General features: G+C 42.0%; 1 protein-coding gene across 5 annotated transcripts; it reads left to right on the forward strand.

Moving 5' to 3' along the window:
* Positions 1-373: 373 nt before the first annotated feature.
* On the forward strand, positions 374-50,681 carry SMAD2 (SMAD family member 2). Of its 5 annotated transcripts, none has more exons than XM_026714782.2 (11): positions 374-552; positions 16,408-16,689; positions 32,376-32,465; positions 33,592-33,785; positions 35,526-35,660; positions 38,375-38,449; positions 39,410-39,463; positions 41,337-41,549; positions 42,146-42,283; positions 43,125-43,269; positions 48,064-50,681. In XM_026714782.2, exons 2-11 carry the CDS (start codon positions 16,454-16,456, stop codon positions 48,185-48,187), a joined length of 1,404 nt encoding a protein of 467 aa, XP_026570567.1. In that variant the 5' UTR covers positions 374-552; positions 16,408-16,453; the 3' UTR covers positions 48,188-50,681. The 5 variants fall into 5 exon arrangements, with proteins under 5 accessions (XP_026570567.1, XP_087783632.1, XP_087783633.1 ...); XM_087927505.1 differs by lacking the exon at positions 374-552 and adding an exon at positions 2,488-2,593 and having other exon boundaries at positions 48,064-49,385; XM_026714811.2 differs by lacking the exon at positions 374-552 and adding an exon at positions 2,867-2,941 and having other exon boundaries at positions 48,064-48,674.
* The last annotated feature ends 21,408 nt before the right edge of the window (positions 50,682-72,089 follow it).

The raw sequence follows: 72,089 nt of genomic DNA on the forward strand, positions 1-72,089 counted from the left end.
CCTACATGTGGCTCAACCCAATTTTTTTTTTTTTTTTTGCGAAGCCCTCTCCGGACTCAGGTCGCGAAAAACGCGACGGGGAAAGAGGCGGGACCCAGAGCCGGGGGTGGGTGGGTGGGTTTGATTTGATGTGCGCCGCAGCCAATCCGGAGGTTCCTTCTGTCCTCCTCAAGCAGCCTCCCTTCCCCAGCGGAGTGAGCGCGCCTCGCGTCAGAGCGATGAGTCGCCTCTCCCGACACCAATCGCCGTTTGCTGAGGCCGCGAGCGAAAGGCGGGGCTAAAGCCAGGCCCGAAGGCGGGGGGAGGGGAGGGAAAAAAAAAGAGGCGTTCGGCGACTAAACCCCCGCCTTCTTTTCCCCGCTTTCTCCATTCCGCGCCGACGCTCCTTTGGATGGACGGCCGCGCCAGCCAACGGCGTTGCGCGCGGCGGGCGGGGCGAAGAAAGGGGCGGGTCGGGTCCGGGCCCGGCCAGCCAATGGCGGGTGCGGAGCGGTGAGGGGCAGCCAGCGAGAAAGAACGAGGGCGGCAGAGGCGCAGCTCGGGGGCGCGGAGGTTGGTCTCAGGGGTGGCCGCCCGGCACGGGTGGCCGAGTGGGAGCGGCGGGGACGAGAGGCGGCGGAGGGAGGGAGGGAGGGAGCGACCGGGGGCGGCATAGGCCCCAAAGCCTGGGCTGCGCGTGGGGGTGGCGCCCTCGCTTTGTTGTGGTGGGGGAGGGGCAGGCCTTCCCTGGCTGGGGAGGGCGGCAGAAGAAAACGGGGGGAGGGAGAAAGAAAAATGACCCCGCCTCCCGGCGCCCCCTTTGCCCCCCCCTCCCCTCCCCGGTGCGAGTCCGCCTCAGGCAGTGGGATGGGCCGGCCGCGGATGCTCGGCCTCCCGAACCCCCCCCCCCCCAATATTCCGGGAGCCTCGCTCCTTCTCGGGCGTCAAGCGCGCGCCCGGGCAGGATCGCCTGCCTCCCTCGCGCGGCGCACGCTGCAGCCCCTTCGCCGCCACTGCGGGGTTGCTGCAACAGCCTCCCGGGCTGAGGCGGGGATTCTGCAGGGCCGGCGGGGGGAACCACCACCACCACCAGCAGCAGCAGCAGCAGCGAGCAACAGCAGCAGCATCTCGGCCGGCCGCCGGTCGAGGGGCTCCGCTTCCCTCCCGAGGCAGGTTTTCCTCGCGAGCAGAGAGGAGGAGGAGGAGGAAGAAGAGGAGCAGCAGCAATTTGGGCTTCCCGGGAGCTGGTCTGGAAAGTCTCCCTCCCTCCTCTCCCTTCTCCTCCTCCTCCTCCTCCTCTCCCTTCTCCTCCTCCTCCTCCCCCTCTTCCTCCTCTCCCTTCTCCTCCTCCTCCTCTCTTCTTTTTCCTTCTCTTCATCCTCCTCTCCCTCCTCCCTTCTCCTCCTCCTCTCCTCCTTTCTCCATTTCCTCCTTCATCTTCCTTCTCCTCCTCTCCCTCTTCTTTCTCCTTTTCCTCCTTCATCTTCCTCCTCTTCCTCTCCCTTCTCCTCCTCTCCCTCTTCTTTTTCCTTCTCTTCATCCTCCTCCTCTCCCTCTTCCTCCCTCCTCCTCCTCCCTCTTCTTTCTCCTTTTCCTCCTCCTTCATCTTCCTCTCCCTCCTCTCTCCTTCTCCTCCTCCTCCTCTCCTTTTTCCTTTTCCTTTCTCCTCCTCTTCCTCTCCCTCTTCCTCCTCTCCCTTCTCCTCCACCCCCTCCTCTTCCTCCTCTTTCTCCTCTGCCTTCTCCTCTCCCTTTTCCTCTTCCTCCTCCTGCCCGGAGTCTCAGCCCGAGTTTCCCTTCTTAAAGAGGGGCGTCATCAAGGCGGCCATCGGAAGCTCCTGGAAGAGGCCGGGTTTGTAATGTATCCAGGCGCAGGCATGGATTTGGAAGAAGAGCCTCAAAAGAGAGAGAGAGGGTAGAAAGCATCGTCTCCCAACTCTCTTGCAAGCAAGCCTCACCTGTGTCTGCAGGCAGAGTAGATGGAGAGATGGGGGGGGGAGGAGAGAAGGACAAGTTTAAATGGGTCGGTGATGGTAAATAGGTTCATAGGTTCGGTATTGTACTCAGGGTGTCCTCATTTTTTCCTCCATAGAAAAGGAGGTTCAAAAAGCACACACATCGTTGTGTCGTCAAGATGGGAAAGTTTTCCCCTTTAGGTCTTTAAATAGGGGCATGGGTAGAAGTACTGTATAGGAAGGAAGGCAAACTATATATTTTAGGATAGAATATACCTTTTGGTTTTTTTTTAACGCTGTATACCCCTTCCTGCCCCTATGATAAACCAGTAATAAGATTAAATGATTTGAAGTTCTGTCTCCTTTCTCAAATAACGCTACAAAATATTGTCTGCACAAATTTACTTCTGAATGAGTTCTGAAAGGTTGTTTTGGGCAGTTATGGCATATCAAGAAAGGATTCTGTCCATTCCCCCTTCCCCACCTTTTCCCTTGAAGTTTGGCCACTCAACAATATTTTTTTTAAAAAATGGAGAAAATATTGTCTTTCAGAAAAGCCACGGTTGTTGACAAAAAGAGTACACAATTTCCTGTATTTAGATGAGTTAATCAAGAACTGACATGGGATGCTTATTTCAGAAATAAGGTGTCACCTCAGTGGTAAGCATTTGGTGTTTTCAATCAATACAAAATTCTGACTACTTATGAGCTAATAACATGCATTGGTTTCTGGGAATTGTTGGTGTTCTTGTCAGGATGTTGGCTACAATTATGTTTCTGAGCTAATATAATGAATGGGATTAAATTCTCGTAATACAGGAAATGTTGATTCTTGTTGTAAGGAGTCATGTACTTGGAAATTGCAATTCTGTTGAGTGAATTCAACTTCAGAGTAATGTATTTACCCCTTTTTCCTTTCTTATACAAGTGCCCAGTTTCTTTATGAAGAAAATGCATTTTGAAAACATACCTGCTGTTATCAAGACTGAACAGTTATATGCTCATTAGGTGAGCAATAAAAGTTCTGTTGGAAAGAATTCTAAATGAGACATGATCTCCAAAGGGATGAGGTAGAAGCAGGAGTTGGGCAGTTTGCAGTTATTGATATGGGGAAAACAATGTCTAGAAAGTGCCCAGACTATATTAACTAATTTCATTTACTTATAAAAAATATCCCTTGATTGCCTTTTGAGGCACAGTAGAGAATGAATAGTATACCAGTAAATTCTCTCTTCTGCCCCATTTGACCCCAACATTTAATCAAAATATAAATTTGCAGGACTTTTCTAGTGCAGTTCTTGAAGGTATGATTGATTACAACAGGGAAAGAGATTGGTCCTCTGCTTCCATTGACAGTAGCAGTTTCTACAACTGCCATAATACATTAAATGCAATCTTATAAATTTTGAGAGTCAGTTTTGTTACATTTGATACTGCTTACACACATGCTTTATGAAGTTGGTCCTTTTAAAGTTAGTTTGACAGAAAGTTCAATCAGTGGAACGACTTGCCTCCAGAAATTGTGGGTGCTCCATCACTGGAAGTTTTTAAGAAGAGATTGGACAGTCAATGTCTGAAGTGGTGTAGGGTTTCCTGCCTGAGCAGGGGGTTGGACTAGAAGACCTCCAAGGTCCCTTCCAACTCTGTTATTCTGAAAGATAGTTTCAACATAATTTCTAAAAAACATTGATAGCAAAATGCAGATAATGTCTTGTGATCTATCATAGCTTTGTGGCAGCCTTGTAAAATACCTCTGCCTAAGAGCTGTTTTAAAGTAACTGATTGAAGACATTTAATAACTTGATTTTAAGACATTTCTTGGAATGAAAGTTAACTCACTAACTTGCTTAAAAACTGGTTGTATACTTTTTTTTGCTCTGTATTACTGGTAGCAGGTATGTGAAACTGGGCTAACAAAATGAGTAACTTTCTTTGCTAGTTTTAACTTTTTGCAGCTTTCACCATCTGGAAATGAAGCAGGCAGATTTTGTTTTCATACCAGTTAAGAATTCAAGAATACTGCCTGTTTTGTATTCTGAAAGGTAGAAGAGGTTTTATTTTGTACCACATATTGTATGCATCTTTAAAATAGCAATATTTTGTGCTTGATCTTGCAGAAATCCTAATAAAGTAGATTACTGTTGTTCTTTTAACATGTAAGGGGAATTGAAACTACTTGACTTGCCCAAGGCCACCCATTACTAATATGGTAATTGGGTCTATATTTGAATGTGTCATATTTACTTGTGTATATTAAAACTAAGGCACTTTGTTAACATTTCTGCACACTTAACAGCTAAAGTTTAAAAAGTGCAATGGGTTTTAAGATAACTGCTTTTTTCATCTATAGATGAAGATTTGTTTAGATTTCTGATTGCAGAACTCTGTGCTAAATATTTCTCTGTTATCTAGTAAGACAATTCACAGCGTGAAGTGGGTTGAGCAGAATCAGAATTGAAATACAGATAGTCCTTGACGTACGACCACAGTTGAGCCCCAAATTTATGTTGCTAAATGAGAAATTGGTTAAGTGAGCTTTGGCCCATTTGCTGCCATTATTAAATTAGTAACACATTTGTTAAGTAAAGCTTGTTTCCCCATTGACTTTGCTTGTCAGAAGGTTGCAAAAGGGAATCACATAACCCCAGGACACTGAAACCATCATAAATGTGGATTGTCAAGCATCTGAATATAAATCACGTGACCTTGGGGATGTTGCGGTGATCATAAGTGTGAAAAATTAGCATAAGTTACTTTTTTCAGCATTGTTGTGACTTTGAATGGTCACTAAATGACCTGTTGTGAGTTGAGGACTACTTGTACATTATTTTGGTAAAGTAAGCTGTAGATAACTACTACTAGAAGCAATAAACTAATATAGGTGGGATTTTTTTCCCCCCAGTTTGAGAAAGTTAAGAATGAGGATTACTTAGGCGCATGTCCTTCTTTATAGAGGTGCTGTTTTACCATGATCTTCCTGATTTAGGAGATACTCTAGTTGACAAAAGGTTGATAGGAGCATTAGCCCAGAATGGAAGCTTACCCAATATCAGACATCCTGGTACCCATCCTGGACACAGCAGAGTTGAGAGAGACACACCCTGACTGCGTCAAGATTGTAGGAAGACTTAAAATTCTGTCAGAGAAGAACAAAGGAGACAGACTGAGAGAAAAACAAATAAAAGCAAATTGAATGAAAGAAGAGCTTGTTAGGAAAAGCTTGTTCAGAAATAGGCAATGCTTCGGTTAAAGGGCAGGGAAGATGAGGCAGACAAGTTACAAGACAGCATATCAATTGGTTGACTTGAGACTACTAAGCATGGCCAAGACTAGGATGTTCTAATTTGTGGGCAGGGAAGAGTAAGGAGTTATGGAAGTTTCTTTTAAAGTAAATACAGCAGGTGTATTTTTACAGCTTGTTTTACAATTTTGTTTCTTGCCTTATTGGCAAAAAAACCTCCTACGAGTTTTAGCAGATGTTGTAAAAAAACAGAGGCTGTTTGCATCTCAGGTTCTCTGTGAATAAGGTAGGCCAAAGGCACAAGATTCCATTTACAATGGGAGGTCTTCCTTGCTTGCTTTTCGAAGCATCCCCTTCCCCCTTGACATTAATGTCCATGCTCAACAAAAATAAAATAGAATAAGCTCTAGCAATAAAATAACCTTTATTGCTTTTCAGCAGTCAGAACATAAGGTATTCATTTGCAATTCAAAAAAGGTGATCAAGAGCCATGGGTATTAGTAAGCATTGATAACTTGTCCCCTTTTTAAACTATTGAAATTGGCTGCAATTACTGTCAGCTGGCAGTGAATTCTACAGTCTTATGTGTTGTGTGAATAAGTGTTTCCTTCTCTCTCTACATTTATCTGAATTTGAAAAACAGAAGTTAACTCTTCATGTTATCTAAGCCATGTGTGAATTTATGCATCCGTATGTTTTTCCTTGCTCTCCTTTTTCTCCAAGCTGAATAGCGCTAGTTACTACTCCAGCTGATTATTTGGTTGCCCCCATTTTTTTTTTTTTTGCATCTTGTTTGGTTTCTATCATAACTTTAAAGTGCAGTGGCCAGAGCTGTATACAATACTCCAAGTGTGTTCTTGCCATGGATTTGTATAAAGACATTACTGTATTGGCAGTTGGGTCTTCAAGTGTGGAATTTGACTTTTTGCAGCTTTTGCACACTGGGCTGATACTTTCATTAAGCTATGTATCATGACTCTTAAGTTGCTTTCCTACAACGTGCATAATTTTACATTCATTTGCCCTTCATTTACCTGGTGTGAGGCGTTCCTTTTGAAGTTCTTCACATTCACTTTGGAATTGTCAGTAAGCATGCTTCTTCGCTACTCAATCCTAACTCCAGAGTTGTTACCTATAAGCTTAAACTCATCAGCTCCAACACTGATCCCTGGAGAAACCACTTTGCACATCTAGCCAAAATTAGGATTGCTTATTTGTTCCTGTTCTGTGCGTTCTATTTTTTAATTAAGAGCCAATCCATGAAATTATTGATCCTCATATCCCAGAATTGTCAAACTCAAGGCCCGGGGGCCAGATCTGGTCTGCAGGGTGCTTAGATCTGGCCTGTGGAACTGCCCGGGAAACAGCGAAGGACCAGCACATGGTGCCTCTTCCAGCGAAAACGGAGCTTTCAAGGGCTGTTGGCGCTCCACCCCCCAGCTCCATTTTTGCTGGCAGAGGGTTGCAGGAGGCTATCACAGCCGAAAATGGAGCTCAGGGGGCCGTTTTCACTGGCAGAGCGCTCGGACCACCACAGGTACCCCCCTGACACAAATTACTTGCTGGCTACACCCACCCTGGCCTCCTGAGGTCAAACACAACCCTGATGCATCCCTCAGCGTTGATATCCCTGTCATAACCCAGGAGGGAGCCTTTGATGAATGAATTTTTCAAAGTCTTTTTTAAAAAACGGAAGTTTGTAATATTTATTGGGCCATTTTTGTCCACGTGGTTGTTGATGCTTTTAGACAAATCTTCAAGATTAGTGAGATAAGACTTATCTTTGTCACATTGATTCCTTTTTATGAAGGTTCTTTCTTTGAATTTGCTTATTTTCTTTCTGAACTCTCTTTAATCATTTCTTAAATCTTAAGATGACTTCTCTTCAACTTTGTGATCTCTTTTTAAATTTCAGAGCCACACCTCCTATTTTCCAGTCTCAAAGACAGATATACAGTATTGTTAAAGGGAAGTTACGTATTCTTGTGAAAGATCAACTATTCCATAAGTAAGTTGATCAAGAACTCTTGTGTGGGTATCCTCCAGACCTAGGACTGATTGATTTTTAGTTTGCCTTATAACTTCACCTATCATTAGCTCAGTTTGCCTAAGTTCATCTGAAAGTCCTTTTGGAAAGGACGGTATGCAGAAATCTCTCCTAAATCCTCAGTAGTAAAGTCCAATCATTAAGTTTTTCTGCTGTTTTTCTATCCTTATCAACTTTTAATGCTCCTTCTCTGGTTGGTTTCCTGCTCTGAATGTGAAGAAAACGTTTTTTTTATCTTCGTTTTCTTTGCCAAGTGTTCTTCTAAGCATTTTTGGAAGGAGGCGTATTTTATTGGGTGCCTGCTAGGGAAATACCCAGCAAGCCAGGGAGGAGGCAGGGAATTAGCCTCAAATCCTTCAAACGATCCAGATCTGACCCCACTAAACTTCGTAGAGTCTTAACTTATCTGTTCCCAAGTCAAGACAAGTCAAACTTCCTGGGGATATTTCTGTATAATAGGCCAAATATAATAAAGGGGCTATTTATTTATTTGTAACCTGCCTTTATTATTTTTTTTTACAAATAAGACGATGAACATGTCCAACACATGTTCTTTCTCCTATTTTCCCCTAATTTCTTCTTTTGCTTTTTGTGTCGGTTTTCAGGTAATCTTCGTCGTGCAACCTTTTGTTCAGCTATTGTTTGAATTTATTACAATGCTGGAAAAATGGACATCTGTGACTCATGCCAGAAAATATGACCGCTGCAGTGCCCTGGTAGTCATGCAATCGAAATTCCAGTGAGTGGCAGCCTGCCTGCTCTTAAAACCACAGGGCACTTCAACCCTCCCCCATCTCTCCACATCCGTGCCCTTTTAGACCTCCTGCTGCCTTGCCTCGTGGGGTGACAAGCAATTCCAGATTAGCATGCCCCCCGAAAGGCTTAGCTGCCCCAGAAAGTGGCAGCAAACATCCACTCTCTGCCCAGCCCCGTGTGGCTCCCCACCCCACCAAGCCCCAGCAGGCACTCGTGGTTGCTTTGGAAAGAATTATTATTACAGATAGTCCTCAACCTACGACCACCATTAAGCCCCAAATTTATGTTGCCGAGTGAGACATTCGTTAAGTGAGTTTTGCCCCAGTTTATGGCTCCTCTCGCCACATTTGTGAAGTGAATCGCTGCGGTTCTTAAATCAGTAACGCGGTTGTTAAGTGAATCTGGTTTCCTTATTGACTTTGCTTGTCAGAAGGTCTCAAGAGGGGAATCACATGACCCCAGGACACTGCAGCCGTCATAAATGTGAGTCAAGCATCCAGATGAAAATCACATGACCGTGGGGGGGGCGGGGGAATGCCACAACAGTCATAGGTGTGAAAAATGGTCTTAAATCATTTCCTTCAATGCCGTTGTAACTTCGAAGGGTTGCTAAATGTGATGTTGTAAATCAAGGACTACCTATATTCTGTTTAAGAGCCCCGAGGGCCAAGTCCTCCAATCGCACAGTTTCTCTGTGATGACTGATTTCGGAAGTGGGAGAAATACTTTCTGCTTACTCTGGAGGAGAGACCTTGCTCTTTCTCAGGTAATGTGGGTAGGTCACCTGCAGCAGAAAGGAACCGCCCTTTCATTTTCGATGGGCATTAAGCGGGAAATGAAGTTCTTAGTTCCTCTTTCACTTTCTACTACTGAAAGGGGAAACTGTCCCGGGACAAATAGTACCTTGCACATTGTGAAGTGATAGTGGGTGAAGACAGCAAGGCACTTTCTGAAGTAGGTCGGGGAGCAAAAAATAACCAGAGTTGGAAGGGACCTTGTGGGTCATGTATCCAACCCCCTGCTCAAGTAGGAGACCCTGCTATACCGTTTCTGAGAAGCGGCTGTCCAGTTTCTTCTCAAAAGGCTTCAGTGATGGGGCGCCCACAACTTCCAGAGGCAAGCCGTTCCACTGGTTAATCGTTCTTACTTCCTCTTTAGTTCTAAGTTCTCTCCTTGATTACTTTCCATCTACTGTCTTTCCTTGTGGTGCTTTGGAAAATACTAGTTTACCACCTCTTATTTGCGACCGCCCTTCAGATATTGGAAGGCCGCTATCCTGTCTCCCCTGGTCCTTCTCTTCCCTAGACTAACCAGGCCCAGTTCCTGCAACCGTTCTTCACATGTTTTAGCCTCCAGTCCCCTCATCATCTTTGTTGGTCTTCTCTGCACTCTTTCCCAGAGTCACAACATTTTTTTTTGTTGGTAGTGTGGTGGCCAAAACTGTCAGAAGTTGGTAATTCAAGGACACCCTGTACCTGCCAATAAATTGGATTAACTTTGATTTAGGACAGGTTAAAGTGGTACTGCCTCAACTGATGGCAGCTCCTGGTTGACTTTAGAGCTCGGGCACTAAACAAGTCGTAATCGTGTGGGAGGTTTCAAGGAATATCGCGGCTGTGGGGCAGATTGCTAAATTGAAAAAAAAAACATCCTGCAATATAGCAGTGGGATGAAGTGAAATGACCTAAGAGCTAAGCTCGATTCAGAGGAGATCTTAACCTTAAATCTTTAAAAAAAAATATTACTCCATTCAATATCTAATTACTGAAGTTGTTTGTCACAGTTGACAAGAGTACTAATTTAAAGTAATTTTAGAAGGATTAGGGTGTAATTTTTTTTTTTTTTGGATAGATTTGTATCTCGCCTTTCATTCAGGATTTCATGGTGGCATATGCATTCTCCCCCTCAATAACCCCTGTAAGAAAGTTGGGCCAAGAAAGAGGGATTAACTTGAGTTGATCAGGGAGCTTCCTTAACTGTGAATGAATTGTGGGCATGTTTTCAGTGCCAGTTAACACCTTAACCGCTGTCCCACGCAGCTTCATTCTCACAGACATCAATATTAAAACTGTTACGACAGTTTTAAAAGATACCTAAAATGCTTATAGTCACTCATGGCCTGGTCACTCCCAGACTGGACTACATCAATGTGTCCCTGAAGAGTAATCTGACTGGGACCTTCGGCTGGTATAGGGTGGGCAGTTTGATACACTCCTAGAACAACACATCTTTACTCTGCATGTTGCACTGGCTGTCTGTTTGCCTCCAGGTCCAATTCAGGGTACTGGTTTAAACCTTTAAAGCCCTTCATTGCATGGAGCCAGGCTGAGGGACCCTTCTCACCTGTTATATCAGCCCACCCCATGAGTGTTAGCAGATAAGGTATGTTGTAGGTTCCATTGATGGGTCACAGAAGATACGCCTTCTTTGGTCTGGAGTCTGCCTTATGGAATATCCTTCACCCTGAAATTAGGTTAGTTCCATCTTTTTAATATTCCAAAAAGCCCTCAAGACCAGGTTATGTTATCAGATGTAGGGCTCTCAAGGTACCAGAGAGTTGCTGAGGTAGTCATTGGTATCTCTCTCATTGCCTAGGGTTATATTTTCGTTTTTTGTTGTATATATTACTGCACTTTTTAAACGTTTTTATCTTGTGCTCTTTCCATCGTTGCTTCTGGTGAAATGTGCAGCTGTATGAACCTGAGATAGGTAGGTAGGTAGGTAGGTAGGTAGGTAGGTAGGTAGATAGATAGATAGATAGATAGATAGATAGATAGATAGATAGATAGATAGATACCCTATTAGCATGCAGGGTTATATGCTTTGCTGTGCTTTAATTAGAATCACATAACTCTTCTGCAGAGTAGTATCAATACATTGGATTTTAAACATGCTATATGCCTTGTTAGTCATACATTTACAATTTTAAAACCTCAATTTCTGTTTTTGTATGAAGAATAAGGTATTCCTCTGAAGAAAGTTTTCTTTCCTGCATTGACAATACATTTATATGGATCATGCATATTGCAGGGTCCAGTCTGAGTTGATCACCAGAACCAGCGGTTAAACTTTCCTGAGCTTTCGGAATTGTGCTGGAACCTATCCTGGGGGAATTTAGCAGCGTGTGTCTGCTAGAGAGAAATTCCCTGAGGATGAGCTCCAATACGAGTCTGAAAGCTTGGAAGACTAAACTTCTGGTCCCGGTGATCGACCAAGATTGGATCTTGCAGTATTATCCTGGGATACATACATTCACCTTCATTCGTGATTATGCATATTACCTGATTTTTTTTCCTCTTTTTTCAGCTTGTAATGAAACTATTTTGAATGATCCCTGTGCCAGTTTATTTGAATGTTAGGCCAGGGCCGGAAGCATTGATTGGCTGCCTTATTCTTTTGGCCTTATATGTTGCACTGTCAGTATACTGTATTACTATTCCAACAGATACATTCATTTGCTAATCCTAACTCATTTCTGAAAAATAAGAGTCTGGACTTGCATATTCATAAATGATCCTTGATTTGGAGAGCAGCAATGGACTCAGGGTTTATAGTTGAAGAAATGTTGCCTGTTCCCTGTAGTTTTGACAATGGTGTATACAGTTTTAAAAGTTTTCAGATGCAGTTTTCAGATTACTTTGTATTAATGGATCATGCATGCACATTTTTAATTGGAAGCATCAAGAGCTTGACTTGCTAAGTGCGCTACAAATATTGCTTTCTAAAAGTTATATGTTGCTCTTTTAATAGGATTTATCTATTTTGTAAAGCTACAAAGCATATTAAACTCTCTCTATATATATCTATATATATGTATGTATGTGTGTGTGTAGTTCTTGACTTACAACTACAATTGAGCCCAAAATTTCTGTTAAGTGAGACATTCGTTACATGACTTCTGCCCCATTTTTATGACCTATCTTGCCAGAGTTGCTAAGTGAATCATTGCAGTTGTTAAGTTACTAACAAGGTTGTTAAGTGAATCTGGCTTCCCCATTGACTTTGCTTTCAGAAGGTGCAGGGACCCAGCCCGGGAAGCAGCCAATTGGTCCAGGCGAATTTTCTCTGACCAGGGACGCCAGGGCCAGTTGTTTTTCAAGGCGTTGTAATGTATATACTAAAGTAGTTGTACGTTGAGGACAGTGTGTATACACATGCTCTTATTAATATATATCAGGATTTTACTAAAGATCGACTAAAGCGTTTTAGAGCAGTTGATGAATTACATAAATTGTACATAAAGATATGTTTATATATATTTAGTTGTTTAGCTTGAGGACAAGGGCCTTCCTTTGATCTGAAGAACTAAATAATGCTTCAAGGTCAGCTGTCAGGGTTCCAAATAATAGACCCATAGAAAGCAAAACTCTGAGGCAGATAGATTCCTCAAAGAGTAGCTTTATTTGGATATATCATATTGGCTCAGATCTGGTGAAAACTGACTGGAGATTCCCGCGTTTTTCACCTAGTTAAAAGTAAAAGTTTTGTCACTTTCTCAAAACAATCACATGATCCAACCATGGTGCCATCTGGTTGCCTGGTGATATCACTCCGCCTTCCTCTGAACAGGTGTGGGAATGTCCTTGGTTCCCAAGAGAAACTATTTTGTTTTGGCTACAAAATCGCAGCTACCTCAATTCCTCCCTTCCCTATCCCTCAGCTCCAGTGTGGCAACCCTGAAGCTGTCAAGATGGCTTCGGTTAGGTCAGCTTCAGGTTTGACATGATCCCTGAAATATTTCCATAGTATTTGCTTTATTATCCTATTCTCCAGTGAATTTCAATGGGTGGCACATTGCACAATGAGAAGTTGTTGCCAAAAGGCTCATGGTGCAATTCTAAGAAATAGAAGGAAGTGGGAAATTACCAGCCCATTCCAACATAGTTACTTTCGACTTCTGAAGAGGAAACTTGTAAAATATGCGGGGACTGGTGAAAAAGAGAGTAAAAGGCCACGATGCTTTCAGCTCTTCATGGTACCCGGAAGTTATTTAAAACCAGAATAATTGTGACTGTGGCATAATGCTTACAGTATGAGAAGGGGTCAGCCAAACCCATCGATTTGACTAAACGTAGTCCTCAACTTAACGACCACAATTGGGACCAGAATTCCTGTGGCTAAGCAAGGAGGTTGCTAAATGGAGCCATGCGTGATTTTACCTAAGGAATACAAGTACATTCTAGCTCATTGATTGTATTGTATTATTGTAGGGTTTTTTTATTAAAAATTATCACATTTATATGGCTGCCTGTCACATGGATTTGACTCGGGGGCGGGGGGAAGGGCATGTAATAAAACAGAACAATTTTTTTAAAAAAATAAAACAAAAATATAACTAAAACCCCGGGAGAGCAACTTCGAGATCATTCCTACCATGTAGCCCAAGGGTGTCGAGCTCAATTTCATTGAGGGCAGCATCAGGTTTGTGTTTGACCTCGTGGGGCTGGGATGGGTGGGTGTGGCCAGCATGGTGTCACTTGTGTTGGGGGGCACCTATGGTGGCCCAAGCACTCTGCCAGTGAAAATGGGCTCCCGAGCTCCGTTTTTTGCTGCGACAGCCTCCTGCAACGCTCTGCCAGTGAAAATAGAGCTCAGGAGGGCTGTGTGCGGCTCTTGCGAGCTCAGTTTTCACTGGTAGAGGCACCATGGGCCGGTCCTTCACTATTTTTCCAGGGAGGCCCCGCAGGCCAGATCCGGCCCCCAGGCCTTGAGTTTGACACCTCTGATGTTCCCCACTTCTATGGGATCCCCAAACCTGCTGACAAAACTCGAATTTTAAGAGGTTTCCAGAAAATCGGGAGGCTCTCGGCCAGTCTCACTTTGGAGTAGGGGGTGACAGTGTCCCATAGGATGGGTTCCAGAGCAGAGAAGGCTCACCTTCTGGGTCCCATCAGATGGAATTCCTTAACAGGCAGGATCCATAATGAGTCTCTCCTTCTGGACCAGGTGAGATGGGTAGATGTAACCAGGGAGAGGAAATCCCTCCGGTAATTAATACTAGATCAATTGGGTAGATTACATCCTATCTACAGTTACATAGAATAGATTCCCCCGAATTATGCTTGTATTACATGGAACTGCATAAATTATATTTTGATTGTAAGTAGTATTTTGTTTTAAAAAAAGCTGTATGCACAAATTCAAGGCATCATTTTAGCTGTTAATGCCACAGTTTCCCTTGCCATTCTTTGAAAAGGCATTTGAACTCATGAATAACTTCCCAACACACACAGACATTTGTGCTAAACAATTCATATAGATACACATATGTGGCTTTTTGAAACAAAATCTAGGCCAGTGATGGCTTTCTGTCCTCATGTGCCAAAAGTGTGCGCACACAGGCACACACGCATGCCAACACCCATAAGGCAATGCACGCGGGCACTTCCTGCGCATGCACTGAAGGCCCCCGCACGCACGCCACATGCGCGGCAGCTACCCAATGATCAGCTGGTGGGCGGCGGGCACACCTATGCAGTGGACCTGCTCTGGGGCGACGGCTTGTGTGTCGGCGGAGATGGCTCTGCATGCCACTTGCGGCACGCGTGCCATAGGTTCGCCATCACGGATCTAGGCCTTCAGGTCAGTCTTGACGAATGCCCGAGTTAATCCCTGCAGTTTCCTCAACATTAAAATGGTTTGCTACCGCTTTCTTCCTAGGGCTGAGAGACCGCGCATGACTCATTGTCACCTCAGCTGATTGTAGGATCTTTTGGCTGAACTGAGCTTTGGAGTATAGAAGGATTCCTTTGCTAAATGAAATCTGGGTGCCAATCATGAAGAGTGATACAGTTTTGCTTATCCTATGCACAAAGATTCTTGCTTGCTCTGTGCAATATTGTGAATCTTAGAGGTTTGCATTTTTTTTCTGAATATACAATGAACAAGAACCAGGGGTGTCGGTTTACACATTTTCTATCCGTTCTCTCCATTCCTCCTTTTCAGTAATTATTACCAGCCATTGCTTCTGGTTATGATTATTTTACTTGATGTATGATGGAATATAGCAATGATAGGACAAATGGTTTAATATAAACATTTTTTTTCTGACTGTGATTTAAATATAAATTCTAAGACATCTTGACATGATCATAATAATTAGATAGTCTAAAAATACTCGGTTTGTTTATGCATATATAGGGGTGTATGTGTACACATTTTCCCCCATTGCAGTAAAAATTTCAGAGTTCCCTGGAAGCCTCTCCTAGCTATTCATTTCGTCGGAAGAGGCTTCTGTGCCTCTATTGCCCATGTGCAGAAATTTGGCATCCAGTAGCTGTTCTGGCTGCTGGAATTGCAGGAGAAGAACTTTAAATCTAAAATATACCAACCTTTATAGGTTGGATTTTGATGCTGAGCCATATGAATATATAACTTTATGGAATAGAAAATAGAATAGAAATTTAAAATAAAATAGAATTCTATTTTAAAATTAGGCGGTAGCTGAATTGAATTATAACCAACATTGTGGAATTTGACTAGTTTTGAGGAACTTTGGATCTGTCGGATGTTAAGAATAGCAAAATAAATTATACTGAAAGATTAAAAAAGCAGTGTTTCTAAATATTAAAGATGGGGTTCAAGAAATATTGTTTTTTTTCTCTATTAATAAAAAATGACACTGTTTCCCCTTTTGTATAGATTTCATATTTTTTAGGATTGACAGTTATATGTACAATATATCAAAATGCTTTGCTTTTAACAATTATATACATTTATTTTCTTGTTATTATATGCATTGCATCTAGTATTGTATGTGATTCCAATATTTTAGGATAGAAAATGCACTGATCACCTGAAAATAACGAAATAGAACAGAATATTTGTAGCTCAGGATTGGACTGTGCAATCCTTGGTGCTCTCTGAGCTTGGTTCTTTTCTTGCAGACGTTTTATTACCCAGCTTAGGTCACAGCATCAGTACCAGAAAGGAATGGGATTTGCTCTCTGTTAATTGATAAAGATGGATTTCTGGTATCAGGCAAAGGAGGCATCTCACACCTAACAGTAGCCTCCTATGTTAGGTTTTAAATTTTAGCGCCTCTTTAGCTTGTCTTGGCCTTCTCAGCCTGGATAACTCCTAAAGATGTAGACCAGCTCTCTGCATGTTTTTAGCCAATATACCTAACGCCAGAAGATTCTAAGAGTTGAAATGCACAACTACAGGGCAGCAAATTTGCAGAATCCTGGTCTAGTGAGAATCCTAGGTTTTAATGCACCCTCATCTTTGGAAGCCAACTGAGTGACTGGTCCAGATGCTTTCAGTCTGACCTGTTTATTACATGGAAACAAAATAGATCTTATACTTAGAAATAAGCACCTATCCAATAACAATATTAGCGGGAGAAGTCTCCATTTTGTTGGGATACAATGGAAGAATTAAGGAATTCTTTCATTTAAATCTTCTAACGGCTTTCTTTTTCCCCCATAGGTCGTGAAAGGCAGCTGAATTGTGTTAGGTGTACTCTACCTGGGCCATGTCCTCTATATTGCCCTTCACCCCACCGGTTGTGAAGAGACTCTTAGGGTGGAAGAAATCTGCTGGTGGCTCAGGCGGTGCTGGTGGAGGTGAGCAGAATGGGCAGGAAGAAAAGTGGTGCGAAAAAGCAGTGAAAAGTTTGGTCAAGAAGCTCAAGAAGACGGGACAACTGGATGAGCTTGAAAAAGCAATCACTACCCAGAACTGCAATACAAAATGTGTCACAATACCAAGGTAAGAATTTTCTAAAGCAAAACGGACTGTAGTAATTTAAATATACAGCAAAGGTGCAATCTTGTTTCCCTTTTATTTATCGATCAATATTTGGTTATGGCAGTACTTATTTACCAGGGTATATTGGCTCTTCAGTCAGTTAACCACATTTAAATATCCTCCCATTTGGAACATTAACTTCAGTGTTGTAAGCCAAAATTTGCTAGAAAAATTTGTCTTTAAGTTGTCAATATTGGTTCCAGGAAGTCTACTCTTCTTCTTGAGTATCAAGAACATATGGGTATTTTTTCCTAGTGGGTTTAAAATGACAAGTAGGGAAGCTGTATATGTGATGAATTGGGAAGTATTCCCAGAAGAGAATATGGATTCATTTATTTAAACAAAAAAGAAAAAAAAAGAGTTTTTCTTTTGGAACATTATGCACTCGGGTCTGATTCCTTCATGTGTCCCGGTCTTCTTAAAAAACCAGTATATATAGTGATGAAATACCCAAATGAAAACCAAAAGATCTAATATGAATAAATATTTATAAAGCATAAATGATGCCCGTAGAAACTTATGAGTATGATAGAAGGCTTAAATGAAAGGGAATATGGTAAACATACATTCTGAATACTCGTTTGCTGAAAATTGTAACGTCTTGCATGCTACGGATTCTGGAGAGTGTTCGGTCCCAGCTGATTTGAAAGATACTTCATTAAACAAAGCTAGGTTAAGGCTAGATACAACCAACGTATTTAAAGATATATGTATTCCACAGTAACAGCCATTAATGTACTGATTCTGTTTGGAGACTGTTTGGGTCAGGATGGACCAGGATAGGAGGGAAGCTACTGCTGATTCAAAATGTTGTGGCCCATTGATTGCCACTCCAAATTAAAGATGTGCCCTTACTCAAGTCTTACACTACTGATAGGGTAAGTGTGATAGAATCTAGGGCGGAGGTGGATCCCCACGAGGGAGGGAGCACATTCCAGAGAAGTAAGAGTCAACTCAGCCTAGATATCATGTGCGAGAGAAAGAGGGTGAAAACAGCCCCCTCTAAATAGTTACACTGTCAACTCATAAAACAATTCTATGGTCTTTTAGAGTTGCCAACAGAAAGGGAGGGGGGAGCAGTGCGACAGCTCTGTATATTGTAGATGCAGATAGTAGAGTGTTCAGTATGGCAAGATTTTGTCTAGAGGATGTCTGTAAATAAAGAGCTTGAACAAATTATGTTGCATCAGTTGCTAGTTGGCTTCTGAGTACAGTTCAAGCTGCTGGTTCCTACTTACAAATCCCTATATGACATAGGGCCTAACTATCTAAGGGAACACTTACCTTCTGTTCTTTGTGCACGCCCACTGTGTTCCAGCAGGCTAGGTGCATTCCAGGTCACCTCTTTCAATTGTTGTCTTCTTGCAGGGCTGAGAAAGGAAGCCCTCTCTGTCACAGCCTCACCCTCCTCCTCCTCCTCCTCCTCCTCCTCTTCCTCTGTCCCAGCCCGCCAGACACAAGGACCATGCCCTCTCTTCTAGGGTTCAAGCAAGCTCTTAAAACTGGCCTTGGTCCTGGCCTGGGGTTAATGTATTGTTAAAGCCTGGCATTTTGGGGTACCACATTTTACTTTTGTTCATTCCATTTGTGTCATTTTGAGATCTTTTTGTCTGGGCCATCGGTATGGTTTTAGGTTTTATTTGTGTGTATGGATTTTATTGGTACGCTCCCCAGCATCAGTTGGGGCTGGATAGCTATGGTAAATTGAATACATATAAGTGTGTATGTGTTTGTTTCAATTTATTGTAGCTACCTAGGTCCAGTTGACTCTGAAGAGCATACCTTATAAAGCCATAATGGAAAGAGGCCTGCTTAAATTGCTGTTAAGCTTGAGTGTTACAACAGTAACCTCATTGAAAACTTTGCTGTTTTTTTTGGTGCTATTTGCTGAAAAAACTTGTGCTATTTTAAGGGTTTTAAAATTTATTTTAAGGTCCCCAACTACCAGGCTGCATGGCCTGTTCGAAACAAGAGCACAGGAGAGATGGAGCGAGCATGCATGGACTCAATGCTCCTCTTGCACAAGTGGAGAGTCCTTGCGCTCATGTGTGAAACTCCATTCACCCATTGAGCTTTGCACATGAGTGCTTGCACAAGGAGAGCTTCACACACAAGCACAAGGACCCTCCGCTTGGACCTTTGTGCATAAGAGCAAGCATCCTCCTCTCGTGCATGAAGCTGCATTTGTGGGAGCAGTTGGTGCGTGAGCCCGCTGCTTCCACTAATTGAGTTGTGAGTGCGCCCATGCGCCTGCCACTCACACACCCCCCACCACATCGGGCCAGGCCACCAAGCTAGAAAGATTGGGGATCGCTGCTCTAGGGTCCTTTAGCACGAATGCAATAATTTGGGCAATAAATGACACCTTGCTTGCAGGTGCTCACTCTACCTTTTTCAGTTGGAAGAGAGTCATATTGTTAATACCTATATATACTGCTACAAATTTTAGGAAGGCATGGGCCTTCTTTAGTAGAGAATTCTATTAAGAACCAAAATCTTTGATTCCAGCTGCATGGAGCTCATTCGGTTTTAATCAGCCCTAATCATAGCCTAAGTGATAAAGTATCACCTCCTGATCTCACCTACAGTGACAAGTGGAAATTGCTTGCCCACAAAATCTCCTGCTGGAGACAGAAATACTAACCATGCAAAGAGATTCTTAAATGACAGCACCTGAGTGGAAAAAAAATTCAGCCTCTTTGTCATAAACTACTTGTGTGGTGAGATCACCTCCATTGGGGCTTCCACCAGCATGCCTGCCACCACCACCATCTTTAAATCCACAGATCCAGCATTTCTCTTCTCCCCTTCCTGGTTCTGAAGGGGGCCACTGCAATGAGCATTACCCTGTTGCTGCATCATCCAACTATTACCTGTTATGCATTGAAGTCATGATAATACCCACTCCAATTTACATCTGACTACTCACATAGCTTTCCCTAACCTAGGTAACTTGTTACCCCAGATTTTCCCTTTGGTCATTGGATTCAGTATCCTTCAGATTGAAGGGATTCTGACAAAATGTGACCAATATTTTAAGTCTTATTCTGCAACATGCTATGCATTCTTATGCATGTGATACTTTGCCTTAATGGTAGTGCAGGCTTGCTTCTTCAGATCCTTTTTCGATTGGTGGGGATCCCCAGAAACTTCAGGAAGTACCTCATAGTACTCATAGTTTGCTTCAGGTTAAAAGAAGTACAGGTACATCCATGCTTGAAGTGATTACTCATCCCCCTCGTCCAGGTTATAACTTGCCTGTGATACCAGATTTATTTTACATCTTCTCAGAATCTTTGTATCAATTCAGAACAACATTGGTATGTTGCTAAACTTGATCGAGGCCATGTTTTCCACATTATTTATTTATTTGCTTTTTATTCAGGAGCTCAGGATGGGATGTGCAGTAGTGCTCCCTCCTATACTTCCCCCATGATTCCTTCCTTCCTTCCTTCCTTCCTTCCTTCCTTCCTTCCTTCCTTCCTTCCTTCCTTCCTTCCTTCCTTCGGCTGTCCATCTCAGCCCAGTGACTCTGGACAGTTTACAATGCTAAAACTATAAAATGGTTAAAACAATTAAAAACAATACATTAATAAACAGTGCAGTAAGATAAGATAAGAGTTACTAGTTCAAAGTCATTCAATGACCACTCATCTTAGGGCAAACTACAATCTAATATCAAGTATTTAGCAATGGCAGGCAATTCTCCCAAGAATTCCCTTCCGACATTATTTAGGCAGTATAAACCTGGGGAGCAAATTCTATATGACCAAGTATCTGATGTTGGAATTATCAAGAATGCCAAGGTCATTATCAGTTGTCTAGAGGCCACTGATCATCTGAAAGGAGCACCACACATTTGAACAAGGACTATGAAAGAGGATAGAACATATTGTCTCCGACACTTCAGTTGCAGTCAGTTAAATCAACACGTAGCCAAGTGTGAAATGATGTTCCCTTCTATGCCTAATTGGACAATTCTGAAAATATACCATCACACACCAATTACCTCCAGTGGCAGGCAGCCTCCCAGGCTCCAATCAACACGTTAGTAGGTGTGGTAAGTCTGGAAGCTAAAGTAAGTCAAGAATACGTCATAGGAATGTAACACATGTACTGTTTAAATACCAGGAGAGATCAATCACAACCTCTTTGTCTCCACTCAAAGTACTCTTTGAATGGTCATTTTGTATTAATACAACCACTCACTTTTTTCCTCTTATTGATGCTTACTCCTGAAGTGCTTTCAGTCTTATAGAAATCTCAGGTCCAGACAATTCTGGAAAGGCTTCTGTGTGTGAAGAAGACAATATCTTGTTATATTTTTATCTTGCCTTTTTTATACAGTGGTACTCAGTACTCATCGTTAATGGGTTCCAGGAGGCACGATGAATACCAAAAATGATGAGTACCAAATACATTTCTCCCATAAGGAATAATGTAGTGAGTCACAAGGCAGCTGACATCAACAAGTTTTAGCTTGTGCATTGAATACCAAACAAACTAGTACCGGCACAAAACGTTTGTACAAAATATATTGAGTACCAAATTTGATGAGTTTCAAAGCAATTGAGTACCAAGGTACCGCAGTATATGTAATTCAAGGTGATGAACATATCTAATACTTTGGCCTCCTAATTTCCTTACAACAACAATCCTGCAAAGTTGGGTAGGCTGAGAGAGAGTGATTAGCCTAAAGTCATCCAGCTGGCTTTCATGCCTAATGGAAGTGGCTAATGAGAGATTGGGGAAAGAAGCCTGTGGGAAGACCAGGCTGAGCCTGAGGGTGGGGTCAAATGCCCCATCAGTTTCGAATCTCTACACCCATGTAAGAGACCTAACTCCAGCACACACACACCGAAGTCCGTTGAGTTTTATCTAGTGCTAATTCAGCTTGACCACTAGTAGTTCAAATTCTTGTGTATAGGTAGCATGAAATAAACTTGTAATATTTCTGAACTCTATTCTGGTTCCTGACTTCTTGCACCTGACATGTAAGCAGGCAGGTGGATTGGTTAGGTAGCTTGTGCTTGAAGTTAAGGGATACTAAGATTTTTGCATTTTTTTTCCTGCTTATCACCCCTACCTCAAATGTTGCAGAACATGCATGTCCACTCCAAATATGGACCACTCAGAAGCCAGTTGTTCTGTGCACAGAGCAGTTTGTGCATGGGATCATTACGAGTGACATCTTCTTGAAAAATTTAAATATTAACACCAGAATATGCAATTGAGAGTAAGAACGGAGATGGCTTTGTCCTATTCTGCAGAACATGCATATGGAATTGAGCCCTTGCTTCTCCCTTCCAAATGCAAAGGTGAATGAATCAAACACTTGAATTAAAAATAACACTCCCAGTAAACGTGTTAGTTGACTGTGTGGTGCACTATATCAAGAATTGGCATAATTCGATGGCATGTTTGAAAATAACTATGAAAGAAGTAGATTGAAGAAGTCATAGCCAACATATTCTTAAGAGTTAAAAAAAATATTGAAGTCTCTGTAGCTTTGAAAAAATGTGGAGAAAAAACTAATACAGAGATCGAGTGCTACTGAATTTCGGAAGAAGGGTCTCTGGCGCACACGTGGTCTGCAAAGTCTTTGCATTTATTGGAATTGCAATATTTGATAGTTGACAAGGCACATCTTTTAGTTCATCTTCAGCTTTTTAGGAAAGCAATTATTTTAATCTTCTGATTGATTAAGTGTACTAGCCTCAATAACTCTGACTTTTATATTTCAGACTGTTACTTAAATGTTGAATCCAAATTAAATACCTGATCTGTTGGAAATACAATAATTCTTTACATATGATTTGAATTATTCCGGAGGAGTATGAATTTCATCGACTAAATGCCAAAGTAAATATTTGGTATGCTATTAAATGAGATAGTCATGTCACTATTAAGAACTAATCTTAGTGACTTGATTTTTTTTTAAAAAAAAGCTGATTATTGAGTAAGGAAATGAAAGTGGACTCAATGAAGAGTTCCTTTGGACATCATCCAGGAAACTAATTTACAGCGCAATTTTTAAGTCACAAAGCTGATAAGATTTCCTGTGATTTCAATATATTACTGCTATTTCTTTAAAATGGCGAGTCAATGTGTGCAAGATGTTTTCAAAGAATTGACTGCCACTTTGAAAACATCTTGCATACCTCATTTGTAATTTGCTGCCTGTATACCTATTTTGCTGTTCCCTTTTGCTTAAACAGTGTTATAAATTATACAAAGCTCTAGAAAAGAAGAAGCCACAGTAAGCAAAATAAGCTAAAGATAGAAGAAAAGAGAAAGAAATCTAATTTATTCACCATCTTTGTTTTCACCACGTTCACACCCTTCTTCACACGTTGCGTTCTGTTTTTTAAACTTCTCAACTCTCCTTTTGAAGATCTCATCAACTCCATCCTCTTGGCCCATTTACTCTTCCATCATATATTCGCTTTCCATCATATATTCTAGTTCTCAGTTCTCTTCATATGATCCAGCCATCTCATTCCATTCCCTTACTTTCATATTCAGTCTGCAGTATTAATTATTCATTCTTAATCTCATCCCTTGTTTTACCAGACATGTTGCCTAAGTATCCCCATTCTCACTGCCTTCGATTTTCTTTTTATGTTTCCTTTGACCTACTCCGATGTGTTCACTTATTTTTCTAACCGGTCTTAGATGGAAATTAAAATTGAAGAGAATGTTTGCATATTAAACTGTTCCCTGTAATAGCAAGCATGGAGAACTGTAGTTTACTTAAACTGTAGGGTAAGCAAAAAACAAAACACCCCCTCCTCTGAATTTGAATGTTTTCTTATTTAAAACATATTTATTCTTAAATTTTATTTTAAAATTACATTTTCCTAGGTTCCGAACCCACAGGAAGCTTATGCTTTAAAACAGTAAGGGTTGCTTTCCTTTTTTTGTAATGTGGAGCCGAATAAAAGGATAAAACTCACAGGGTTGTTCTCACAGCATGATTGTAATACTTTCTCAAAATTCTCTTTGAGAATTATCTTGTCTGTGGAGAACTTAGTGCCCAGGTCAGACAGTTTTTAGATACCTGTGCTGTGTACCTTTTCCTTAGCCACATATTTGTTTATAAGTACAATTGATGGTGGACACACAATAACAATTTAAATCTGTGTTGTCCTCTTTTGTGTCTTTGGTAATGGTTCTGCCCTCTGTTTAAGGCCGTCCTTCTTACCTGCTACATCTAAAGATTGATTGCCTCAGAATGAATGGAATTTCCTGAAAATAAAAATACGAAAAGCACAAAGGGGAAAAGGAAAAAGTAGTCTAGCCGAGGAAACCTACACAAAGAGACCTTAACAAAGATCTGAGAAGAGTATTCAAATTAAAAGGAAATGAATGTGTTTATAAATTACTCAAAATGTTAAGGGACAACTTTTATGTCTTGGCTTCGCTAGCTAAGAAGAATGGCTGACAGGAGGCAGGCAGGAAGGCAAGATGAAGGATGTGACTTGAGAAGACAGTGATCCCCCTCTTTGTTTTTTGTTTTTTAGTGGTAGTCTTTTAATATCCAACATCCTCCCTACATTCTTCATCAACAAGCATCATAGAATTCTGAGTTGACAAACCTCTGGAGCTTCCATTCATGTGAAGTGTCACTACTCTCCTCTCTAGATAGCTGCCCTTCTTGATCACACATTCAGAAGAAACTTAAGTCTCTTGATTGTTTGCTGAGCCAATCTGGCTGTGAAAGACCTCCTTCATGCATTTCATCTTGTTTCATACATTTGATCTCAATAACTCCAAGCAAGTACTCTTGAATTTCCTTTCCCACCGCTTCTCTGTCTCTGTCTCTTTCCTGTTCTCTTCCTGAGAAGACCTCGGCACGTTTTTAGTTGTCTCTTGTGCAAACAAAGTGATGCATGCAGTATAATCTTCAGAGATGGGCCTGTGAAGGGGAGCAGAATCCTTCAGGCTTGAATGTACTCTGACTGCTTTAATCCACTCAAAACAAATCAACCTCAAGAATAGCTTGCAAGTGCTGTTTCACTTAGAGGTTGGTGACTTCTAGTCAAACTGCTAAGGAGGATAGGTTGGCTCCATAAGAAAGTTAGCCTTTCCCCCAGTTCTGGACCATCTAGTATAATCAGAATCAGAATCAAGCTGGAAGGGACCTTGGAGGTCTTCTAGTCCAGCCCTCTGCTCAAATAGGAGACCCTATACCATTTCAGACCAGTGACTGTTCAGTCTCTTCTTAAAAACCTCCAGTGATGAAACCCCTACGATTTCTGGAGGCAAGCTGTCCCGCTGGTTAATTGTCCTCACGGTTAGGAAGTTTCTCCTTAATTCAAGGTTGGATCTCTCTTTGATTAGTTTCCATCCAGTTACTCCCAAGTGTATTACAGGCACAACTGGCTGTGCCGTCCTTTCTTCAGACAAAAATCTCAGGTTTGGCGTTCGTTTTCTCACTGCTTGCCTTTTTAATAGAAGCGAAGGAGGGATGTGTCCTCCTAGGTAGGAGAGGGATGAGAGATGTTGAAAACTCTGCTGTTGAGAAAACCGGTGCTTGGATGGAATTTCATTTAGATAACTGAATTCAAGGTTCCTATTGAAGGGGATGGAGGTCTACTGGAGCCAACTGGGTGCATTTTTTTTTATCATCAGAGGCATCTGTGTGGTTGCTGAACATGGCTCCATCGCTCTTCTCATGCCATCTTCCACACTCAACCCTACTGAAAGATGGTTAAATTTTGCAGGAGGGGGGAAAAAAAGGCCCAGATACCTCTATTTGTTATGCTTACTGCTTAAAGCTTACTTTAATGAGGCGTAAATGAAGAAAGAGAACCCCCACCAGGTTTCCCAAGCCTGTTGTGAATGCTGCAGCTATTTTTCATCTTGTTGAGGTTCTACTACTACAGTGCAACTCACTGAGGAACTACCTTGCTTAGCAATGGAAATTCTGGTCCCAGCTGCTGTAAGTCAAGGACTCCCTGTAAAAGCAGTTTGACTGTGGAACCACTTGGAGTTGGTAGGTCCCTTCTCAAGTAGAAGCTGCAGATCCATAGGTCAAGACACTTTCCTGTACCAAAGGGAAGCTGAACTAGGATACTTGAATAACCTCTTCGGCTCTGATTTTAAGCTCTGGTATAGAGCCCTCCATTGTATGTTAACGAAGCAGAGTTCGGATTTGGATTGAAGCACTGGAGAAATGATGGCTTAATCTTAATGATGTTACAAATAGATAAACAATACAGAAGATCCATCCATTGTTTCCATGGCCAAAGACGGTATTCATTTCATTAGTTTTTTTTTAGTTGTTGTTGAAATATTCTTCATTACATTAGCAATAACAAGCGGTTGTTTTAAAACAGGGGTCATGAACCTTTTGGACCTCAGGGACCACCAAACTCATAATTTTAAATCCCGCGGACCACTACTATGGATTTTGACTGACGGTGGCTTGCTGATGTTGGTGGGAAAGTCGGTCCTGTATTCCAGAGCTGCAGTAGTCACAGGACTGGCTCTCTGGTCATCCCGGAACAGCTCTTCCAGTCCATGTCAGGCCGGTGCACCCAGGTGAGGAGCAGCTGCTCTGGGATGACCAAAGAGCCAGTCCTGTGACTACTGCAGCTCTGGAATATGGGACTGACTTTTCCACCAATGTCAGCAAGCCACCCCGGGGCAGATTTCCCTCCCCTGCCATTGGTCTTAACATCTAGTTCCAGCTCACGTGGCTCTACTCAAAGTAAGGTTTGCACTTGGTCGAAGGGTGGGGGCTAATGAGGGGGAAGCCTTGTGTTTTTGTGCAGCCTGGATTAATTGCTTTGGAGAGGGGACATTTCTCTGCGAACCACCCAAATTTTCTCATGGACTACCAGTGGTCCCCAGCCTACCAGTTGGCGACCCCTGGTTTAAAACGCAGTAATATGAAGAGCTAAGGAGCAACGGGATTTAAAAATACTCTCCATTTCAGCAAACTCCTTTTGTAATTGCGTTGCACATTTTGTACATTTCAAAAGTGGAGCCTGTATTATGAAAGCGTCTTCTCTCACCTCTGTCTTTAGTTTTTGGTGGTTAATTAAATGCTGTCTGGTCATAAATCTATCCTGTGTAAAGTAACAGTCTTCAGTATGTATGGTAAATCCCTTCACTTTTGTTTTGGAACATTGTATTTAGCAATGTACTATTTTTAAGATTATTTTATTTTGAAGCCCTAATTGCCTTGCTGCCCTGTATTGACAGAGCTTTAGTACTTAAAAAAAACATCACCACCTAGCATCTCTATGTGTAGTTTAGATACGATATTTGTTGCTCAGAATAGTTTGTTTTGTTTCTTCACTTCTAATTGCTGCAGAAGCAGATTTCTTTCTATCGTTTCAGCCTGTGCAAGCAAATAGTATTCTAGCCAGCTTCCAAGTAATAAGCAGCAAGCTCTTTCCTACTGGGCAGCACTTTAACCAAATTTACACAAATCAGTTCCTCTTAAAACCTGTTCCGCTGTACCCAGTAGCATCAGGCCTCTCTCCTGTTAGTATGTGCTCTACAACTTAGAGAAAACCTATGGAAGATGGGCTGAGCACTGCAGCAGCCAAACCTTTGATGGATCATTTCAGAATAGTATGGGGCTTCTTCTTCCTCTCCTACAGAAACATGATCGATTGTTCTTTTTTTTTTTGATGTGAAGAGTATGATGAACTTTTTGAAAGCCTGATAACTAATCCAGCCCCAGCTTTCTGCAAAATTTCTGTAGTGCATCAAAATTTTAAGCATAGGGCAGTGATGGCTAACCTTTTGGGGCTCCTGTGCCAAAAACTCTGCCCATGCTTGCGCTCGTGTGCCAACACCCAGAAGGCAATGCGCCCTCCCACGTCCCCTACACATGTGCGCGCAATCCCCATCCACCCACCCACCCCTGCCGCCCCCTTACCTGCACTGCGCCTCACAGCTGATTTTCCCCTTTGTGCTAGCCCTGTTTCGTCACTTCCTGTTTTTCCGAAAATACCAGAAGTGACGAAACGGGGCTAGTTTTCAGCCTGCAAAGCTTGTAGAAGCCTGCAGAAGCCTTCCTCAAGCCTTTGGGAGGCCGAAAAGGCCTCAAACCGGCTGAAAATCGACTGTGAGATGCACACATATGCACAGTGAGGTAAGTTTGCCTGCAGCTCGTGTGCCGACACAAATGGCTCTGACTAGCCTTTTCCATAATATTTCATTTGGCTTTACCAAGGATCCTACCCAAAGCCAATGATTGAAAATTCTAAATTTCAAATATTACCGAAATGTAACAGTTACAAATCAGCAAATTAGTTTTGTATCCTTCTAAAAGTGTTAGACTAAACTATAGACTCTAAAGATGATGTCCAGTAGATGTCCTTTTTGTCATTTTATGTTGCTTCAAGTAATACTGCAGTTTTCCTAAGAGTTCTCAGTGACATTTGAAAACACCAGTTAAGAAACCTCTCCAATTCTGTTTGCTTCATTTATTTTAGGTTATGCATGTTCCAAATATTTTCATAATGTCAAGCACCCTCAAGATTTGCTTAGCATTTTCTTGTGTTCATTCATTCAACTTCTGAAGAGATTGTTTATTGTTTGTTTTGCAGAAGGGGATCATTTTTTTCCCTATCAAGGGTATACAACCATATTCATTCAGAGACTGAAGTTGGTTCTGTTGAGAGCTACATTTTCATTCAATTCTCGTGAGATTTTGGACATGAGACCTAGGTTAATAAACCAGGTTATTCAATACTTTTTATTCAATACTCTTTTCTATACTTCTTAAGTTGTGTCTCCAGGGTTTTTTTTTTTTTTTTTGTTACCATCTCTTGGAGCCTATTTTATTGGTAGGAGTTTATAAAGCCACTGGTTTGTATTGACTTCATCAGTAAAGTCTTAAAGTTTTACAACTAAAATGATGCAGAACTTAACAAATGATTTAAATCCTGAAAAGACAGCTCCACTTGACTGTCTGAGAAGCAACCTTGTGTCGTTTATACTGTATATCTTTTTTTTTCCCCTTCAACAAAAAATATTTTCTGGAAATGCATAATACAGATGAATTCAGCTTTTGTCATTGCTGTCATTCTTTTTCATCTCTTAAGTTATGGAGATAACTTTGAATCAAAATATCATGCACAAAGAATGGATATATTAAATCCAATATCTGCCTTATCCATATCTGCCTGCACATATGAATAAATACATCACATTAATCTTTATCAAACATCATTCTCATAAACATTTCATTAGAGACAGTTGGAAAATAGACACTAATATGAGGCTATTTTACAATGTTTGTAAATTTTGTTATAAATTCAGTAGAGTAATGTCAGAACAGCAAAAACACATTGTGATTTCTGATATTGATTTTTGCTACGTTTTCTTTTCACAGTTGCAAGGAGTTTGTAGATGTAATTTCTGTAAACCGGGGTGTCCAACTTCGATAACTTAAAGTTATCGACTTCAACTCCCAGAATTCCCCAGCCACTATGGCTGGTTGGAGAATTCTGGGAATTGAAGTCTGCAAGTTTGAAGTTGCCAAGGTTGGACAACCCTGCTGTAAACTAATCATTAGCTGAATAGGAAGTGTTGGTCAATGTTAGATGTACTAATCTTCAAAACTTTTCCAGTATGGAGAGCACAGCTAGTGCCAAAGATGAACCAATCCTTTAAGTATGCAAGCTTCTTCCAAAGAAGTAAATTGTTTTCAGGTTCGTGCAACTGAAGCAACTGTTTTTCAGTAGTATTTTTTTTTCTTGTGGGCCGGCTATATTACTCCAATAAATGTAGTGTCATGAGGATTATTAATAAAATTCAGAAATAGAATAGAATACCTTTATTGTCATTGCATTCCATGAATAAAATGAAATTTGAAAGCTACTCCAGCACAGTGCCCCAAGTGCCACATCACAATCACACTACGGAGTATTTAAAAATTAAAATAATTAAAATAATAATAATAATTAAAAAGCTATACTCATATTAAAAAAACCTATCTGAACATTAATAAACCTATCTAAAACCTATCTAAAACATTTAGTAAGTTAACTAGTTAAAAAATGCCATTATATACATAGGGCTAAATCACAAATGCACTGTTTGATTCAAGACAATTACTGCCTTGGAAAAGAAACTGTTTCTCAATCTATTAGTCCTCATTTTAAGACACCTGTAACGCCTCCCTGATGGTAACAGTTCAAAATATTGGGTATGTCCAGGATGAGAACGGTCTGTGGAGATTTTTAGCGTTCTAGAGAGGACAGTGGTTTGCATTTGTTTTAGGAGCTGTTTTTGCCGTCTATTTATAGGTTTGTGCAAACCGTTCATAAGACCATCTTGGAAAATTCGGCGTGATGAAAAAGCTCGGTTTGATGTTAAAGTGAAGTGGCCATGCTGAACCTTTGGAGAAGGAGATTCATGCTTTGGGCAGTTAGTTCAGGGGTGACAGCAATTTTTGGCTGTGTCTGTACCATTCACTTTGCAAATTGTTTCTGAATGAAATGGAGAGTAAATTGGGGCTATGATCACTTACAGCTTGCAAGATACAGTTTGGTTACATTCTTGTTTCCATCTCATGAACTGTAAATTTCTTTACAGTTTGTTGTTGCCTTACTGTTGATTTATGCCAATACAGCCATAATGATTACGTATAATAATTGCTGGATTCTCCTTTTGTATGCATACATTTTTTCCCCATCTCCTGATCTTAGTTCATAATTTAACTTTAATACGCATTTCGATTGGCATTTGATCAGATGCATAATCAAAGAGTGAGATTCATCTGAGGAAGTATACACTGATTCCTAGATTAATTTTCTTATGACTGCACTAATCCTGAATTTCAAGATAACCGCAAAACATATTAAAGGGCAACTAGCAAAAAGCAGACGTAATGGTAGCCTTGATTCATAATACATGGCTATGTTCTTGTCTCAGGGGGGAAAAAACCTTTGCAAAAAATCATTTCCAGTGGAAAATCCACAATGCTTCTGCAATAAAAGATTTGTGAACGTGGACACTTGTTAACTGAGCTTCTTGCTTCAAGAATCTTCTGCATTTATTTAACATGTCAGAATTGGTGGTGGCTAGGAAAATAAAAAAAAGAATTTACATCTAGATAACAAATGATTTTTAAATATAATCCAGTATCCCCATTCTGAGTTTTGGGGTATGATGGAGTGTTGTTTCAAAGAGTTCACATAATGTATATATTTTGCATCTTGAGAGGAACAAGTAAGCAGCTGTGGCCTTGTTGTGGTAGCTACAAATCAGAAAAACCTGGTGGCACCTTTTCAGACATGCTTGGGTGATTCTTTTCAAGGTCCACATTAATCCCACTAAACATGTAAACTGTCTACCTGAATTGACTTCTAATACTTCACTGTCCAGAATATTATCACCGGCCTGCAAGGTGGATACAGTTTCAACTTTAATTGGATTGCCTTTTGGTAAGTACTGGCAGCTTTGAGTGATAATCTCACACACACACACACACACACACACACACAAATTAGTACAATGCATTGAACTCTGGCTGCTTATTGTACCCAATTGATTATTGGTCAGATCTTAGGTAGAGTTTCTCCTTCTAGTTGGTGCAAACGAAACCACATGAATTTTTTCTGAAAACAAATACAAAACAGATGAAATAATGTTCGATGGATTTGGGCTCAGTAGTGTCAATAAGGTTGATTGTGATACTTTTTTCAGGTTGTTAATGTTGCCTGCTGAAATTCCTGTGAAATGACAGTTCTTGGCAATTTGGTGTAGTGGTTAAAGAGACACCAAGCTAGAAAGCAGGAGAATCTGAGTTCAAGTCTCTCCTTTAGCCATGAAAGCCAGCTGGGTGACTTTGGGCCAGTCACACACACTCAGCCCAGCCCACCTCACAAGGGTGGTGGTTGTGGGGAAAATAGGAGGAGGAAGCATGTTGGGTATGTTCACCACCTTGAATTATTTATGTAAATAATAAAAGGGGTTATAAAATAAATAAATAAAGGAAAACCTTTAATATCAGGTTTTTTTGAAAATAATAATAATTTGAATTGCTTGCCTTCTGTCTGCTTGTTAATAGCAAGCATTGGGTTTATCCTTTCATATGGCATTAAACATGAAGGGGTGAAGATTGGTGGGCTCAAAAGGACATTTCAACGAAAGTAAATGGAAAACTTGTACATTCCAGCTAGCTAACAAATTGATTTTGGTGATTTTTAAATTTTGGTGTAACAGTTTGTTGAACTCTTAATACTTTACTGACATGATTTTAGTTGACTTTATATATATATATTTTATTATTTCGTAAAGATTTTTTTCTTACTATTTGCAAAGAGACTGTATACTGCCAGGTTGATGAGGTTTTGCCTGTTTTAAGGTATATTGCAAATATGCAAATTGCATCAATCCAGCTGACGTGCTCACCGTTTTGAAAACATCATTTTACCTTAAAATCACATGTTCCATTTTACCGGCCTCCTTCATATAGAAAATACATTCTTTTTGATACTAGCTTTTAAAAAAGGAAAGGAAACAAAAGAAAATGAAGCAAGCTCTTCAGTATTTTCTATGTGGAAGGAAGTTTTCTGTACATTTCTCCCATGTCTTTACATCATGGTAGTTTGAATAACCATGCTTCCATATTCACATCAACTTTTTTTGTTTTTGTTTTTCCAATTTATACACAGCACTTGCTCTGAAATTTGGGGACTGAGTACACCAAATACGATAGATCAGTGGGATACCACAGGCCTATACAGCTTCTCTGAACAAACCAGGTGAATATTTTGCCCTGTGTCTCGTCATAGAGATCTTGCGGGTGGGTTCGGCTTTTCAGGGGTCTTTACCAGTTGCAGTGCTTCCTATCAACAGAGCCTTTTAAACATGGATGTTGTGTTCTCAGTTGATGTTTTAACCAACAAAAGTTGGTTATTAGTGCTGTGGGAAGACTTGGGAAGTTGGGGCGGGTGCGGGTGGGCGTGTGGCTTCATAATCTTTTCTTCATTTAACAACATAGGGGGCATTTTACCTCATACCAGGTTACCAAGTGTGTCTTTAAAAATGCTTGCACACTATATATATATATATATTTGTATGTATGCTTTTTTTTTAAAAAAAAGAATTAGGTATGTGCACTCAGAGACAAGAAAACAACTTGTCTGGCTTTTGACAGTTCCTTTTTTTTTTCCCTCTTCCCATGTCACCCTATTTACATTGTGTGCTGAGATTTTTGTCTTTCCCATCCCATGAGTCATAAATTCATCTGCATTTGTGTAGGCTTAGGCAGTCTTTATCTTAAAACTAGCAAAACTTTTCAACTGGTAGCAGCAAGGGATGCAGAAATCGCAGGCCAGCACGATGATGGAAGCTGCACGTTCTATGCCAGTGTTTCTCAACCTGAGCCCCTTTAAGACTTGTGGACTTCAACTCCCAGAATTCCCCAGCCAGCCCTGCTGGAAGTCCAAAGGCCTTAAAAAAAGCTCCGCTTGAGAAACTCTGTTTTATGCAATGTCAATTCCTTTGGTATCTTGACTGCTATAATTTTATGTGCAGTCTTGTACAACCTATATTCTTAACAGCAATAATTGTCTGTTTTAGCCTAGTATTAAGTGTTGCTGATGAGCAGACTTATTTGTCGTTCAGTCATTATGACACACACAGATTCTTTGATTCAAGGGCCAGTAATAGCAGTGTGTGTGCACTAACCATGAAACGACCTCTCTTATTGCAAAGAATATTGCAATGTTGAAAGATATAAATGTCTGTGGCAGCTCTTTTTTCATTTTTCTTTTTCGGGTAGGACGGAAGGGTGCTCTAAGCGCCATAGTTCTGAGTAGGTCATCTTAAATATGTTGCAAGTCAACAACTCAGAACATTCTGGAATATTTTTCCCTCTCTCTCTAGGTCTCTTGATGGCCGCCTCCAAGTGTCCCATCGTAAAGGATTGCCTCATGTCATTTACTGTCGCTTGTGGCGCTGGCCTGACCTTCACAGCCATCATGAACTTAAGGCCATTGAAAACTGTGAATATGCTTTTAATCTTAAAAAGGATGAAGTGTGTGTAAATCCTTACCATTACCAGAGAGTGGAGACTCCAGGTACGAAGATGGCAAGCACGGCTGACGTAAAGGGATTGGCTTATGCAGGCTTCCCTTACTAAACCTCCAATGTAATACTCAGTGTGTACAAAGTTGACTCAAAAGGAGTGCCTGCGTTATTCCAAGGGTTTGAGCGGGAGTTACTCCAGCTTTTAATTTTTCACAGTGGCACATAAATATTGAACAGCATTGTTGGTTGTATTGAATGCATGTGTTTGGCACTTACTGGTATAACTTGGAGCTGCAAAGGGGTTGCAAGCGTTCACCTCAATTAAAATGACAGAACTCCTCAATTACCTTTCTTTTCTGCTTTGTTATAGAGACTCAAGTGGGTCGAAGAATTTTTAATGTAGAGACATCTGAATGATACATTTGTTCACCTTTCTTTGGTAGTTCCAGGAAAAGTATTCCATCACAGTCTGGAACAGCCACTTAAAAGTCCTTCCCCAATCTCCTGTAATTTTCAAAAGAAAGATAGTTTGTTCAGCTGCATTAAAAAAGTGTTTGTGAGGGCAGGTTATTGTGTAATTGTTAACATGTCATTGGTGCAAGGAACTGAGACCGATAGAATTGGTGTCACACTAATTTATTCTCACATCTACCATATGAGCTGAGATTCTATGGAGATTCTCAGCCAACCAGGACCATGGTTGTCCCAGAGGTGTTTTTTTTTTTTTTCCAAAAGGCAGCTGGACTTTGAACTTATTTCACCTTATTCTCCAAAGCACCAGAGGGCAGGACAAGAAACAATGGATGGAAACTAATCAAGGAGAGAAGCAACCTAAAACTAAGGAGAAACTTCCTAACTGTGAGGACAATTAACCAGGGGAACAGAAATTGCCTTCAGAAGTTGTAGGAGTTTCGTCACTGGAGGTTTTTAAGAAGAGATTGGACAGCCAACTGTCTGAAGTGGTATAGGATCTCCCGCTTGGGCAGGGGGCTGGAGTAGACAACAGCTTCCAGCTCTGTTTGGATTGATTGTTTTCCCTGGAAACAATAGCTTCTCATTCAAGAAGCTTGAACTGAAGAAGCTTCTCGGGTGAGAAGCGAAATACCTTCAAGGAAAAACAAAGTCCAGTTACCTTTTGAAAAAGCACCACTGAGATACGTGAGCTGAGAAATGCTCCAAAACGACTTTAGTGAATTCGGCATCTGGATCCTCCTCCTTCACATCTACTGTTCAGTGGTTAAACAAGAATCACAAGAGATCCCATTTGGATCTTAGCTTTAAAGATCACTTCATTCTCTTGGTTCAGTCGTTGCTTTCCATTCCTTAGACTTCCACCCCTTTCCTCCTGGGGTGATTCTGGGGAAAATAAGAAAAAAATTCTTGCTTGTGAGGAGAAGAAAGTGTGAAATGGAGACAACCTTTTTAGTAAATGTGCCTAGGAGACTGTCTAAGTCTGCAAACACACTTATATCATTATATATTCACCATGGATATTTGGATGTAACATATATTAAGTATCTCTCCCCCTCCCCAAGTGTTGATTATTATATTAGCATTTTATGCTACTTGGTGTAATTTTCTCCATGCTTACCTGGAAATAAGCCCATTGCCAAAATTTGAGTTTAATCCTGAATAGGCATAAACCTGAATGATTGGTGGTTTGAATTAAAACCTTGTCATATGACTTATAGGGTCTGCAATATATTTTATAGAGGAGTATGTGTATTGTGGTGTATTTAAGCATGGTAAAATTGTGCTTAACTTTTTTGGGATGTTTTCCCTCTTCCCAGTTCTGCCTCCTGTTCTGGTACCACGACACACTGAGATTCTGACTGAACTTCCTCCTCTTGATGACTACACTCATTCCATTCCTGAAAACACTAATTTTCCAGCAGGAATTGAACCACAAAGCAATTACATACCAGGTATTCCTGTAAATGCAACTAGAATTAAACAGAAATCCGTTGTTTAATGTGCCAAAATAAAATAACGGCGTGGTAAGCCTGGCATTGCTTGCTAGGGTTGGGATTTCCTTGTAATTGTTGGAGTGCTCTGGGTCCAACTAAAAGTTGTTCAGCCATCAGCAGAATCTTTATCAGTGTACTTTTTCATAAAGTACAGAAGATGATTTTTAACAGTATCTTTAAAAGCCGTGGTGGCGCAGTGGTTAGAAGGCAGAACTGCAGGCTACTTCAATTTGTGCCTGCAATTTGGCAGTTCAAATCTCAGCAGGCTCAAGGTTGACTCAGCCTTCCATCCTTCCGAGGTGAGTAAAATGAGGACCCAAAATTGTTGGGGGACAAGAGGCTGACTCTTAGAGAGGGCTATAAAGCTATATACCACTGTGAAGTGGTATATAAGTCTAAGGGCTATTGCTATTGATAGGCAGTCCACCCAGCCATAATGGAGTTCGAAGTTATAGGTACCGTAGTCCTCAATTTTCAACAATTCATTTAACATCACAAAAGCATTGCAAAAAGTGACTCCGAACCAATCCTTGCATTGATGGCCCTCGCAGCACCCCTGCAGTTGGTTACATGATCAACATTTGAGCGCTTAGCAATCCGAATGTCTCCGCAACAGCTGCAGCATCCGGAGGTCATGTGATCACCATTTGCAGTCTTCCCAGAGGGCTTCCAACAAGCAGAGTCAATAGGGGAAGCCAGATTTTGTTGTAATAACCGTGGCAAAAGGGTCATAACATCAGGCACAATTCATTGAACCGCTGCATCCCTTAGCAACAAAAAGTCTGTTTCCAATTCGGGTTGTAAGTTGAGGACTGCCTCTAGTGCAGAACTGCCAGTGGATTTTTCCCCACTGCCTGATCATCTGTTGATGCCTTGAGTTTTGAGGGCATCATCAACTATGTGACTGTTCCTGGTAGATTTTAATTAATAAGTTTCTTAATGTTATTTGTTTAAGCTTACGCCAGTGTCATTTACACTGCTTAAGTCACATAGCTGCATTCAGCAACTCTGGCTGAATTATTTTTAAACCATCCTTTTGAGATTTTTAAAAATGAGATCTCCCTGTTTTAGAATACCCAACTTAGATTCTTCACGTCTTGGTTGTGCCACTGCCATATTTTGAAATTCCATTTGACGCACACTTTTCTCAAACTTTTCCCGAAGAACTGCAAACCATAAAGATTATTTTATTGCGTTTATCTAGCTGTTTAACCTATATATGCTTCAAGGTTCTCTTCCAAGTCTTTTATTCTGTTATATTTTCAAATGAACTAATTGTGTTTCTCCACTGTCATCTGAGATTGTGGGTTGTACTTCTAGTTTTATTTGTAAATCATACAGTGTGTTCTGAGAGCTGGAGTGCATATTAAGCTATGGAAAATAACTTTTTGGGCATTAATTACAACTGAATACACTCAAATTTGCCTTACTTAACGAAAAGAACAAATAAACTTCAGGAACCCTCCTTTATTGTCCATGGGCCGTGTGTATATTAACCTTAATATTAATCTCTAGCCACAGATGGGATGGAATGTTAAACTAGTTGTCCTCTAATTTACGTTTGGAGGGAGTCAAAAGCATGAACATCTATGGAGATTCTCGGCCATCCAGGTCATGGTTGTCCCAAAGGTGCTTTTTTTAAGAGGCAACTGGGACTTTCTAGTTTCTCTTTGAAGACGTTTCACTTCTCATTCAAGGAACTTCTTCAGCTCTGATTGAAAAATTCCCATTCCCCACCCTCCAGTCAGAGCTGAAGAAGCTCCTTGGATGAGAAGCGAAATGTCTTCAGAGAGAAACCAGAAAGTCCCAGTTGCCTCTTGAAAAAAAGCTCCTTTGGAACAGAAGCATGAAAATATATATATTAGATATCTCTGCATTCACAAGCTTGCTTACTGTATGGGAATTAAGACTATGGAAACTAGCACCCGTCCCCTCCCCTTCCCCCTCTTGTAAAATTGGGAAGTCCCCACTGGGCTTTTTCTTGGGTTTGCTTGAGAGTTGTGGTGGCGCAGTGGTTAGAATGCGGTACTGCAGGCTAATTTTTCTGACTACCAACTGCTGAAAGTTCAATCTTGACTGGCTCAAGATTGACTCAGCCTGCCATCCTTCCGAGGTCGGTAAAATGAGGACCCCAATGGTTGGAGGCAATAGGCTGGCTCTGTAAACCACTTAGAGAGGGATGCTAAAGCACTGTGAAGCGGTATATATATATAAGTCTTAAGTGCTATTGCTATTATGAGTAGAAACCTCCAAAGGATCACAAGCTCTACATTGGCCAGGACTTTTCTGATTTAATGAGGGTGGGTAGAAAAGTTCCCTTTTCTATTCCCATTCTGAAAAAGATTACCATCCCTCCCAAAAATGAAAAACTCACTCACTTCGCAGTCTTAAAACTCCACTACTAATGTTTGAACACATCTACGGTATATAAACCTATGGCTTTATAGAATTGGGGTAGGGCGAAATGACATGGATGGTTCTCTTCCCCCCCCCCCTTTTAATTGTGGCAGTGCGATTTCTGGCCAGAGGTCTGTTCAGATAGGCTCAAGGGACGCAGTTTGATTACTAAATATTTTGCCTGTTCTTTGTTTATTGATTAAACGTCTAGCGTTCATGGTATTGAGCGAAGGTTTTATTTTAAAGGATTCTCAATTATATTTTGCTCTTGGTAGAAACACCACCCCCTGGGTATATCAGTGAGGATGGGGAAACAAGTGACCAGCAGTTGAACCAAAGCATGGATACAGGTAAATGCCCTCACTTTTATGGTGTATTTTTCAAGTCTTCTGCCCATTTTTTGTTACATTTGCATATCTCTCTCTGACAAAACATCAGTGTTAAGTTTTAAAGGTATGTTGGTTCATTTGTTCGTTTAAAATTATTGGCCACCAAATCCCAGTGGACTCTGGTGCTATGAGTCATACAGAAAAGATCCAATGCCTGTTTTGATCAAGGGAAAAAAATAAATACTTTTGTTTCTACCTGGAGACCGCTTCTGGACTTTGTGCTTGAGGTAGAGAAAAAAAAGAAATTTTGATTTTGGGTTTTACCAATTAGATAGATTTAGTGTAACAGAAATGGCTAGTTCAAACTACAAGCAGTGTCAATGGGAAGCCAGATTCACTTAACAGTTGTGAACTAACTTAATCACTGCAGTGATTCACTTAATAGCTGTGGCAAGAAAGGTTGTAAAATGGGGTAAATTCACCTAACAATCTCTTTATCAACAGAAGTTTTGGGCTGAATTGCGGTCATAGGTTAAGACGACCTGCACATTTCATATTTCTTGGATTATTAGATGCTAAAATGGCAAAGGGTTAGTTAAATGCCCTTTTCAGTAGGCTAATATATATCACCTATCTTGACCTCTTAAACCTTGATTTTTGTTATGTTATTGTTAATAGGAGTAAGATAAATTCTAAGCTAGTTACTAGAACTAGTGCTAAGGTTCTATCATGCCAATCATAGTTCCTCCCATCCTTTGTTCAAATATTTTCCCATCTTTTCAACATTTCATTGAATCAGGGAAAGAATAAAAGTGATTCCAGATTCTTTTGACTACCATGCCCAAAGATTAATGGTAGCTTGTGAAAAACTATGACATCTGGATCTCTGCCCAAAGGATTTGTGTGAAGTGTTCGTGTGCGCGCGCACACATGCAGGCAAGAGGGGAAAAAATGAAATAATGTTCTTGATTGTTTCCCCAGGATCGCCGGCAGAGTTGTCTCCTAGTACACTCTCCCCTGTCAATCACAGCCTAGGTAAGCTAAATTGGAAAATTGGATAAATGTCTTTGCATTAAGAAATAGGAACTCTTATTATCTGGAGCAAGAAATGGAGAATTGCATTAGTTGGTACTTCTACCTGGTACACCATTAAAATACGTTTCAGGTTAAAAAAAATATGTCTGCCCTAGGTTTCAAGATGGGGTGTTCAACCTTTACCGCTTTTAAGACTTATGGATTTCAATTCCTGTGCTGGCTGGGGTATTCTGGGAGTTGAAGTCCACAAGCCTTAAATGGCCAAGGTTGGGTACCCCTGCTTTAGGGCATTGGTCTTCAGATTTTGGGTTCTCGCCTCCAAGTGTGGGATATGGCCATATTCCCCTGAGACAGGCCGACAGTAAATAAAGCCCTTTGTGCTCTGGTAAGAACAGCTGTTCCTTAATTAAATACTTCCCTCAATGAAACAATTACTGGTTCTCTTCTAGAATCACATGAGGAGCAATGTTAGTATGCAAACATGGCAAAAAGGGCCGCAGAATTAAAAGTTTAAAGAATTACCTGTTGCTATCAGCAACTTAAAGTTAGATGATCAAGCTGAAAATGTACTTGTAATAAGGTTGTGCATCATAGTTTTGAATGCCGACCTTGCTTGAAATGAACTGTCCACTATCTGTGAATAGCCTTGCGAGGTATTATTGCCCATAAGGCTGAATAGAAGAGTTTGCTTCAATATTGGTCTGCTTAGATATACTGTTAAATTAACCTTTCCTACTATTGGGCATGCTATAAAAGTGTTGTACACCACACAGCACATTAGTTTTCTCCCAGATGTTGTTGGACTCCCAACTCCCAACAGTAAAACTGTACCCAGTCCTCATCTTATGTCCATAATTGAGCCTGGAAGTCATTGGGATCATACCTTGAGGCATCATGTGGCTAGACCGAATTTTTTGACTTTTTTGGGTGGTGGTGGTGGCTGTTAAGCAAATCATTTTTTTCCAGTGTGTTTTTGTTTTTTTGCCAACAGCTGAGATGAAATGTCAGAAACAGGTAAAAATATGAGGCAAATTGTGACCCACGTGATTGCGGGTTGCTGCAAATGGCCCCATAGGCAAGCGGGTTGCCAAGCTCCCAAAATAAATTCACATGGCCACAAGGGGAGGAGTATAGCAGTTATAACTTTGGAAATGAGTCATTAGTTTTGGGGATTATCTGTCGTAACTTCAAACGGCCGCTAAGCGATCCCTCATTAAGTCGGGGACTACCTGGGATAGTACTGGCATACTGTATGTTTAATGACAGTTGTATCAATTTATGGGTGCCTCAATTCTATCAAATCTATAGGTGCCCATACAGTTCATTAAAAATCAAATGTTGACGAATCTTTTAACTAGCTCCAGCAACTTGTATTAGTATTTTTATGGGCTGTATTTTGGGAAATGAGCTTCTTAAAATGTGAATCCTTTACTGTGCTGTGGGCAGTTAAATCAAGATGGTTTAATCTAGGATAACATTATCATGGAAAATGTGGTGCCAAAGAGTGGAATAGAAAGGGAAATAAAGATACGAAATAGCTAGGGAAAATAAAGTTTCAGGCAGAGTATGTCTTCTGCTCAGTTTTCCTCTGCAAATAAAACGAAGAGATGGCGTGAGCACTCCCTAAAATTAAGCCATTCAGATTGTTTAGTTGCATGGGGGGAATTAGAGCAAACGTGGCCTTTTAGATGAAATGTATTAATGTATCAACCCCTGGGCTGACAGAGCTTCGATTGTGGTTGCACTGAAAACATGGACATTCCTGTTCTGTTTCAAGAATGGTAGCCATGGCTATCGGACCATTGCCAAATACCGAGAAGTACAGTGCATATAAAGAATTATTTTAAAGAATGATTTCTTTCTCTCTTGCCAGACTTGCAGCCGGTTACCTACTCAGAGCCCGCCTTTTGGTGTTCAATAGCATATTATGAACTAAATCAGAGAGTGGGTGAAACCTTCCACGCATCGCAACCTTCGCTCACCGTAGACGGCTTCACGGACCCATCCAACTCCGAACGATTCTGCCTAGGTTTGCTCTCCAACGTTAACAGAAACGCCACGGTGGAAATGACAAGACGGCACATAGGTAGGATCCCCTGATGTCTATCTATCTATCTATCTATCTATCTATCTATCTATCTATCTATCTATCTATCTATCTATCTATCTATCTATCTATCTATCTTTCTTTCTTTCTTTCTTTCTTTCTTTCTTTCTTTCTTTCTTTCTTTCTTTCTTTCTCTTTCTTTCTCTCTCTCTCTCTCTTTCTCTCTCCCTTTCCTTTCTTTTTCTTTCTTTTCCTTCCTTCCCTCCCTCCTTCCTTCCTCCTTCCTTTCCTTTCTTCTCTTCCTTCCTCCTTCCTTTCCTTCCTTTTATTTTTCCTTCCTTCCTTCCTTCCTTCCCCCTTCCTTCCTTCCTTCCTTCCTTCCTTCCTTCCTTCCTTCCTTCCTTCCTTCCTTCCTTCCTTCCTTCCTTCCTTCCAAAAAAAACATTTAAGCATTAAAAGAAGAAGTAAAACACAGTTCTGTCATTTAGTTACATAACATTGGCATGCTAGCTGTAAAAGAATAACAATCCAGTCAATTTTCAAAACGATAGAAGGGGGGGGGGGTCCTAAGCAGTGGAGATGATAATCTTCAACATTTCTCTTTTCTCTGTTCCTCATTTCCCACCCCCACCCAGGAAGGGGAGTGCGTCTGTATTATATTGGCGGGGAAGTTTTTGCCGAGTGCTTAAGTGACAGCGCAATCTTCGTGCAGAGTCCTAACTGTAACCAGAGATATGGCTGGCATCCGGCCACTGTGTGCAAAATCCCACCAGGTAAGTTATGTAAAACCAAAAAGAAAAAAAAAACACATACAGTATATTAAAGTGCATGGCCAGAGCTGTAAGGCAGATTTTTTCCAGGTGATGTCTTTAGATCTTCTGATTGTCGAATCCTTATTTTCTATCAGCAGAAAATGTGCCTGGGAATATTGGGAAATGACTTCCAGCATCTCCAAAAGCTGTTCAACTTTTTTTAAAAAAATGCTGCGGAAACTTTAAAGGGATGGGTTCTATAATATTAACCTTTAGAGGATACCGGTAACTTACAGATACAGATTAACAGAGTTGGAAGGGACCTTGTAGGTGATCTAGTCCAACCCCTGCCCAAGCGGGAGACCCTACGCCATTTCTGACAGATGGCAGTCCAATCTCTTCTTGAAAAGCCTCCAGTGATGAAGTTCCCACAACTTCTGAGGGCAACTTCTGTTCCATTGGTTGATTGTTCTCCCTGTCAGAAAATGTCTCCTTATTTCCAGGTTGAATCTCTCCTTGTTCAGGTTCCATCCATTGTTCTTTGTCTGGCCTTCAGGTGCCTTGGAAAATACTTGACCCCTTCCTCCTCTCTGTGGCAGTTTCTCAGATACTGGAAGACTGCTATCCTGTCTCCCCTGGTCCTTCTCTTCACTAGACTAGCCAGGCCCAGTTCCTGCAACCGTTCTTCATATGTTTTAGCATCCAGTCCCCTAATCCTCCTGGTTGCTCTTCTCTGCACTCTTTCTAGAGCCTCAACATCTTTTTTTATAGTGTGGCGACCAAAACTGGATGCAGGACTCTAGGTGTGGTCTTACTAAGGTTTGGCAATAGTAACCCCCCGCTGTCTTTCCCCTTCATATAGGTTGCAACCTGAAGATCTTCAACAACCAGGAATTTGCTGCTCTTCTGGCTCAATCTGTGAATCAGGGCTTCGAAGCCGTATATCAGCTCACCCGCATGTGCACCATCAGGATGAGTTTCGTTAAAGGATGGGGAGCTGAGTACAGGTATTTGGTGGAGCTCTGAAGAATTCCCTTGTGGCAGGGGTGAATTGCCAAGCCTGCAGTCCAGTGCAGTCCTCGCCTTCTCACAGAATCCGTCTGGTCTAGCCTCATGGCTTGGCATTCTTTTTGCATGTAAATAGTGCTTTAGGTCAGGGGTCTTCAACTTTGGCAACTTAAAAGACTTGCGGACTTCAACTCCCAGAGCAAAGCTGGCTGAGGAACTCTGGGAGTTGAAGTCCACAAGTCTTTTAAGTCGCCAAAGTTGAAGAACCCCCTGCTTTTAGGTCACCTCGGGCTCTCTTGTGAGAAACCCAAGCTCTTTTTTTCAGTTGAGTTAAGAAAATTCGAGCGAGAGGGCTGACAAACTTAACTCTGTACAAAGAGAGGATATTCCCACTGAACACCTCGGTGATCCTCCAACTTTTTTGGAGGAAGACCCAAAGTCCATTCGGCTTTGATCTGCACCTGGGCAGGGGAGGGGGTTGAAAGCTGATATCAAAAGGCATTTCTAGCCTATGAAGTGGCTTGTCATTTCTCTGCCCCCCCATTCCTTCTCACTGGTACTTTAGGCTTTAAGATTTCCCTGTAGATGTTGTACAGACTGGAGCAGTGGTCAAGTTCTATAAATTAGTTCTTTTATTTTATTTTAACCCCACTTTTATTACTCTGATAAAAACAACTCAAGGCCACAAATATATCTGTTGTTCCTTCCTTTTTATTTTTCCCTTCAGTAACCACCTGAGAGGTGAGTTGGACTGAAAGGGAGTGACTGGACCCAGCTGTCTTTCATGGCTAAAGCAGGACTAGAACTCACAGTCTCCTGGTCTCTTTCCTGTAGCCTTAAGGCAAAGTAGGCCAAACAGATTGTCTCTAGTTCTATAGAGTTTGCTAAGGAGAAGTTCCATATGTGCTTGAAACTTTTAACCTTTAGTTTTAACCTTTGGTTTTCTAAAGTGCCAACCTTGACTAAAAGCACATAGTGTTGCAAACCAGTTGTTAATTTAATGCTTTATTAAACAAATGTATGCAGCCACCCAGATCACGCACACACAATTTTTTAATGAATTCATCATATAATAAAAATCCATTTAAAAATCCCACCCTGCCACCCGTATTAAACACTTGATAACTTCCCAAACCCCATCCTATCCCTTTTATTAAAAGCATGTTATCTGGAAGAAAGAGAATATGGATCTTTAAAATTTAATAGGCATGGTAGCACAAACTTCAAAGATAAGCTGCCCAAAGTAAGTAGAACTTGCAATTTGTTTTGGAAAAGAGATAGTTGCTTTTTTGTACCTAAGATAATAAAATCATCTCTGCAGTAGAACTGATGCCCTCAAGGCCAGGCTGATAGGCAGAAGAAAAACTGCACGTGAGGGAGTCATTGCCTCTTAGCAAGGGTGTGTGTGTGTGTGTGTGTGTGTGTGTGTAAATAGGTTAAGTAGGGAAGTGGTAGTTGCCATGAGAAAGAAGAAGCAAGCTGAAAAGCAAATGTATAGGTAACTGGGAGGAAAGAAAAAACCCACTCTTATGATATGAGAAGAATTAAATTTACTAACAAGTGACCCTTGTGCCTTAGTATCAGATTTGTAATTCTCTTAAGTCATTCATTCACAAGTGGGGGGGGGGGGGAAGGAACCACTTGATGTTATAAATTATACAATCACAAAGTAATTATTTCCCCTTATAAAAATTGGTCTTCCTTGAGACTTAGGTGAAGATACACTGCTCAAAAAAAATAAAGGGAACACTTAAACAACATGTAACTCCAAGTCAATCACACTTCTGTGAAATCAAACTGTCCACTTAGGTAGCAACACTGATTGACAATCAATTTCACATGCTGTTGTGCAAATGGAATAGACAACAGGTGGAAAGCAGAGGCAGTTAGCAAGACATCCCCAATAAAGGAGTGGTTCTGCAGGTGGTGACCACAGACCACTTCTCAGTTCCTATGCCTTTTGGCTGATGGTTTGGTCACTTTTGAATGCTGGCGGTGCTTTCACTCTAGTGGTAGCATGAGACGGAGTCTACAACCCACACAAGTGGCTCAGGTAGTGCAGCTCATCCAGGATGGCACATCAATGCGAACTGTGGCAAGAAGGTTTGCTGTGTCTGTCAGCATAGTGTCCAGAGCATGGAGGTGCTACCAGGAGACAGGCCAGTACATCGGGAGATGTGGAGGAGGCCGTAGGAGGGCAACAACCCAGCATCAGGACCGCTACCTCCGCTTTGTGCAAGGAGGGACAGGAGGAGCACTGCCAGAGCCCTGCAAAATGACCTCCAGCGGGCCACAAATGTGCATGTGGCTGCTCAAATGGTCAGAAACAGACTCCTTGAGGGTGGTATGAGGGCCCGACGTCCACAGGTGGGGTTGTGCTTACAGCCCAACACCGTGCAGGATGTTTGGCATTTGCCAGAGAACACCAAGATTGGCAAATTTGCCACTGGCGCCTTGTGCTCTTCACAGATGAACACATGTGACAGACATGACAGGGTCTGGAGACACTGTGGAGAACGTTCTGCTGCTTGCAACATCCTCCAGCATGACCGGTTTGGCATTGGGGTCAGTAATGGTGTGGGGTGGCATTTCTTTAGAGAGCCACACAGGCCTCCATGTGCTCGCCAGAGGTAGCCTGACTGCCGTTAGGTACCGAGAGGAGATCCCCTTGTGAGACCATATGCTGGTGCGGTTGGCCCTGGATTCCTCCTAACGTACGACAATGCTAGACCTCATGTGGCTGGAGTGTGTCAGCAGTTCCTGCAAAACGAAAGCATTGATTCTATGGACTGGCCCGCCTGTTCCCCAGACATGAATCCAATTGAGCACATCTGGGACATCATGTCTCGCTCCATCCACCAACGTCACGTTGCACCACATACTGTCCAGGAGTTGGGGGATGCTTTAGTCCAGGTATGGGAGGAGATCCCTCAGGAGGCCATCCGCCACCTCATCAGGAGCATGCCCAGGCATTGTAGGGAGGTCATACAGGCACATGGAGGCCACACACACTACTGAGCCTCATTTTGACTTGTTTTAAGGACATTACATCACAGTTCGATCAGCCTGTAGTGTTTTTTTCCACTTTAATTTTGAGTGTAACTCCAAATCCAGACCTCCATGGGTTGCTACATTTGATTTCCATTGATAATTTTTGTGTGATTTTGTTGTCAGCACATTCAACTATGTAATGAACAAAGTATTTAATAAGAATATTTCATTCGTTCAGATCTAGGATGTCTTATTTTTGTGTTCCCTTTATTTTTGGGAGCAGTGTAGAAACTTCCCGGAGTCTTATGCTTGACACAGCTGGTGATATCTCTCTATAGCTTCCTTGCCGGATATCGGGAATTGGCTCTTTCCTCTTCCAAGATGTGTTTTTAACGTCTGCTCTACCCTTCAGCTTGGTGTTCCTGGTAGTTTCCCACCGAATTACTAACCAGATATTCCCCTGTATAACTTTTGGAAATTACAAAAGTTGTGATTTCACAAACAGCTAATCCCTGTTGCCTTTTCATGCCCTCTTGTGATGGTTAGGAATTACAAATCCTACTTAAGAGAGTCATTAAGTGAGTTTTGCCCCATTTTTACGTTCTTTCTTGGCCACAATTGTTAAGTGCATCCCTGCAGCTGATAAGTCAATAACCCTGGTGTCAGGACTCCAGCAGTTACCCTCATTTAAATCATGAGTCTCGAGTCAAACTTCCAAACCATCAAAAGGATTTATTGGGAGTTAAAAGATCCGGCGCTGCCTGGGTGTAGCCAACTCTGAGGCACATAATTCATTGTCACCCTTGACCCTGTTTTTTCCCCTACCCCCGGATGTATCGTAATTCATACTCTCCAATGGGACACGTCCGTAGCCAAGAGTCAACAATCATATTCTCCAATTAGATATTTGCGTGGCAGAAACTTCAGTCACATAGTTACTATCTTTGAAAACTATTTACGGAATGCACTTTCGATTTCCAAGCTGCCGCACTGCTCCCCCCTCCCTTTCTCTTGGCAATTCTAAAAAGACCCTAGAAATATTTTATGAGTTGACACCCAGCTGTTAAGTGAATCCGGCTTCCCCATTGACTTTGCTCGTCAGAAAGTCACAGAAAAGGATCCCTTGACCTCGGGACACTGCAGCCGTCATAAATTTGAGCCAGTTTTTAAGTATCTGAATTTTGATCCCGTGACCCCAGGGAGACTGCAACAGTGTGAAAAACGGTCATAACTCGATCCCCCCCCCCCCCGGGCCATTGTAACTTTGCTACGGTCGCGAAACAATTGGTTGTAAGTCAAGGTCTACCAGGTATTCTGTTCGGCTGGTGTGCTGCTTTCGCCATGCCACAAAGGTTTTATATATATACTCATAAAATATTTCTATGGTCTTTTTAGAGTTGCCAACAGAAAGGGAGTGGGGAGCAGTGGGCAGCTTGCATTCCATAAATGTTTTCAAAGATAGTTTCTAGGTGGCCAAAGTTTCTGCCGGCGCAAAATTCTAACTGGAGAACATGATTGATGACTCTGGGCTATGGATGTGCCCCATTGGAGAATATGAATTATGATACACCCGGGGGTGGAGGAAAACCAGGGTCAAGGGTGACAATGTGTCTCAGAGTCGACTACACCCAGGCAGTGCTGGCATGTTTACTCCTAATAAATCTTCTTTACGTTTTGGAAGTTCGGCTCAAGACTCATGATTTAAACGGGGGCAACTGCCGGAGCCCTGACAAAAGGCTTTTATTCATTCCTTCTCTGACCCCTCCCCCTCTCTCTGCCCCCCTCCCCATTTTGCCTTTCAGGCGTCAAACGGTAACAAGCACTCCTTGTTGGATCGAGCTGCACCTGAATGGGCCTCTACAGTGGCTGGATAAAGTATTGACTCAGATGGGTTCCCCCTCAGTGCGTTGCTCTAGCATGTCGTAATCTCGGAGGGCTCTGAAGACAGGAAGTCCTGCCAACGGATCGTTCTGTTGCAGTCAACGCGTGCGTGGTCTCCATGAACTGTTTTTCCTATCCAAAAAGAAACAAAAAATGTTCTGAGAGAAAGAGAGAGAGAGTGAGAGAGAGAGAGAGAGAGAGAGAGAGAAAGCACTTGAGAATCTCATCAGTTTTCAAGCACCTTGTGGATTTCGTTTCTTATACTCTGATACTAGGTGAAACGTTAGTGTATAGAAACATCTTCTCCTGAAGGAAGGAGGGACATCTAAAGAGACTTTTAACGGTGTTTTTTTTTTTTTATTGGGTATATATAAATCGAGTGTCCTACAGGTTTACTAATAACATGGACAAAGTACATTTAGCCTTTGGTCAGGAAGCCTCTCCAAAGTGTGGCACCATTTTTGCAGTCCTCGTTTTAACAGTGTCCACTGGTAGATGTTACAAAGCTCTGGCTTAAGCCAGGCATCTCATTAAAAAAAAAAAAGGCCTAAAATACTTGGTTCTCCCTATTTTTTTTATATATATTTTTGTATTCATACCGGTCTGCCTGCAGGCTCTTTACACTGCCCTAGAAGAAGTGCTTATTACAGAAAGCTTCCCATTCTGTTCTCTTCAACTGCTAGCCGTAGAGACAGATCAAAACTTAGGGTTTTATCCACCTGAAAACTTCATGGAACCGAACGCGTTCCAGATAAATGGGATTTCTTAACCTTCCTCGCTCCTCAAAACGATCAGATCTGGTTTGAGTTGGGACACACCCTGTCCATCCAGCAAATAGATCTGTTGCTGGCCGTCCCTGCTGTGGTCCTTCAGGTTCGCTGTGTATCATTTATGCCCTAACTGGAGTAGCGTCATTGTAAGTCGATTTGGTTTTTATAACCAATGACACCCATCCATTTTTTTCTCCCAACCGGTGAATCAAATCAACTTTCTCCCTCCTCTCCTGTTGCTTCCCAGGCATGACTGTCTCGCTTATCTGTGATTAGTAGATGTTGCTCTTGATTCCAAATCCTACTTAAGAGACACAGCAGGATATTGTTCTTTTGTCGTGGAGAAGAAGATTGTCAGGTGCGCCTTGACGGATCCTTCCTTCCCTATCAGGATGAAAGGAAGAGGGCTTGTGTTTCTCTTTCTTAAACGTCTCCCACCAGCCCTCTGTCTAGTGCAGAGGTCTCCAACCTTGGTAACTTTTAAGACTTGTGGACTTCAACTCCCAGAATTCTTTGCTTTGCTGGCTGAGGAATTCTGGGAGTTGAAGTCCACAAGTCTTAAAGTTGCCGAAGTTGGAGGCCTCTGGTCTAATAATACACATTGGGTGTTAACAGTGGACCTGCAAAGGTTGCCTACTTCCCTGAAAAGAGTACTTTTATGACGTGTTTGCTTGCTGGGCTTCTAAATCCAATCGACGAAGGGGAAGGCCAAACAGGCGACTGCTTTCTCCTGTCATTTCCCCCAAGGTTTCTTTTTGCAACAGCTGGAGTCCGGGGAGAAGGAAGGGCACAAGGAGGAGAAGCGAGGCCACCACGCCTCCCGTTTCTTTGGAGAGGAGATTCCCTGCTTCACATTTCCCTGTTTGGCAGCTCCGTAAGCCCCCAGGGCCTTCTTGCAGATGGTGAAACAGGCTTTCTGGGTGGGTTTGTATAAAGGGGGCATTTCACCAAAGGGTGTTTTTTTGGGGGGGACGGGGGACGATAGAATAGAGCCCTGAGCGTCCACGATAGGATCTTGGCTGCCTCTGTGGGTCGCTTATTGCTTGGCCAAAGGAAACAACCTCCACAGTACATGTTAGGGTGAATCTTGGGACACTCCTACATCTGGGCCTTGCTTTTTTTAAAAAAAAAAATTTTTTTTTTTTGGAATTATATTCTACAGATAGGTCTGGGTTGGGTAAGCTGTACAGAAGGGTTCTTCTGACTTGAAAACTATCCATCTTACTAACCATCTTGTGATCTTAGCTGCCTGTCTTCCTCATCGTGGCAGTAGCAGGATTGCCTTTCCGTCTTGTTTCTTTCCTTCTCGCCACCCCTCCCTGCCACTTCTCTCCTCCTGGTCCCCCAAAAAAGGTTACTTTGCACTAGTCTTGTACTTTGTAAGTACATCTAGTGGAAATTCTAGCTTTTGACAACTAATGTTTGGCCAGTGTTAAGCTTTGCAATCGGCTTGCCTGAACCTGAAAGGCAACGAGGGGTTTTATTTTATGTTATTTTTATGCCGTAAGAAAAAATAGGGCATAAGAGCAATACCAAAAAAGTTAAAAAAAATAAAATAAATAAAAAATAGGCGCCGGTGGGAGGGTGGGTGGAAACTCAAGTGTGGGCCAGGCCAAATTCAGAAGAAATGGGCAAAGAGTTAACCAATTCGTGTAGTTTTACCAGTAGCCTCGTGTATTGGTAAGAACTTGTAAGACTGAAGAGCGAAGCTTTTCATCTGTGTTGCATTTGCCTAATATGTGAATACACTAATAAAAGTTTTAATTCTCTCTTTTTGTTCGTGTGGTGGTTTGGTGGGAAGACTCTGCTGGCAAGCTCGGCATAAAAAGAGAGTCCTAAATATCAAACGCGAGCTTAACTGTTTTTAGGTGTGAAGAACTGGGTGCCATCTCGGAAGAGAAGTCCATGTTAGCCTATCTCAGAGGTCTCCAAACTTGGCAACTTTAAGACTTGTAGATTTTAACTCCCAGAATTTTCCAGCTGTTCTGGGAGTTGAAGTCCACAAGTTTTAAAGTTACCAAGTTTGGGGACCCCTGGTCTGTCTGTCAGCTCAATAAAATCACTAGTAAGAGGCTCTTCACTTTCATACAGTGTGAGCAAGGTGGCTTTTTGATGTGACTTTGAATGTGCATGCGTGTGTGTGTGTGTGTGAGAGAGAGAGAGAGAACCAGAGTAAAATCCACTTTCAGCCATATAGACTTCTTTGGGGACTTCAGATAATCACTCCGCCCAATGGATGTCCCAGGGTTATGGTCAGGAAAAAACACGGCAGATGGGGATGCTGTGGTCTGCCTTAATCTTGCTGCAAAGGCCGGATAGAAATTCATTTTATTAGATTTTTTTTTAACTTACCTTTTTTACTTTTAAAAATAAACTAGCAAACATGCCTAAATACAACATTCTCCTATTTGCCCCACAAAAACAGTCCTGTGTGGTGGGTTGGGCTTAGAGAGAGGGACCGGCCCAAAATGATCTAGCCAGTTTTCCATGCCTAAAGCAGGACTAGAACTCACTGTCGCCTGGTGATTGGCCCAGTCACTCATGCCTAAGGCGGGACTAGAACTCACTGTTGCCTGGTGATTGGCCCAGTCACTCATGCCTAAGGCGGGACTAGAACTCACTGTTGCCTGGTGATTGGCCAAACTCCCCTAGCCACTTTCCATGCCTAAAGTGGGACTAGAACTTGTGATTGGCCAAAGTCACCCAGCCACTCTCATGCCTAAGGCGGGACTAGAACTCACCGTCGCCTGCTAATGGCCAAAGTCCCCTAGCCATTTTAATGCCTAAAGTGGGACTAGAACTTGTGATTGGTCAGTCACCCAGCCACTCTCATGCCTAAAGTGGAACTAGAACTAACCGTCTCCTGCTAATTGGCCCAACTTTTCATGCCTAAGGTGGGGCTAGAACTCACAGTGCACCCAGCCTGACTTGCACACACAAAAGTACCCAATCTTTGCATCGCTCTTGACCTGAAGCCCTTGAAAATTTGCCTGGAAATTTATATTTTCATCAGTTCATGGAAATTTGCTTCAAGTATAGTATGTTCCTTGAGATCCCATTGGATTTTGGCCTCTGTTTTTGCCTAGCTATCCTTTTCCCTCATTTTTTCTGGAGTCCCAGGAAGCAGTTGCATCTTCTGGGTATTTTTCTGCCTTTCCCTTCCTCGCTTTGTCTCTTAACTCCTATGAAACCTTAAGTTTTAAGCGAGATTGGCCAAAATTTACCCAAATTTGAACCTGGTATATTGGAAATGTAAAAAGAAACCAGGTACTTTCTTTCATATGTGATGGTCCTGTTCTAAAGCAAAGAAATTTTGGAATAAAATAAGGATCTGGCTGCAAGAAATAATTGGTTCAAAAATAGAACTTACCCCTGTTCTTATTAAGGATAAGGTATTCAGCTTTGTTTGGGTATTTTCCCACGTCATTATAGTTGTGCTTTTAAAGTTGTAGCAACCTTTCGGCAGAACCTCATATGCCATCATCAGGCTTCTGTATAGTGTTCGTCTGTGAGTCAGACTTTCACAGCCGTTTCTGTTTTAAATTTGGGGCTAGCCTACTGCTGTGCCAGAATAGTTTTTTCTTCATCCTGATTGGTTGGGAGTCTTGGTCTGTGTTTATTGGTCTTGGAATTTTCTGTGTTCTGCTTGATTGGTGTTTCTAATATCTTCTGTCTGTTTTGTGGACTTTTTTGTCTTGATTGGCTGGCAGCATTGTGTTCCTGTATAATTGACAGTCTGGTGGAGAAGAGATGATTCCACCAGACTGTCAATTATTTGGAAGCCTGCACTCTCAAACAAAAAAATCTCCACACCAACAAGCCAGGCAAACACCTGGGCACAAACAGACTCTCCCCTGATACCTCCAGCTCAAACACACCCCAACCAGGCACCCAGATGAAACCCAGCTTCCTAAAAAATGATAGCCGTCCATTTACTCGGAGCCAAGCTGCACTAAAAGCCTCCAATACAGAAACACAATGTTGCCAGCCAATCAAGCCAAAAAAAGCCACAAAACAGACAGAAAATATTAGAAACACCAATCAAGCAGAACACAGCAAATTCCAAGACCAATAAACACAGACTGAGACTCCCAACCAATCAGGATGAAGAAAAAACCATTCTGGCACAGCAGTAGGCTAGCACCAAATTTAAAACAGAAACGGCTGTGAAAGCCTGACTCACAGATGAATGCAATACAGAAGCCTGATGATGGCAGATGAGATTCTGCCGAAACGTTGCTACAACTTTAAAAGCACAACTATAATGACGTGGAAAAATACCCAAACAAAGCTGAATACCATACATGTTAAGTATCCACGAAAAATTAAGAAAACGTACGCACGCACACACACACACATATGAATATAATTTTTGCAGTAAGTTGTGGCATTGACTTCCGTTTTCATGTACATACATACATACATACGAAAACGGAAAAGTCGATGCCGCAACTTACTGCAAAAATTGTATATATGATTTGTTTTTAAAAGTGTTAAAACTTAATAAAAAGTATTTAAAAAAGAAAGAAAAGAAACCTTAATTTTCTTTGTAGATAGTCACTGGAAGCTTTTATGGCCCTTTCAAGTTTTTGCAATGGGTGGCAGTTCAAGTATCTGCTTCAAATATTATTTTTCCTAGAAATGCTCCAATAAAACATTGGCGACAGTAAGGAAAGCAGAATCTCAGACCAAAAATCTGGCGCCTGTTTCTTCAAGAAGAAATCCCGACTCTTCTCGTTTCTGTGAAGTCTCCACGTTTCCAGTTGGTCTAAAAAAACCTGCAAATAATTGGTGTGTGGCTGCAATGGAAATCTCCCCCCCACCCCACTTTAAAAAAAATTGCATAGGGTTCCATCCCCCCCTCCCCCGTTTCCCTCCCCCTTTGTTCCATATTTACAGCATAAAACTCTCCCAATAGCTTTCTCTTAACTTCCTGATCTATTCGAACGTTATTGAACCCAGAACCATCCGAGAGCAATTAGGGATGGCAATTGTAGTCTGCACCCAGATGCCTATTGTAACTGTACGAGAAAGGGTGGTGGGAGGGAATAGGAAAATCAAGGCATAATTTTATTTAGTTTTAATTGAGTTCAGCAAAATACTTTCTCCATTTTTCAATCGGTGCGTTGCCAGGGTGCCTGCATGTTGAAAACAGGACCCTTCCGTTGAGTGCATTGAAGTTTTAATTATCTCCAGGCTGTGGTCTGCTTTGAGATTTGTGTGTGTGTGTGTGTGTGTGTGTGTGTGTTTTGGCTTTTGAGCTCTTTTATTTTTAACCCAGGTTTTCCATTGCTAGTTCTGCTTGAATTGATGCATCCTATACAAATTCCTCTGTCCCCGTGCTGCTTGTATTCCTTTTAGTGCACTACAACTTATTTGGAAATGTCAGTCTGAAATAAAAAACCTCCTTGAATGTATATTTAAAAAAAAAGGTTGGCTTTGTGTGATGAAGTCTAATCCTGAACAGACATTGTAACTGTGGGACTTGTGTTCAAGTGCAAGGCCTCGTACGGCAAAATTGAAGCCGTGAAGGAGCTTTTCTGAACTCGGTACACACAACCAAAGAGTGATGACTATTGTAGTCCTCCGTAGAACATAGAATAATAAGAGTTGGAAGGACCTGGGAGGTCATCTAGTCCAACTTCCTGCACGAGCAGGGGTGTCAAATGGGATTTCTTGGAGGGCCAGATCAGCATATTAGTTGTCCTCCAGCCAAGGGTGAGGGTGGGGTGGGAAGGGTGACCTCCTGCAACACCCTGCCGGCCAAAATGGGGTGCGGGGGGCTGCGGGTGGCCCCTGCACGGCCCGTTTTCAGCCTCCAGGGCCCTCAGCCGACCAAAACAGGGTGTGGGTGGATGTGAGCAGCCCCCGCATGGGCCATTTTAGGCCTCCACAGCCTCCTGCAGCACTCTGCCAGCCGAAAACAGACTGCGTGGGGGCCTCGCGGGGTCTTCGCACGGCTCATTTGCGGCTGGTGATGCGCTGCGGGAGGCCGTGGAGGCCAAAAACAGGCCACACGGGGGCCTCATGAGGCCTCCAACATGGCCTATTTTGGCCGGCAGAGTTTACTGTGGGCCAGTCCTTCGATATTTCCAAGCCTGCCCCGCCGGCCCGTTTTAAACACACCGCAGGCCTGATTCAGCCCACAGGCTTTGAAGTTTGACCGCCCCGCTCCTCCTGATCTATACTATTTCAGACAAGTGGCTGTCCAGTTTCTTCTTAAAACTCTCCAGTGACGGAGCCCGCACCGTTTCTGAAGCCAAGCTGTTCCATTGATTGATTGCTCTCCACCGTTAGGTGTCAGGGTTCCAGCGGATTGCCCTAATTAAATCATGAGCCAAGGTTCAAAAATAATTTGAAAGATTTATAAGGAGCAACATGCAGGCATTAACCTAAATGAAGCCAACTCTGGCACATGTAATTTATAGTCCCAGATTCAGCAGGTTCTGACCAGTTCTGGAGAACCGGTAACGGAAATTTTGAGTAGTTTGGAGAACTGGCAAACACCACTTCTGGCTAGAGATTTTACAGGGTCCTTCCCCTGCCACACCCACAGAACTAGTAGTAAAATAAAATTGAATCCCACCACTGCCTGTGACTCTGTTTCCCACCTCCCCCCTGTGTGTATCATAAATCAGATTCTCCAATGAAGGACGTTCATGGGCTGGGTGTCATCAATCACGTTCTCCAATGAAGGATTTTCGTGGGCAGAAGATCCGGTTAGTCTAGCTACAATCTTTTTTAAGATAAGGGTGTGCAGGAAGTTAGCACCTCTTCTAGAAAATGGAAACATCCTAGGAAATAATAAAAAGGCAGAATATTTCCCCTAAAAAGAGTAGAAACTCAAGAGTAGAAACTCACCTCAGAAGTAGAAACTCACTTAATGGGTGGGCCATGAAAGCCTGGGCCGGAATACTTTACATAACAAAGATCTCCAGGTAAAGCTATAGCAATTGCCAAAAGCCCTTTTCAGTGCATCATCATCCAGCAAGGCTCAACCAAGCCTGGAACTCAGGACAGCCTACAGAGTTGCCCCTGCATGGCCCCATGGGAGTCTGACCACCAATCAGAATACAAGCTCCTATTCAAATCCCAACAAAGGTTATAAAACCCAGGCACTCTCAGCACCTCAGCCCTTTTTTCTTGATCTCTTCCTTCACCTTGAAGTGTGTGATCATCCTTCCTTTTCACTCCGGAGCTCCAGGCCACGTGGTCCTGTCCACCATTAAACCATCTTTCCCAAACAGCCTCCATGTTTCCAGTGGCTTTTTCCCAACTTGGAACTGAACCCAGAAGGATAATTCTTCTAACACAGGGGTGGGCAAACTTTTTGGCTCGGGGGCCTCATTGACTTTTAAAATTTGACAGATGGGCCACCACCTGGTGTCAAAATGCCTGTCATTACAAGTCAAAATAAAATGAATGCAATCATTCAATCATTCACATCAAACCTTAATTCTGTACCAATCTTCGGCGGGCCGGATTAAAAAGACCAACGGGCCGGATGTGGCCCCCGGGCCGTATTTTGCCCACCCCTGTTCTAACAGGTATAATTTACTTCTGGTTTTAAACTGCCGTACTACTACTTCAGATCCCCCCCCTTGCTTATTTATGACAACTTAAAAACATGCATAGGAATGTTTTACGAGTTGTGATTAGGAAATTCCTCCTCAGTTCTAGGTTGCCTCTCTCCTTGATCCGTTTCCATCCGTTATTTCTTGCCTTCTGGTGCTTTGGAAAATACTTTGTCCTCCTCATCTTTTTGGCGACTGCTATCACGTCATGCCCCAGTCCTTCTTTTCGCTGGACGAGAGGTACCCAATTCCTGCACTCGTTCTTCGTAGGTTTTAGCCTCCAGGCCCCTAATCATCTTGGTGGCTCTTTTCTGCATTCTTTGTGGGGATCAAAACTGGATTAAAGTGTGGAAGAATTATCCTTCTGGGTTCAGTTCCAAGTTGGGAAAAAGCCACTGGAAACATGGAGGCTGTTTGGAAAGATGGTTTAATGGTGGACAGGACCACGTGACTTGGGGCTCCTGAGTGAAAAGGAAGGATGATCACACGCTTCAAGGTGAAGGAAGAGATCAAGAAAAAAGGGCGGAGATGCTGAGAGTGCCTGGGTTTTATAACCTTTGTTGGGATTTGAATTGGAGCTTGTATTCTGATTGGTTGTCAGACTCCCATGGGGACATGCAGGGGCAACTCTGTAGGCTGTCCTGAGTCCCAGGCTTGGTTGAGCCTTGCTGGGTGACGATGCACTGAAAAGGGCTTTTGCCAATTGCTATAGCTTTTCCTGGAGATCTTTGTTATGTAAAGTATTCTGGCCCAGGCCTTAACGGCCCACCCATTAACAAAGGTGGGGGTGAACTTCTGCTTCTGAGTTTCTACTCTTTTTAGAGGAAATATTCTGCCTTTTTAATATTTCCTAGGATATTTCAATTTTCTAGGAGAGGGGTGGGTGCTAACTTCCTACAGTTGGAAGAATTATCCTTCTGGGTTCAGTTCCAAGTGTGGGGAAAGACACTGGAAACATGGCGGCTGTTTGGAAAGATGGTTTAATGGTGGGCAGGACCATGTGGCTTGGAGCTCTAAAGATGGAAGGGCTGATATGCTGAGTGTGCCTGGTTTTATATCTTCTGTTGGGATTTGAATTTGAGCTTGCATTCTGATTGGTTGTCAGACTCCCATGGGGCTATGCAGGGGCAACTCTGTAGGCTGTCCTGAGTGCCAGGCTTGGTTGAGCCTTGCTGGATGATGATGTAATGAAAGGGCTTTGGGCAATTCCTATTATAGCTCTACCTGGAAATCTTTGTTATGTAAAATAGGCTGGCCTAGGCCAGAGAAATGGCCCATTAGCAAAGGTGGGAGGGGGTTGAGTTTCTGCTTCTGAGGTGAGTTTCTGCTTCTGAGTTTCTCCTCTTTTTAGGGGAAATATTCTGCTTTTTAAACATTTCCTAGGATATTTCATTTTTCTAAGAGAGGGGTGGGTGATAACTTCCTATAGTACATCCAAAGCAAGTGTATGTTGCTTTGTAAAGTGATATTAATACTTCACATGATCTTGATTCTCAAGGTTTATTCTGAAGAGTATATTCTACTCTTCCCTTCATCATGCTTCCCTCCAGTTATTCAAAGGTTTGAAAAGATGAACATTGAAATAACACCTAAATTAGTCCTTGTAAATTCAGACCAGGCCACCTCTAATGTTCTTCCGTCCCACTTCCCCTTTATGTTTATTATAAGATAGAAACACACAAATAAAATTTAGAAAGTTAAGAGGAGGATGAAGGTTGTGTAGAAAAAGAATGTAGGAAGTCCTTGACTTACAATAGACTCTTCGAAGTGACAAAGGCGTTGAAAAAAAGTGACTTAAGACCAGTTTTCACACTTACGACCATTGCAACATCCTTGAGATCACGTGATCAAATTCAGGCACTGGGCAACTGACTCATATTTGTGACACACCCGGGTCGTGTGATTCCCCTTTTGAGACCTTCTGACAAGCAAAGTCAATGGGGAAGCCAGATTCACTTAATAACCATGTTACTAACAGATTCACTTAACAACCGTGGCAAGAAAAATTGAGAAATGGAGCAAAGCTCACTTTTGGGGGGACACAAGGACAGTTTTTTCCCCGCATGCCATCACTCAGCTAATTCCCATATGGTCACAAGCCACGGTCATCCCCATCTTCAAAAAGGGAGACCCTAGCCTAGTTGAAAATTACAGACCAATCTCCTTATGCTGCATCACCTGTAAAGTCATGGAATCAATTATTAACCAATCCATTATCCTCCACTTAGAGACAAACAACCTACTCTCTAATAAACAATTTGGTTTCAGGAAAAAACTATCCTGTAATCTGCAACTCTTACACTGCAAAAACATATGGATTACAAAACTTGATCGATTGAGGGCAAAGCAATAGATGCAATCTATATAGACTTCTGTAAAGCCTTTGATTCAGTGGTACATGACAAACTACTCCTAAAACTAAAATCTTACGGTATCTCTGGACACCTGCATAACTGGATAGAAGCATTCCTGTCAAACAGACAACAAATGGTCAAAATTGGGAGTGTCCTATGAAATTCTGTACCTGTCAACAATGGTGTCTCCCAAGGCAGTGTTCTAGGACCAACTCTCTTCATACTCTACATAAATGACCTCTGTGATCATATCAAGAGCAACTGCGTTCTCTTCACTGATGATGTAAAGCTATTCAACACCACAGACAATATTGCTACCCTTCAAAAAGGCCTCAACTATGTATCAGAATGGTCAAACAAATGGCAACTTCAAATCTCAACAAATAAATGCTCTGTCTTACGTATTGGCAAAAAAATATCAGAAAATAAAATACAAGCTGAATAGTCAAGGCCTTGTTGATGATCCAAGCTCTGTCAAGGACCTTGGAGTACTCATCTCTAATGATCTAAGTGCTAGAGTCCACTGTAACTACATAGCCAAAAAGGCATTAAGAGTTGTTAAGCTAATCCTACGTAGCTTTTTCTCTGGTAATATTACACTAATAACTAGAGCATACAAAACATTTGCTAGACCAATACTCGAATACAGCTCATCAGTCTGGAACCCACATTATGCATCCGATATTAGCACAGTTGAGAAAGTCCAGAAATATTTCCCAAGAAGAGTTCTCCACTCCTCTACTTGTAGTAGAATACCTTATGCTACCAGACTTGAAATTCTAGACCTAGAAAACCTTGAACTACGCCATCTTCAGTCTCATCTAAGTATGGTATATAAAATCATACATTGCAATGACTTACCTGTCAATGAATACTTCAGCTTCTACCATAAAACACAAGAGTACACAATAGATACAAACTCAAGGTTAACCACACCAAACTTGATTGCAGGAAATACGACTTCAGCCACAGAGTGGTCAATGTCTGGAATACTCTACCTGACTCTGTGGTTTCTTCCCCAAACCCCAAAAACTTTAACCTTAGACTGTCTACTATTGACCTCACCCTTTCCTAAGAGGTCTATAGGGGCCGTGCATAAGCGCACCAACGTGCCTACCATCACTGTCCTATTGTTTCTTTTATTTTTCTTATATGTACCCATTTCATGTATTCATAACTATGTATATACTTATACCAATTATCTTGTAAGCGATTGACCAATCAAATAAAATAAATACTGTCAAACTATTTAGTAAGACTGTATTACTATTCTTCTTCTCATCCTTCCTATTGCCTATCTCTTCAAACTTATGTCTATAGCCGTGTTGCTTGTATCTTTACAATTTATATTGTTTTATTTGTTCCCTAGTATGAGCCCTAGGAAGAAGGCAATGGCAAATTACTTCTGAAATCTTTTCAAGAAAATTGCAGTGATTAGTTCAGGAAGTTGCCAAGAGTCAGCATTAATTCAAAGGTCTGTGCACATACACACACGCACACTTATTTTTATTTTTTTTAAAAAAATCAGATTGAAAAACACCATTCTCTCCGGACTGAATTGACAGCTCCCATACATTAAATGTGTCTCTTTTGAGACTAAGCTGCTGATTTGGTCATGCCCTCGGAAACTTTTTCCACTGCCATTTTAAAATTGAATTTGGAACAAATGGCTCAAGTCTCTAATCATGGAAATTTAAATTGGGGATTGTTTAAACCCAGAGTCAAGCAACCTTAGAAAGTGGGGGAAGCAAATGAAATCCACATTTCATAAACATGCATGTTGGAATCACAAAAGCAGTGATTTGAAGAAGGGCTCCAGGTCCTTTAGAGAGGAGCGAATTCTTGCTACTTGACAATAGAATAGAATAGAATAGAATAGAATAGAATAGAATAGAATAGAATAGAATAGAATAGAATAGAATAGAATTCTTTATTGGCCAAGTGTGATTGGACACACAAGGAATTTGTCTCAGTGCAAATGCTCTCAGTGTACATAAAAGAAAAGATATATTCGTCAAGAGTCAAGAATCATTAGGTACAACACTCAATAATAGTCATAAGATACAATAAGCAATCAAATCATACTAGGAAAGTCAATATAAATCGTAAGGATGCAAGCAACGAAGTTACAGTCATACAGTCACAAGTGGGAGGGGATGGGTGATAAGGAGTGATGAGAAGATTAATAGTAATAGTAGTACAGACTTTATAATAGTTGGACAGCAGGAGACCCTATACCATTTCTGACAGATGGCTGTCCACTCTCTTCTTGAAACCTTCCAGTAACAAAGCACCCACAACTTCCAAGAACTTCTGTTCCATCGGTTGATTGTTCTCACTGTCAGAAAATTTCTCCTTATTTCCAGGTTGAATCTCTCCTTGTTCATTTTCCATCCATTATTCCTTGTCTGCCCTTTGGGTGCTTTGGAAAATAGATTGACCCCCTTCCTCCTCTCTGTAGCAGCCCCTCAAATATTGCAACACTGCTATCATATCTCCCCTGGTCCTTCTCTTCACTAGACTAGCCAAGCCCAGTTCTTCATATGTTTCAGCCTCCATTCCCCTAATCATCCTGCTTGCTCTTCTCTGCACTCTTTCTAGAGTCTCCACATCTTTTTTATAGTGTGGTGACCGAAACTGGATGTAGTAGTCTAGGTGTGGCCTTACTAAGATTTTATAGAGTGGGATTACTACTTCCCTTGATCTTGACTGTATGCCTCTGTTAATGCAATTTAGGATTGCATTAGCTTTTTTGGATTCTGCCGCACACTGCTGGCTCCTATTTAACTGATTGTTTTCACTAAGACTCCAAGATCCCTCTCACAGTTACTGCTATTGAGCCTGGTTGAGAGGACCGGTTGTAAGTCACTTCTTTCAGTGACATTGTTAGTTTGAGTGATTGCTAAATGAACAGTTGTAACTAGGGGACTAACTACCTCTGAAGAGCTGGTTCTGCCATTGGGTAGAGAAGGAAAGTGGCTGATCTCTCTCTGAGACTTCTAGTTGCTTATCTTCTCTTGAGTCAATCTTTCACCCTGTACATGACCAGCTAAATGAATCCGATGGTTTCACCACCCGCTAAAGCGCCTCTAGGATTCAACAGATTCAAATTTGATGGATGAAAAGCAAACGGCTGAGTTCCCGTAATGATCTGCGCCCTAACGCAGTGGGCCCCCAATCTTTTGGGCACCAGGGACTGGTTCCATGGATAAACCTTTTTCCATGGTCCAGATGGGGGTGTGGTTTCTTGTGCTGCCTGCATCCCACAATTGGGGCTTTGCTTGTTTGTGCGTCCCAGTTTGGGGCACACTGTGGCCTGGTGCCGATCCATGGACTGGGGGCTGGAGACCCTTGCCCTAACTCACAAGGTCCTGTGCTTGGGAAAAACCAAATGCATAGGTAGAGAAGCAATGGTGCCTGGCTCAACAATAGTAGCTGCGAGAGAGATCTAAATGTCCTAGTGTAGGGGATGGCAACAAAGCCACAAAAGTTCTAACCGGAAGGCCCCCCTGCCTTCAATTCTGGAGCTGACCGGAAGTCCGGTTTCCCCCACCATAGAGTCTCCTCCTAGTGCGGCGTCCAATTCCTCTACCTGTCCTAACCGAAAGCCCTATCAATTGTGGAGCTGACTGACGAAGCCAAGGAGCCGCAGCAGAGAGATGAAAGAGCCAAATACGGCTCCGGAGCTGCGGGTTGCCGACCCCTGTCCTAATACATCACCACTTAAGTATGAGCCAGCCGTGTGCTGCAGTTGCCAAAAATGTCAACACAATCCTAGGCTGCCTCAACAGAGGGATAGAACCAAGATCCTGAGAAGTGATAGTACTGCTTTATATCATATTAGTGAGCTGCCACTTGGAATACTGCATCCAGTTCTGATCACCACAATATAATAAAGATGTAGATACCCTAGAAAGAGTGCAAAGAAGAGCAACAGCAATAATTAGGAGACTGGAGGCTAAAACATATGATGAAAGGTTGCAGGTACAGTACTGGAAATGTTTAGTCTAACGAAGAAAAGGACTAGGAGTGATGTGTTAGCAATCTTTCAATATCTGAAGGGCTACCACAAAGAAGAGGGAGTCAAGCTATTCTACAAAGCACCCGAGGGCAAAACAGGTGGAAATTTATCGAGGAGAGATCCAATCTAAGACTAAGGAGAAATTTCCTGACAGTGAAGACAATTAAGTGGTGTAATAACTTACCTTCAGAAATTGTGGGTGCTTCATCACTGGGAATGTTTACAGAATAAGAATTTGTCCAGAACAGCATAGGGCAGTCTTCTGCTTGGGCAGTGGGTTGGACTAGATGCCCTCCAAGGTCCCTTCCAACATTCTTATTCTGTAAATGTACATTCTGGTATTTTTATTCCAAAACTCCCTACTTCTCCCAAAAGCACATTGCTTCAATAATTATAACAATTACTACTATGCCTCCTCTCTACAGCAAAAGGAAGATATTCTGAAGAAACGCCCCCCAAGGTTTACTACTCAACACTGAGATAAGATTGCCATGTAATCATTGTTAGCCTAGGAAGACCTGAAGATAATAGGAGGCTCCAAGCGTAGGCTTGGAAACCTTCTAGGAGAAGCCATTTGTCAACAAAGGCAGAGTTGTGTCTCGGTTATCCAAGGCCTTTGGCGCTAAGCGTCATGCGTGACTCGGATGGCGCCGGAGTGAGGCAAGAGAGGAAAAAATTGTTTTGAAATTCTGTCGTAGGAGACCAAAGATAAGGCTGGTTGGTAGACTTTCTGGAGAAAGGCTGGGCAGATACAGGGAAGCTGCTGGAGCAGGTTATCAAAACAAACATCACGGGAGGCAGAAAGGAGACGAGATCACAGGAGGTTGTTGATCTTGAGCAAGAAGGTGGGAATGGAGAATTCTTGGCAACGATTACCACAAAAGCCTTGTTTTGCATTGTTTGTCGGGGACAAGATAGAACAGAGTTTGGGAAACGGCAGAACGACAGAGTGATTGTTTTGGTAACCTTGGCGCTCTGCTCCTCATCTTTATCCTGAAATTCAGGTCACCGAACAGTAATGAGACCTTAAAGTTGTGCATGGGTGAAGTTTTGTTTGTGAGGGAGAGAAATAAGACAAAATGGAGCCTAAAGCCTCTTCTCCCCTGTTTTTTTTGGGGGGGGACATGAGCAGAGTCCGATCCAGGTCATCTCTTTGTCCAATCCTATCAAACCCAAACTGATCTTCCTGGCCCAGTCAAAGTCCATCTGATACACAGAGGAGCCCCCTCACCTGCTGACAAGACAGCTCAAGGAGAGAATTGCAACCTTCTAGCAAGGTGAGGAACCCCAATATTCCATTCTCAATGAAGGACAAGCCCGCCATTGTCTCAATGTTCCATCTCCTTTAGCAATGGGCTCTAAAAGGGATGTTTTGCCTAATAACAGAGGTAACCCCAGATATATTGACAAGGACCTACCTCTCTGCCCCAGTCTGGCCATCCAATCAGGATTTATGATCTTGGAACCCTCAACGTTTATAACAGGAGTGTCCAACCTTGGCAACTTTAAGAGGTGTGGACTTCGACTCCCAGAATTCCCCAGGCAGCATGGGTTGAGGGTTCCAAAGTCAGCATGGCTGGCGGGGGAATTCTGGGAGTCGAAGTCCACACGTCCTTGGCCTATATAAGAATGTTTGTTTTTAATTTTCCTTCTTTCTTTTTCTTTCTTTTTCCTTTCTTTTCAATCTTTTCTTTTCTTTCTCTTCTTTCTTTTTTTCTTTCATTTATTTGTATATGTATTGTTGGCTGTTTTTAACTGTTAAAACTAATAAATTGTTTTATTAAAAAAAAAGAATGTTTGTTTTCCCATTGTTGGAGGGTTCCATCTTTCTTGTAAAGCAGGCACCCCCAAATCTTGCAATAAACAGGGTGCATTCTCAGCGTTATGCTTCATATTTCTGAATTTTCCAGGAAAATGCCATGCAGTCTCCTCTTTTTTTTTTTTAAATAACTCCCGATCCATTTTAAATATAAACTATGTTCCAACAATGGAATGTCTCATCAAATCATTAAATTCAATGCACCCTCTGTTTATGGCTTGGCCAACTTAGAAAAAGTTTCCTGCCAGAAGTGGTGGCAACGATGATGATAATTTTGAATACGGTCAGCACTTTGGTGACAGCTGGACAATAGAGGAAGCCGGAGCCAAAATGAAAAATATGGGGATGGGAACAACTTTATCATCTTGGGTAGCATAGAACTCTTCAAGAAGGATGGGGCTACTTCACAAACATTACTGGACGGTTTTTAAAAATTCTCACATTTTAGCCTTACATTTCCTGCCTTATCAGGGCCACTAATATGAATTTTGACTCGACGGTGGCTCGCTAATGTGACAGTCATTAAACAGAGGAATGCTTGAGGGGTCCTGGGTGCTCTCTGAGCTTCGTTGTGTTTTTTTGCAGACATTTCATTACCCAACTAGGTAACATCATCAGCGCTAGTGCTCGCTGATGTAGCTCATTTCAACCGTACAGATATCCTCCTTTATCGGAACTGATGTTAGCTATGGGCCAGGTTTTCTGAAACCCGGAAGTAAATGCCAGTTTTTGGCAAAAAAAAAAAAAGTAAACTGCAGTCACATGATTGTGGGAGACTTTAAACAGTGCTAAATGTGAGATAATTGCTGAGTGCCTGACATACAGTCACGTGACTGTGGTAATAGTAGTGGGACTGGCCTTTGGAATTTCAGAATTAAATCCTATTTCCTTTTGTAAAAACATGCTTACAGTCCTAAGGTATCGAACCGCCACTTAAGTATGAGCCAGCAGTGTGCTGCAGCTGCCGGAAAAGCCAATGCAGTCCTAGGTTGCATACAGAGGGGTAATTTCAAGATCATGTGAAGAGGTAGTAGTACCACTTACTATGTGCTGGTAAGACACCCCCCCCTCATGGAACTGTGCATTCAGTTCTAGTCATCATGACAGAAGAAAGATATTGAGACCCCTAGAAAGAGTGCAGAGAAGAGCAACAAAGAGGATGAAATCTTACAATGAATGGTGTGTCTAACGAAGAGAAGGACTGGGGTGACGTGATAGGAGTGTTCTGTTGGAAGTTAGGACCCTTCCCTCTCCTAGAAAAATGAAATATTTTAGGATATACTAAAAAGGCAGAATATTTCCCCTAAAAGAGAAATAGAAACTCAGAAAGGCAGAAGCTCAGCCCCCCTCCCCTTTGTTAATGGGTCATTAAGGCCTGGGCCAATCTATTCTACATAACAAAGATCTACCTCCTTCAGGCAGAGCCATTCAATTGCCCTTCATTGCACCACCCACCAAGTTTCAAACAAACTTAGCACACAGACAACCTACAATGCTAGCTGTGACCTCTGACAGCAACCAATCAGGATACTCTTCCTGTTTCCCCGGAAGTTCAAAGCCAGAGAAGGTATAAAACCCAGGGACTCTCAGCATCTCTTCCCTTTTTCTTCTCCCAAGAGCTCCAAGGCATGTGATCCTGTCCACCATTAAACCATCTTTCCAAACAGCCTCCATGTTTCCAGGGTCTTTTTTCCCCACTTGGAACTGAGCCCAGATGGACCTTTCTTCCAACAGTTCCAGTGTTTGGGTGGCTACCAAAGAGAAGAGGGAGCCAAGCTATTCTCCAAAGCACCTGAGAGCAGGACAAGAAGCAATGGATGGAAACTAATCAAGGAGAGAACCTAGAATTAAAGAGACATTTCCTGATAGTGAGAACAATTAATCAGCGGGGCGACTTGCCCCTAGAAGTGGTGGGTGCTCCATCAATGAAGGCTTTTAAGAAGAGATTGGACAGCTCTTTGTCCAGAATGGCATAGAATCTCCTTCTGAAGCAGGGGGTTAGATTAGAAGACCTCCAAAGTCCTTTCCAACTTGGATATTCTGTATTCTGTATTTTACAGTGACTGCTTGAAGGCGTATTGTATTTTCCCCCTCTGTTCTTTTCTGGCATCTTTGCCGGATTGGTATGGCATGCTAGATTAAGGTTGGTAGTTGTGTGAATCAGACCATCACATTAAGGCACACTGCACCCTTATTTGCGGTTTTGTGAACTTGAATGGAATGAATTCTCTTTAAAACGGGGCACAGAGGAACTGGAATGTTGCGCTATTAAAGACCATTAGCTGTTATACATCATGTCGCCACATGATGGCAGCAGAGCCTCAGAAGTGACTTGGATTCTAACCATAGAAATGGAAGCAATCATAAGCACTGAAACCCAACAGTTGGGTTACAACCGGCATCCTGCTTAATTGTGTTGTTTTCCCTTCCTGAGAAAAGCAATTAGCCTTTTCTTTTAATAATTATAGCAACACAATAGTACCCCGGCCTCTTCGACTGTACCTCCAGGGCACAGGGAAAATATAGCATTCGAGCCATAGAAATTGCTGTTGCTAATTTAATGGCCTACAAAATAACTTCCATCAAGATGACTGAATTATTCTCTACTAATGACGGCACTTTTCTTCTTTATGAGGTTCTAAGGTTATATTTCCTCCACCTACTCATCTATTTACCCCCAAATTGGAAAAATATGTAACTTTTTTTTTTTTTTTGTAACAGTATACAGCAGGGTGATCCAACCTTGGCAACTTTAAGATTTGTGGACTTCAAACTGCCAGAATTTTGAGAGTTAAAGTCTACAAGTCTTAAAGTTGCCAAGATTGGATACCCCTGCTGTACAGTGTGGGTACATTTCTGTTATATATTTGGCAATGCCAGGAAATTGCTGCTAAGAATATCCTGTGCACCATGGAAATGCACTGCAAAGTAACTTCATTTCTCAAAAACATCTGTTCACAGGTTATAGAAGTGTTCAAACTAAAAATGACTTCTCATCGGACTTTTAGGCTCCTGATTAGACTTTGCGAAGTCTAAAAGTGCTGCAGTTAGGACATTAATGGATTAACAGAGTTGGAAGGGACCTTGTAGGTCATCTAGTCCACCCCCCAAGCAGGAGACCTACACCATTCGGAAGAGGCGGTCTAGCCTCTTCTTGAAAGCTTCCAGGGATGAAGCTCCCACAACTTCTGAAGGCAACTTCTGTCCCATGGGTTGATTTTTTTTTAAAAAAATATTTATTTGTCAATAGCTTACAAGATAATAAACATACGTATAAATACAGGAAATGGGTACGAATAATCAGGGATAAAAGGATATCCATTATTCCTTGTCTGGCTTTTGGGTGCTTTAGAACAGTAGTCACCAACCAGAGGGCCGGGGACCACTGGTGTTCCATGAGAAAGTTTTGGTGGTCTGCAAAGAAATGTCACCCCCAAAACAATTAATCCAGGCTGCGCGGGAGCACAAGGCTACGCTGCTCACATGGCCCGCGGGAACACAAGGCTTGCATCGCTTGCATTGCAAACAACACAAGGTAGTGAGGGGGGGGGGAAAGGACAGAGGGGGGGAACTTGCCCCACTTGCTCCACGCACCTGGCCTGGCCACTGGGCAGGTTCTTTCGGCTTCTTTTTTCTTCTGCTTTTGGCTGCAGGCAAGGAAAACAGCAAAAGTCTTTCTTTCTCTCTGCCAAACTCTGCCAGAAATGAGTCTTTGGGACCCTGCTTCAAGGCATCCTGCTCCAAGAGGTTGCACTAGCAAAGACTCATTTCTGGTAGAATTTGGGTGAGAGAAAGAAAGACTTCTGCTGTGTCTGCTGTTTTCCTTGCATGAAGCCAAAAATCTCTCTCTCCCGCTGAGAATGGAGCTGGAGAGGGTATCCTGCGATCCCAAATAAAGAATGATCGATTGGTAGGAAAATGGGGTGGGGAATTTTCCTGCAGACTTTTTGGGGGGATTACTAAATGAACTGTTGTAAATTGAGAACTATCAGTATTTTTTTTTCAAATCCCATCCATGTGGCCTTGTCTTAAGAGGGGGCAGGTATGGTTCAACCCCAACAGGACAGACACAAACTTCAGAGAGTGATTAGGACTGCAGAAAAAACAATTACTACCCACCTGCCTTCCATCGAGGACCCGTATACTGCACGAGTCAAAAAGAGGGCTGTGAAAATATTTACAGACCCCTCACATCCTGGATAGAAACTGTTTCAATTCTTTCCCTCAAAACAACACTATAGAGCTCTGCACACCAGAACAACTAGACACAAGGACAGGTTTTCCCCGAAAGCCATCACTCTGCTAAACAAATAATTCCCTCAGCACTGTTCAACTATTTACAAAGTCTGCATTACTATCACTATTAATCTTCTCATCACTCCTTTATCACCCATCCCTTCCCACTTGTGACTGTAGGACTGTAACCTTGTCTCTTGTATCCTTACATTTTTTATTGACTGTTTCCTGGTATGACCTGATTGCTTATTTGTACCCCATGACTATTATTAAATGTTGTACCTTATGATTCTTGACTCTTGATGAATGTATCTTTTCTTTTATGTACACTGAGAGCATTTGCACCAAGACAAATTCCGTGTGTGTCCAATCACACTTGGCCAATAAAGAATTCTATTATATATACAAAGGTGCATCAGATCTTAAAAGTACTAACAGCCAACATTGGCAATCTTGGGCCAAATGAAAGTATTCTCTGTTCTTTGATAAGACAATTTCTTTCCCCCGCCCCAATGATATTTGAAGTTCTAACACTGGGTGGTGCTCAATTCTTGGAAATGTTTTTCTTGTTAGCTCTGGACTTGTAGCATTCGCTTTCCTGGCCTTGATCTTTTACAATTTTTTCTGTTTTTTTTTTTTAATAAAGCAAATCCAGAAAAAGAAAACAAGAAAGAGAATGAAAGCTAGAAATATGGAAGAGGAGCATATGAACCAAGGTGCTCCTTTTAAGACGATTGATATTATATTATAATCTTACAAATGGCCTTATCATATCAAGCCCTACATTTATAGAGTTGTTGATAAAGGAAATAAAAAATGGCGGGATTCTGTTTCAAGATGATTGTTTCCTAGAATGTATATACTAATTTATATTTAAGGTTGTGGAAGGATGCCAGAGTCCTTAGCAAAGAAAAGATGATAGCCAAATAGATTAGACTTCTATTTTTGATTTACAACACTTAATAGCTCTGGATTTTTAATCTTAAATTCCACAGCACTAAGACTTAAAAAAAAAAAGCACCCTCCCTTTACACATAAATACACGCAAAAAGAATACCTTGATCCTATACCAACACACAAAGCAAACATTTGAGCAGTGGGCACATATGAACATTTGCGAATACGTTGTGGATTCCCTCCCGAAACGATTCCCACAGGAAGTGTCACCTCTCGTAAGATCTATTGCCCTAAAGACTTGAGAGATATTTTTTTTCCTGTACATCTCCCCCACATCCTTTTAGACCCCTTAATCTGTATTTTCCCTGAGTGGGTAGAACCAGTTTTAAACAGAGCATAAAATTGGAATCGGTGCCGTTCTTACTTGCTAAGATGTGGGACCTGAGTGAGCCGTAGACAGTAAGGAAAATGATCTTCTCTCTCTGTTTGTCTCTCTGTCTGTCTCTGTCTCTGGTGTAGGCTCACCCGCTTGGGCGGGGGGTTGGACTAGATGACCTACAAGGTCCCTTCCAACTCTGATTCTCTGTATCTGTATCTGATTCTCTGTCTGTCTGTCTCTCTCTCTGTCTCTCTCTGTCTCTTTGTCTCTGTCTCTGTCTGTCTCTTTCTCTCTCTCTGTCTCTCTCTCTCTCTGTCTCTCTCTCTCTCTGTCTCTGTCTATCTCTGTCTGTCTATCTCTGTCTGTCTCTCTCTCTCTGTCTGTCTGTCTGTCTCTCTCTCTCTCTCTCTGTCTGTCTTTGCCTCTCTTTGTCTGTCTCTATCTCTCTCACACACACACATACACAAAATGTAGGAATGCCCACCCAGCAAAAGCAGCCGAAATGTATTATGAGTGTCTAGAACAACAAGATAACATTTGGAAGTAGCTCAGGTAAGACATGATGGGCAGCAAGATGGCTCAATGGTTAAGTCACTGGGCTTGTTGGCTGGAAGGTCAACCGTCTGGGTTCAAAACCTGACTACTGTGCTACGGGGTGAGCACCTGTCTTCACCCAGCTCCTTGCCCTCCTAGCAGTTTGGAAGCATGCAAATGCAAGTAGATAAATAGGTACCATTTCAGTGGGGAAGAAACAGTGCTCCACGATGTCCTGCTGGCTATACAACCATGGAAATGTCTTTGGCTCCACAGCCTTGAAAAGGAGATGAGCGCTCCCCACTGCAGGTAGTCCTCAACTTACGACCACCATTAGCCCAAAACCTATGTTGTTAAGTGAAATATTTGTTAAGTGAGTTTTGCCCCATATATTTCCCTTCTGACTCCAGTTCCACCACTCCTTCTCCTGCCCTGAGTATTCACGAGGACGTTTTGCAAATAAAAGAGATGGAAGCGAGTCATTTATTTAAATTTCCATTAAATAAATAGGACTTAAATCCCATTCATTTATTTAATTCGATTAAAAATTAAAAAAAAATCAGGTTAAATAAAAACTGCCAGGTAGATAAATGACAAATGACCAGGCTGAAGTTACCTTTTCTTTCTTTTTTTTTGACACGTTATGGGAAGGCCTCCTGTAGTTCTCTGAGAAATCTATAATGCTGGGGAAGGTGGAAGGAAAGAGAACTAGACAATCAGTAGTAAAGTGCAAGGACTTCATTACAGTGATGATGGCTACATCTTGGATGACCAAGTTGGTGGCAGATCGACCTGAAGAAAATTAGTCAATTAATGGTTCATTCCCTGTACCTAATGAGGTTAGTGAAAGCCCTAAGAGATGCCTTCATACAAAATCCCAAACTTGACTACTCTTAAACTTCTTTAGGATGTTGTGTGTGTGTCTGTTTGTGGCTTAGGATATTGGTGGTGACCAGTGGTGGTATTCAATTTTTTTTACTACCGGTTCTGTGGGTGTGGCTTGCTGGGCCTGAAATGGTTGGGTGGGTGTGGCTTGGTGGGTGTGGCAGGGAAAGGATACTGCAAAATCCCCATTCCCTCACCACCCCACTGACCTACTTTCCAGCTCTGTTCTCCTGTGCAGGGCAATCAGCTGGGACTCGGGAGGTAGAGAAGAGCTGGGGTTGGCGGGGCTGGTCAGGGCTGGTATTTGTCAGTTCTCTGAACTACTCAAAATTTCCGCTACCGGCTCTCCAGAACTGGTCAGAACTGGCTGAATACCACCTCTGGTGGTGACCTTCTACCGCTGTGCCATAGAGAGTATCTTAACTTACTGCACCGATCTCTGGTTTTCCAATTGCACAGTGGCAGATAGGACAGCACT

Source organism: Pseudonaja textilis, chromosome 2 (genome assembly GCF_049901715.1).
Source record: "Pseudonaja textilis isolate UNSWEBS1 chromosome 2, rPseTex1.2, whole genome shotgun sequence".
Classification (NCBI taxonomy): Eukaryota; Metazoa; Chordata; class Lepidosauria; order Squamata; family Elapidae; genus Pseudonaja; species Pseudonaja textilis.

Excerpts from the sequence above, each read along its gene's own strand:
- SMAD2 (XM_026714782.2), top strand. The coding sequence starts at position 16,454 with ATGTCCTCTATATTGCCCTTCACCCCACCGGTTGTGAAGAGACTCTTA. Across the intron at positions 32,466-33,591 it reads AGCTTCTCTGAACAAACCAG|GTCTCTTGATGGCCGCCTCC; the intron begins GTGAATATTTTG and ends CTCTCTCTCTAG. Across the intron at positions 41,550-42,145 it reads AATGACAAGACGGCACATAG|GAAGGGGAGTGCGTCTGTAT; the intron begins GTAGGATCCCCT and ends ACCCCCACCCAG.